This window comes from Herpailurus yagouaroundi, unplaced genomic scaffold, assembly GCF_014898765.1.
Source record: "Herpailurus yagouaroundi ecotype Mexico unplaced genomic scaffold, PumYag 139, whole genome shotgun sequence".
Lineage (NCBI taxonomy): Eukaryota > Metazoa > Chordata > Mammalia > Carnivora > Felidae > Herpailurus > Herpailurus yagouaroundi.
The window spans coordinates 71,569,682-71,641,770 of record NW_024412394.1 but is presented as its reverse complement, the minus strand read 5'-3'; the positions used below and the strand labels follow the sequence as shown (position 1 = coordinate 71,641,770).

The following is a 72,089-nucleotide window of genomic DNA, read 5'->3' as shown; positions in this document are numbered from 1 at the left end:
TATCCATCTATAACATGTGACACACCTCTCTCTTGTACTAATTATGTCAGTCTGCGATCCAGGGCACTTCTGACCAGATATCAAGGCAGTTAGGTAGACTAATTAATCAAGAGAAAGCTGCTTAATGAGCGTGGAATAGGGTCAGAGAAAGCTGGGGAATCTTGAGGGATGTTACTTGTAATCCCGTCTCCCCGGCTCTGGCAATTTTACATATCAGAAGATGAGTCAGGCAACTGCGGCTGTGTTGAATCAAAGTAGGAAATGGACTAAGCACACAGTAGGGACCTTGCTGGTTGCCTATTCAAGACTCCGTCCCTCTCCCTATCCTGTAGTTCCTACTCAGCAGGTGCCAAGGGGCCACCTGAACCCCCTCACAGCCCCAGGGAGTGAATCACAGCTGCTCTAAAGCGATCATAGTAATCCCATTGTCCTTGAAGGGATGATTTAGGCAAAAGCATATGACACAACCCTGACTAACGAGACCTAAGCAAACGACTATGGGGTTGGGGCGGGGGGGAGGCTTCTGAAGAAGTTTTTCACTCAGACAGATTTGCATGAGAGGAGCTGGCTTTTCCACCTCTTAAATAGCTAGGAGTGGAAGTAACCCTCTGTGCTGAAACAGCTCTCTTACATCCACGCACGGACAAGCCTAGGGGTTAAAAGTCAATTCGCTGAGGATGACAGAACAGGAAAATGGAGAGAGCCTAGGCACTTGTTCACACAATTGAGCTGTTAATTAGCCGGCCTTGGAAATGTCTTAACTCTGGAACTCTCAGTATTATGTGGGATGGTAGATTTGCTTATGCCTTTTTTTTTTTTTTTAATGTTTATTTATTTTTGAAAGAGAGCGAGACAGGGACAGAGGATCTAAAGTGGGCTCTGTGCTGACAGTAGGAAGCCCAACTCAGGGCCCAAACTCAGGAACCGTGAGATCATGACCTGAGCCGAAGTCAGACACTTAACCAACTAAGCCACCCAGGCGCCCTGAATTTGCTTATATTTAAAGCAATCTTGTTTGGATGTTATATTAGTATGCTATGGCTGTCATAATAATACACCACAGACCAGGTGACTTAAACAAGTGAAATTTTTTTTTTTCACAGTTCTGGAGCCTAGAAGTCCAACTCTGAGATGTCAGCAGGTTTGAGGCCTCTCTCCTTAGCTTCTAGATGACCACCTTCCTCTGTGCCCTCACACTGTCGTTCCTCAGTATGTGCATCCCTGGTGTCTCTTCCTTTTCTTATAAGGACATCAGTCATGGGGTGCCTGGGTGGTTCAGTTGCTTAAGCATCTGACTCTTGGTTTCGGCTCAGGTCATGATCTCAGAGTCATGAGATCAAGCTTGACATCAGCTCCACACTGGGTGCAGAGTCTGCTTAAGATTCTCTTTCTCTCTCCCTGTGCCCCTGCCCTGCTCACATGTGCATGTGTGTGCATGCACTCTCTCTGTCCAAAAACCAAGAAAGGAGTCATATCAAATGAAAGCCCTATCTTTATGACTTCATTTAACTGTAATTACCTCTTAAACGTCCTATCTCCAAATGTAATCACATTTGGGGTTAGGGCCTCAATATATAAATGGGGGGAGGCACAATTTGGTTCATAACAGGTCTCCTGTTACAGATAATATGCCACTTCTTAGGTCATTGTGACAATTTCAGAGTGTCAGTTAAAGTCTACTATCACAACATCTAATAGTAATTATAGGCTGCTCATCACATTTTTAATTTGTATAATTGGATACGCTACTTTTCAAGTCCCTCCCAAGTCTGAGATTCCATGAGTATATTTGTTTATTGCTAATACTTTCAAAGTTATAATCATGGTTATATATTAGTTGAAGTACTTTCAGCTTCAAGGAACAGAAATATCCAGAAAAATGCAGCTAAAAGTAATTTAAGCCACATCATATAAAAAGAAATCCAGAGGCAGAGAAGTTCCAGAATTAGTTAATAAAGTTGCTTAACAAATTATCAGGAGGGCCAAGATTCTTTCCATTTTTCCAGCTTGCCAATTGTCAGTTAGTGACACCACCCCCATGGTCACAAAATGACTGCAGTGGCTCCAGGTGTCACATCACTATATACCACCTCCAGAAGCAAGACAAAGGGAAAGGAAAAAACTTCCCTTCTTTCCTCTTTTTTTTTTTTTTTTTTTTTTAGGAATGAAGAAAGAATTCCATAAAGTTTCCCCATTAGGCTTGTTGCTGGGCAGACTTTTGTCACATACCTACCATGAGTGGTTTAAATTGGCCAACTCCCCTCATTTCTCATTGATAGAACTAGGTAGCATATATACCAAATCATTCAAAAGCAAAGTGGAGAGGGGGGCACCTGGCTGGCTTAGTCAGAGGAATGTGTGATTCTTGATCTTGGGGCTGTAGGTTCAAGCCTCACATTGGGTATCGAGATTACTAAAAATAAATAAATGAACTTAAAACATTTTTTTTTTCCAAAGCAAAGGGGGAAAAGACCTAAACCGATTATGAGCCTTCCTTAGGGTTGATGAGGGGTCAGCTTTGGCTGAAACAAATCTCCCCTGGAGAAGAATTGACCAAATCAAGATTCTGCTGGCAAGGAAGGACAAGAAGATCTAGGATATAACAGACACACTGCTACAATCCCATGTGAGAGCTGACTGTGGAAATGCATATTTGATATCCAGATTGCCCTGGGAAATCTGAAAGACCACAGAGACTGACCTGTGGTTGTTCCTACTCTGGTGATCCCTAGAAACAGCAGAAGATATTGACAGAATTTCTGAGCTGTTTTCAATATCTCAACCACCCTAGGAGAAAAGTTTGTACAAAATGGCTAAAATGTTAAATTTTTTTTTGAAACTAACTGAAATTCTGTAAAGTCTGTATACCAAGCGTTATTCTCTAATTGGGAACTCATATTGCCTATTAAATATGTATTTAATAAAAGTTTTCAATAAATTAATACTTGAAACATATTTGAAAAATAGGGGAAACCTCTTTGGCTCAGGTGATTGAGTGTCTGACTCTTGATTTTGGCTCAGGTCATGATCCCAGGGTCATGGGATAGAGCCCTGCCTTGGGCTCTGTGCTGAGTGGGGAGCCTTCTTAAGATTCTCTCTCTCGCCTTCTGCCCCTCTCCCCCTACTCATGCCATGCGCCCTCTCTCTTTCTAAAATAAGAAAGAAAAAAAAGGCTCTCTTTGGGGTGCCCGCTGGCTCAGTTGGTTAAGCATCTGACTCTTGATTTTGGCTCAGGCCATGATCTCACAGTTCAGGGTTCAAGCCCGTGTTGGATTCTGTGCTGACAGCACAAGCCTGCTTGAGATCCTCTCTCTCCCTCTCTCTCTGCCCCTCCCCTGCTTGTGCTCTCTCTAAAAATAAATAAACTTAAAAAAAAAATAAAACCAGACACTTTTGAAACAAGGAATCCATGGAGGAAAAATAATTTTTAAAAGGTTATTGTTGAGAATAACATGAGAGATCACTGATGCCCAAACTATTCCTTTCCTTAAGGAAATGTAAAGGATTTCAGCTACTCATGACTCAAGAGTGCTATCCTCTCTAAAGAGACAAGAAGTAATGATTTACAGACCTCAGGCCGTTCAATCGTAGCCTGTTCTGTGCCCAGATAGTTATGTTTCACACTGACCATATGCTCAAAAACCACTATCTTTCTATATCATGAACTCATGACACCACCAGAATTTCTTGAATAAATGCATTAATTAAGCTAAGTATAATATAAAAGGCACCCTTATTGTCTTTTTTTCTATGAGAAAAGGACCAACCAACAAAAAGTATTTAAATTAAATTCTATCAGCAAAATATACTTATTTGATATCATAGACATTTGCGTTTTATTCCCTGCAATTACCACTCACTAATAGTAATTTAATTGTTTAATAAATAAACCCAAGGAGAATAAACATTAATGAAATGGTGAACATTTTATGGGAGTCCTTCTAGTTTTATTTCTCGATAGCAAGAACGATACTCAGCAATTTCTAAAAGAGCATTAATCAAAGCCAGAGAATGGTGAGAGATAGTTGTATGGCTCTTGAATATCAGATGGCCAAAGAAAACAGCTAATTCTGGAAGTGGTGTCTGGGGAGAAGAGCAAAGTGTGACAAAAATTGTCATGTGTTTTGAGTATGGGTTCTGATGCTAATGTAATTGGGTAGGACAAAACAATTGGTTAGAAAAGAGAATGCATTAAGATTGCACACACACCCCCATCCTTATGCCTTTATCAGGCTTGCACCTAAGCTTGCCTGGCAGCCAAAAAGATGCAATTAGCCTGCTTAGGAGTTATCTACAGAGCAGACTTTGATCTCAAAGATTGTTGAATGATAACCTGGAAAGGTTTGTTTTTGGTTTTGGGGGTTTTTTTGTTTGTTTGTTTTTAAGCGAATGACTATGGTTTGTATTCATATTCTGGTGAAGTGGACACAGCAATGAACATAGCTGATTCTCCATTTTGGAGTGGAAAGGCCACTGTCCTAAGGAACTTTCTGGTCGAGGTATTAGGAACATACAAATAGGATACAGGAAAGGAATGCCACAGATAGACAGAAAGAAGAGCCAGACTAAGGTTCAAGCTCAAGCCTTGGAGAATAAACTGAAGGGTGGGTCTTAACCCAAGATTTCTCTGGAGTCCTCAGAAGTGATATATCTTTGCCACAGAGCTCCACAGTCTACAGAGCACCAGCTCTTCTCCACTTGCCTCCTCTGTTTTCTCTTCCTACGAACTGGCTTCTTCACTCTCTCATCTCTGATTCTTTACTCCATCTTGAAGCATTTGCCCATTCATAACTATAGCTCATGAATAGGTCTACGTCACTCGTGACCCAGCTCTATCTCAACTCCTTCCGCTTTCTCTCCCTATTGCTAACCCCCTTATTCTCTTGGCGCATTCCACATGAAATGCCCAAGAGAGACTATCTAATTGACTCAGATTACCTTTCTGTGCCCAGGTCACTTACTAACTCACATTGACTGCCTTTGGGTCAAGTGCCCATTCTCGTAACCATTTATGTCCAGGATAGATAAGGACACATGGAATCAAATATGACTGCCCATGGCTCTTTCTTCACCAGGGCCTGAGGATGAGGTGATTCCCTCAGGAATATCTGAAAGTTAGCCAGGCAGTGTGACTGGCATCTCTCACAAAAAACAAAAACAAAAACAAAAACAAAATAAAAACAAAACTTAGTCTGACTAAGTTCAGGAGAACTTAGTCAGAAGACATGCCCGCAGGTAGCTCTGTTATCTGGTTGGCAGGTCTTCAGTGAGTAAGCAAATTGAATAATCAGCCCATATTTATGCAAATACAATCATAGTTTATACTTCTTTCAGTCTAGAAGTAAATGTCGGTAATTATGAAAGCTGCTTCTCAAGCGCACTCGTGTTGTTCCGATGCATCCAGCATTTTGAGTCAAAACAACTCCAGCAGATAGAGACCCATAGAAATCTACTATCTTCTCTTAACTCCCATGAAATAAACTCCCTTTAGAATCCATGAATCACGCCTATCCACTCCATTGTTAATAAATTCTGTAGGAGACATCTCAAAATAAAGGGCAGTTATTATTTATTGTTTGTAATGAAGCCTACTCAGCCCAGAGGGACATTGTGAGGATCACTGTCAGATTTTGTAAAATGCCTTCTGGCTTTTCAACGGAAAGGTACTATATATGATAATAAAAGAAATAGCAATAATATTCTTGCACAACCCTGACACTGAGTTCATCTTTGTCTTTAAAAATAAGATAGTTCATCTTTAGGCCTTCTGGGGATTACTGAATTCAATTTGTTTTGAGAATGCTGAGGCTGATGGAAAAGATGCTCATTATAAAAGCACTTTCTCCACTTCCTGTTCTGCTCAATATGCGCTGCTCTTAACTTTTGTGTCTGGTGAAGAGTTGACCATTGCTTGTAAATGCACAATGGTACTAATCGGAAGTGGACCCCTATAAAAATGTCATGGTGGCATAGAAAGAACTTTTTAAAAAATAAGGCATCAGCAACTATGCAAATATGCTTGGCTAGATGCACTCATGTGCTTATGCAGTTAAATATACACACGTGAGAAAGAGAGGCACAAAAGCAAGAAAAGGAGCTTTGGGGTGAGACTTTGAAGAATTAATACTATAATCGCACCTACATATGGGCTGTGCTCGTACTGCTTTACAAAGCATATAGTATACAGTATTTCATTTGATTCTCACTAGAAATCTTGGAGCTCGGTGCATCTAACTCTGTTGTCCTGAGTACTGTAGGATTCAAAGGCAGTCCGACTATCCAGAGGACAACAGGGCTGGCGGTGGGCAAGTAGGTGCACGGCCAGTTTCCTGCTGGAGACAAAAGGAGAGGCCCCATGGAAACCCAGAGAGTCAATGAACCTGGACACCCGTGTTCTCCTTTACGTCCCAGTGGAGATTTTGCAATGGATTTTCCTTTAACTCCACCTGGGTTAGGGTGAAGAGCAGGACGTATTTGTGAGGCAGTGAGACTTGAAGGGGGTAGATCATGTGGATCATTCATTTCTAGGCAAACTTCAGGAACCAGTGGAGATTGAGATAATACAAGCCACAGAGGCAGAAGTAAGGCATCCTGAGGAAACAAGAGTGAGGGGCCTTTGGAAATCACGGACTCATGCCAGGGCTCCTGTGATCAGCTATGACTAAATATTACTCACATAATTGATGTGCAATTAATTCTGTATAAACAAACAAGCTATTTTGATCAAATCGCAACAGGGAATCCAGTAAATGTCTCCAGAGCAGCCGGCCCAGCCTTGCCTCTTCAGATACTCTGATCAATTCCTGCCTCTTAGGAAATCATCACCCTTCTCTGGCTTTTCTGAATTCTCACTTTTCAAAATCTCCAGGCTGCCTCAAATGTGGCAGCCTAGCAACTTGCTCCCCATAGAAAACTTCACTTTGTCATTCTGCCATTTCCAAATCCAATTTAGAACTGCTTTTCTAGTTTTTACAACTCTTGCTGGGTTTGCTCCTCCCTCCCTTTCCAAATGCATCTCTCCTTATCTTCATCAATCTGTCACCTTCAGCTCCACCCCCGCACTCTACTTCTTGGCTTTTCAGGCAGTTACCATTTGAATGAGAAGATTGAGAATCTCATTTATCACTTTTGAGAAGTCTCACAGAAACATATTGCAAAGCTTCCCTCACAGAGACAGACAGGGAGTGAGAGAGAAAGCGTGACACCTAAAAATGAATCTCTAGAGAGGGAGTATCCCTCAAAGAGAGCAAAATAATACACCGATGCCCGCGCGGCTTTCTTACACAGCAAAACAATGGAACGCTCCCTTTGTAGATGAGCTGTTATCAAAGTGCTCGATACTGGAGAAATTCCACAAATTGCTAAATTCCCTTAAAAAAAAATAAATAAAACCCGTGCTATTCACACCCCTGCCAGGAGCCACAACAGAAAAGGCTGCCAAGACAAAGCCCCACTCTTCCACTCAATGCCAACACCGTCCAGGTCTATATTACACCGCCGAGAAGACTCGGCAATTCGAACATCTGTTCCAAGGCACACCCCGGCAGAACTGCTACCTTGATTCACCCTCCTTCCTTGGGGGGGGGGGGGGGGGGGGGGCGGGGCTTGACAGATGGATATATTCCTAATGGCCCCAGGTTACAGCCACATGGTTGCAACAGCCACTTCCTCCTGGGCAAACACTTCTTTCCCCACCCCACCCCAGCCCCCAGGCAGCAAAGCTGTGATCACAGTAGAGGAGTGTACTGTGATATAAATTGGGGATCTGGGCTCAAGACCCGACATCTTCCCTGTTGGCAGCAGCAGCAGCCGTCTTCGTCTTCGTCTTGCACCACGCATTCAGTAAGTGACAACAGGCAATGAGATGCAAAGGAAAAGAGAAAAAGATATGCCCACAGGGTCTCTCCCAAATGCTGCCAAGTGTTTTGTTGGAACTGCCCTGTGGGTTATAGAAGGCGGAACGGCAAGTCACCTGTTAGACTGCCTGCCACCGTGTTAGGATCTTTACTGATTATCACCAAGGGTCTTTTGTCTCCAGAATGCAATGAAAAATAACTCTCGTAAAGGAAGGTGGTATAACGTGGGAAATGCGGGCTACTATGTCAGAGTCATGTGGATGGATGTGTTCTGCTAGCAGGCTTCCGTTTCACTCTATAACTAGAAAAGAAAGAGATGAAACTTCTGGGGGGAGAAAAAAGCTGCTGCCAGTGAAAAGAACTTCTATCACCAAGTCAACTAGACCGGGGTCTCCACTTTACAGATGGTGATTTACATAGACTATGGATTAATCTGTGTTGCCATATATACACCAGAAGTCTCTCTGTCCTTCTGTGGACTCGATTGGATCTTCTTTCCTCATGGTCTTTTCTTATGCTACAATTTCCCACTTTTGCTTTTTGCTCTAGGCTGGCGTAAGATTCAGATTTCTAAGGGTGTCAGGTTGTGAGTATAGAAACGAATTTCACTCTAATTTATTTTTGTGTTTGAAATTTAATATAGAATGAAGTATGTGCATTCCATCTTTAAAGAGGCTGTGAAGAATATCCTTCTAGTGAACAATCTGCTTCCTGTAGTTTTGTGGCCTCTGATGTGATAATGGGAGGTAACCCATTTCCATTTTCATTAAAATGTGTTCCTAGTCTTGGCATGTCCCTTTCTGTAATGTGTCAATATTCTCGTCTTATCTACTATCGAAACCGACTTAAAACATTTCTTAAAAGGCTGCGTGCTGTTCAGTTTACATGTTCCCTAGTGATACAATTGTCCTCTACCCACCTTTCCCCCTCTTGCCAACTGCTATTCCGATTCACATTTGGCTTTTTATTACATTTCCCCCAATTCGAGCATTTCCATTTACTTTTTTCCCTCTCTCATTTCCCTGCTAATTCTCTGTAGGGGATGAGATTCTATCATTGTTATTGTTATTGTCTTTTTTCTTCTGAAGACTGGAAGAGTGGAAGCTAAAATATCTAGTTCCATAAATATCAAGACCTAGGTAATCAGTGGAAGCTGGTCCAGAAATCCTAACTCCTAGATTTGGGTCTATTTTTAGTGAACCACATGAGATATGGGCGGAGACCCAAAATCCAAGTACCCTTAATTGTTTTTTGGAGCTAAAATCCAATCAGGTTTCTCAATTATAAATTTATTACAAAGCAAATTGATCTGCGATGATAACCAATTGATAAACCTTATAACTGAGTAAGACGCTCTCAACAGATTTCTGTAAATGCTGTAAGAATAAAACTCCAAGAACAAAGGTAGTTTAATTTTGTTAATAAGACAGTTCTTTTTTTTTTTTTTTTTAATAACAAAAGTAAAATTGGCATGTTAGCTCAACGGTGTTTCTCTTTAAGCAGGAAAAGGCAAGAAAGGCCACGGTCACAGTATCCACCCTTTTCGTCGTCTGAATCAGTGAGTAAAAAAGCTGCTTACAACCTGCTTTGGTGTAGTTTAGTGGTAGTGATTTTTTGTTTTAATGTGAGATTTGAAATGGTTGCCCTCTGCGAGAAAAAGAGGGTGTGCTTGTAAAAATGCGAATGCAGGACCAAAACCTGGCCCTGGAGTGGAGGGGCTGGAGCCCCCAGGAGCCCCCAGCTGGTCCCCGCTGTGTGAGAGAGAGAGCAGAGCTGCAGGCAGATAGCAGGTGGGGAGCCAGCAGTTAAAAGCAGCAGGCCCAGGGGGACCTTGGCTGGGAAGAAATGAGAAGTCTCTCCAGTGGAGAGCTGTGGTGTAGCACTCTTATAACTACTGTTGCCTTTCCAGAAAGAGCAGAGGGCGGCTGTTCTCAGGCAGTCGAGAGCAGAAGCAGCAGGTCAACTGCCTAAAAAGTCAGATTCCCAGTCCCACACCTCCAGACTCTTGGGGCCTGGGAATCTTTAGTCATCAACACACGTGATTCTGATGCAGCTGTGCCAGGAGCCACACTTTTAAAGATTCCCCGACGGGGGTACAGCATCTAGGGCTATAAAGCACAAGACTGTGATAAGTATGCGAGCAACAGGACTACGTATTTCTACACAGGGATCTGGCTTCCTTTGAACCCTTTAAAAAAATAGCGCTTGCGCATGAAATTAAATTACTTAGGGGCTATTTAATGAAGACACTTCCATTTTCTGGTCTTCTGTAAGACACTGTGTCTTGATTTGGGGTGCTCTAAATACGATCCTCAGTTTAGAAGAAACCATGCTTTCTGCTGTTCCAGCAGTTACTTATATGTGAGGCTGTTCCATTCTGAAAAGTAAATAAATAAATAAATAAATAAATAAATAAATAAATAAATAAAATTCACATGAGGGGAGATACCAAATTCCTGCCTCTCTCTGTTACATAGAAATACAACAATCTGGGCTGTAACTGAGCTTAGGCTATGATGAGCCTGCCTAGTAGCCACTGTTGGAAATGCCTGCACAGGACCTTGAAGGAATAATTGTTCTCCAAAGGATCCGCTGCATATAACGACTGCCATTTCCCACACGGTTTCTGCCTCTCAGGAATGCTCATCTTTATTATGGGTTTCTCCACAGCACAAGGACACCATCTTGTGATGCACACGTTTTGTGATCAGATGGAGGATGGGGTGGCACAAGATTTAATAACTGCTAGAGGCAAGTGCACTAAAATCTAGAGAAATCGGAAGAAAGGAGAAAAGGTCGTAGGGGGTTACTTTAACCAGATGCATTAGATTTGCAACATTTTTTAGAGTCGTTCTTGGTGGAATAGCTCAACTTTGTCCAAGAAAGACAGTGCTCCTGCCTTCCAAAAAATTCATATTCTGCTATTGTCTGCGGGTCAAGGTGAAAGTCGGCTCTGAAAGAATCAGCTATAAATCTAATAAATGGCAAAGAAACTTAGACGGCTTTATAGAAAAGTAAGGTTTTTTTTAAGACAGCCTGCAAAAATGTGCTGACCTAAAATCAGCAATTACAGAATAATACTTGAGATATGCGAGAAGAAGGACTTTTCAGAAACACAAGTGCAAAAACATGAAAGTTATCTTTTTCTCATAGCTCTAAAGTGAATCATCAGTAAATTATCACCTAATTGAGCGGCTTAAGCAGAAACATTATACCTTGGATATGTGTACACATTAGAGATTCTGCTACAGGATCTCACTGGGTCTTTGGTCTTCCTAGGGTGGGCTTTTCAACACTGATGTCTTCTGCTGCATTTCCCTTGGCTACCCTCTGTGGCAATGGGATGGCTGAGCTGAGGCAACTGGAGAGAAAATGTGTGGAGAAAATGTGTGGAGAAAATGGAGAAAAGTCACGAGACTGACAAGAGGGATCAGTCTGGGAGAGAATTAGTGTTTTTCTTCTTGGTAATCAGAGCATTTGATGTGCACCATCTTCATACATTTCTTATGGTTGCCATAGACGCTCACCCGGTACTGATAGTCACTGTCTTCCTCAAAGTCTCTCCCTGAGCACAGGCCAACTATTCAACAAGGTCAATGCCAAACCTGTGTGTTAAGCACTGGCTAGGAAAAGTTGGATGGCATTTATTTCAAAGGTGAAGTGGTCCGGAAGATACAATGAGGAGTTAAGAAAATGTCAATACCATCTCTCGGCCCCGTGGTCTCTGGACTGCGGGTGGATGAGCCGCCTCTTCCAGAAGCTACAGAATTGGACCCATAAGGGAGTCGCAGGAGATCGAATTTAAGGCAAGAAGGTTGAGGATGTGAAGAAGTCCACTAGGTATCTATTCGAGTAATGCTAGACAAGTGTTGTAACAAATACACTCCAAAATTTCAGTGGCTAGTTTTCTCATAGCCAGTCCATTGCAGATTGATCTTCACTGGCGTAACTTTTCTTCACGCAGTAGTTCAGACAGCCAGGCTCCCTGCATCTTGTGGCTCTGCCAATCCCTAACAGCTACAGAATCCTTCCCATTCAACCGAGAGTAAGAGAACAGGGGAGGTGCAGATTGTTTTTTTAAAAAAAAACATCTGGGAGGGGACATAAATCTTATTCCGTTGGTGAGGACGAATCACATGGCCTTTGGATGCAGATGGCCACATCTGGATGCAGGAAGGGCTGGGGGACACAGTCTCCTCGCTGGATAGCCACCTCCCAGTGCCATCTCTACCTTATGAAAGGGAGCTGAGTGTTGGGGAGCAGTTGGTCATCTCTATCTACCACACAAAGGTTGAGAGGGCACAACAGACAGGACTGAGCAGGAAACTAGCCACCAAAGAAGCAGAGAATATTGCAGGAGCTCGGCAAGACAGGATGGTACACCATTTCCTTGGTGACTTTTTATAACAAAGATGGGATGCATGATTAAATTAACCGCCGTTGACGTTTTGGGGTAAGACAGACTAAGAATTCCGGTACGATGAGGTTTAGGACGTATTGGGGGGTGTTCAAATGGACTGTAATCAAGAACTAGCGTGAGGGTCTCCGAAGAATTTCTTTCCAGGTTATTAGAGGAGAGAATTAACTGCTTTTGAATTGTTCAAGTGCTGAAAAAGTCTGCTGCTTGCAGTAGCTGGAATGCTTAAGGCTTTCGCTGGTAGAACTAGAAATGGCTGAATTCTAGATTAGAGGTAAGCAGCAGAAAGGTCTGCAGTGATGGAAGTGTTCCACATGTGTGCTGCCCAACACAGTAGCCACTAGCCACGTGACACTATCCAGCACTTGAAACGAGGCTAATGTGACTGCGAACCTAAATGTTTAATTTTATTTAATTCTGAGAAATTTACATTTACAGTTAACCACATGTGGCCAGTGCCCACGTACTGGACAGCATGGCTCTAGAGGTGGGTGATGGGCGGTTCTTATGTTGCCTTCACTGGCCTCGCCTTTCTTCCTCCACGAGCTTACTCAGGTGGCTCTGCAAAGCCAGGCTCATCCAAGTTTTCCTCCTTACTGGCTATGGCTGATTAAACTTGGGGTGAGCTCTACCAAAATTAGCCGGTCGGAGTCCTTTCTCAGATGCTGGGTGAATGACAGAGAATCAGTCTGTCTCCAGGTGGATTCAGGAGCTGCTGCTGGCCATGTTTTCTGCATGGGGATGGGAGAAGCAGAGGAGGTCAGACTTCAGAGAGAGATAAATGAGGCAGACTTGAAGAAAACAAGGAGATGAGGGAGAAAGCCCTAATCCTGGCCCCTGTTCCAGCCTCTGATTCTGATGTATTCCTAAAACAGGATTGCGGCCAGCCCTTTGCTTTGTGACACATCCCTGAATTCTTTTAACACATTCCTCTTTTCTAGAAATTCCTGTTACCTGTAGTAAGGAAGCCTTAACTACTAAGAAAGGCTTGGGGAAAGCACTCCTTGAGTGAAGCCGACCACCAGGTAGAAAAGGAGGGGGTTGGCTAGCTATCTAGATGCTCCGTCTGTCCCCGCTAACATCCGGTGGGAGAACACCCGAGGCAGGCTCACAGCATGTCCCTGAGGTCACCACAAATCCTGGATCTCTCAGCCTCAACACATGGGAATGTTGATCCTTACAGCTCATCCAGGCTCTGAGGACTGAGACAATTTTGCAAACTCACAAATGACTGATAAGCAAGAATGCCAACTTATATATTGCCTATTTGGTAAATAGCAGTGGTATTCAGTCTGTAATGACCTGGCCTCATTTTTTTTTTATGAAGATTTGATTTCCTCCCATGTATCCTACTTTCTGTGGCACACATATGCCATGTATTTTTCCTCTATGTCTTTGCTCTGACCATTAACTCAGTGGAAATATCTGACCTCCATCTCTATCTATGGGTTCTACCATTATTTTAGGACCCATTTCAAAGGTCATCCCCTCCTATTCTTTTAGAGTAATCTGTCTCTCTCCACTTTCTCCTCCCATTTTACTTTGTGACTCTTTGAGTACACAGTCTACATTGTTTTAGAATTATTTATGAATGTCTCATAAGTTCAATACTCCAAAACCTTCACCAGACACAATTTTTTAGAATTCAGTCTGTAATTCACTTTTCTGGTAGCTAGTTTATAATTTCATCTCACATTAAGTTCTGTGGTCAATTTAGACCCTATATGTCATTATCCTTGAGGATTTAGCCCGGAATATGCTGGATGCCATTGCCAGGCTGGTGAGAGAGTGGAAGGGAGGAGCCAAATGACAGCAGGCACAGGAGCACAGCACAGGAGACTTGGGACCAGTGTAGTGGCATTAACATTGAACTGACCTAGAAAAAGTACAGCAGGTAATTCCGGAAAGCTACAACAGCTGGAGTCACTTAGCTAACCACTCTGGTCCAAGGGCCCATTAAAGTCAAAGAAAAACCTAGCCAGCAGCCAACAGAGTCTGGGGAAGGAGCGTCGGGCCCGACCACCTGAGAATGGCTGTTAAAGGCATGATGGGACTTTGGGGCTCAGCAAGCAGACAAGTCAGGTAGAAGCACTAGCTTTGGAGCCAGAAAGACTGGGGTTCTCGTCTCGGCTCTACCATTCACTTCCTATAAAATGTGGCACAAGTGATTTTGCTTCTGTGAACCTCGGTTTTCTTATCCGTAAAATGAGGGGAAAGACTCCTGCTTTTCACAGGATTGTTGTGAGATGACCTGAAGGGGCGAATGTACGCCTGGTCCATAGCTGATGCTGAGTATATGTATTCATCTCCATCACAAGCACGGGCTTGGTGGCATGTGTGTGTGAGTCTATTATCCCTGGCCTCGTCTTCTCACTTTCATGTTCTTCCCCTGTAAGCTCATCCTTGTGGCTTTGTTTGGCTTTCAACTATTGGCTGCCGACTCCCAGATCTGCATCTTCAGCTATTCAGTCACAACTCAAAACCCTTCGAGGTTCTCTGAAAACCTTGAGATGAGATTAATTCGTATTGAGCTAGTTATCCTTTACCTTTCTTCTTGTGTCCCCCTGCTTCTCCTGAAAAACTGGGGCTTTGGCTCATCAACATCTAAATTCCTCACTGTAATCAATCCCATTATGGATTATGACCCGTCATTAAGACTAGAATTATGGGGGCGCCTGGGGGCCTCAGTGGGTTAAGCATCTGACTTTGGCTCAGGTCCTGATCTTGCAGCTCGTGATTTGGAGCCCCATATTGGGCTCTTTGCCGACAGCTCAGAGCTTGGAGCCTGTTTCAGATTCTGTGTCTGCCTCTCTCTCTCTGCCCCTTCCCTGCTAGAGCTGTTTTTCTCAAAACTAAATAAACATAAAAAAACAAAACAAACAAAAAAACTAGAATTAGGGGCACCTGGGTGGCTCAGTTAAGCATCTTTTTTTTTTTTTTTTAATGTTTACTTATTTTTGAGAGACATAGAGAAATAGAACAGGGCAGGGAGGGGCAGAGAGAGAAGGAGACACAGAATCCAAAACAAGATCCAGGCTCCAAGCTGTCAGCACAGAGCCCAGTGTGGGGCTTGAACTCATGAACCTCAAGATCATGACCTGTGCCAAAGTTGGACAGTCCATAGACTGAGCCACCCAGATGCTCCTCAGTTAAGTGTCTGACTCTTGATTTTGGCTCAGGTCATGATCTCATGGTTCATGAGATTGAGCCCTATGTAGGGCTCCAAGCTCACAGTGTGGAGCCTACTTGAGATTCTCTCTCTCCCTCTCTGTGCCCCTGCTAGTGCATGTGCATTCTCTCTCTTTCTCTCAAAATAAATAGATAAACTTAAAAAAAAAAAAAAGACTAGAATTAATTTTGAGAGTCACAACTAGCTTCTTCAAGAATAGAAGAACATAGAATGGAATGGAATAGAAATAGCAGAATGCTAGCTTCCCTAGTAAGTATTGCTTTAAGATTTTTTGTTTACAGTGTGCATACATTGGGTCACAATAAAAAATTATTTTTTTACGAGTCTATGTCATAGACAAAAGTTAAATACCCACTGTATTAAACCACGATCTCTTCCAGAGAATCCCAAATCAAACATAAGAGGAAAGATTTGGGAATTACCTGAGTTCAGTCACAAGCTCCTATGCTGACTAGTGTGCTTTCTTGGACAAATTACTTAACTTCTGTACTTCTTGATTTTTTTCATCTGTAAAATGGGTATAAAAAGAATAGCTCCTTATGGGACCATTGTGAAGATTACATGAATTAATGTAGCTATTGCTTGACATGGATGAGTGTTTTTTAACTACTCTTAATGAAAATCTAAATATTTTATTAAAGATATTAAAATTATGGAAATACATAAGAGATATCCACATATAGGCCTATTTCATATAATGTGGAAATAGACAAATTCATCAGGTTTCATTTTTTTCATGATGCGACAAATATGGAAAATGAAAGTGTTTGCTGCTGTTGGAAAAAGGGAATATCCCACTCTGGCTGGAGATGACTGCTCAGATGTGACTGCAGCTTCTGGACCGAAACAAATGGCAGCCCCGGGGCCCGAAGGGATCAATATCTCTACATTTGACCCATCCCCAGCACAAAGTGGGAAGCTCTGGACTCTAAACCAAGAGATATCTTTCCCATGGCCACTGTTACCAATTCAGGGTGGGCCTGTGATCAAGTCTGGCCAAGGAAACTGATGAGAAAGATTTACACCCCACTGTGTCATTCTCGCTCCCATTGGATGAAAAAAAAAAAAGTGATGCCAGCCTTAGAAGGAGGCTGACTCTGCGGATAGCAGAAAACGTGATCTAAGTAACCTGGTCTCTCACAAAACGTCTGAGCTGCTCAATCAACCGGCCCTGAAGAACAGCCTCCTGTTCTAGACTCCCCGTTTAGGGAGGGATAATAAATGTGTTTATTGTTTAAGCCATTTTTGAGTTAGGATTTCAATTACATCCAACACACAGCATCCTAACTGATTCAGTGTCTTGTTCTATTCTATAGATTTTCCAACACTGTAATTCATGAATGCTGTACTGCGAAATGCAAAGTATTACACGTGACTTAAGTAATTGGTGTCATGGGCCATAGAACTCAGATAATTGCAAGTGTTTACATTTGGGTTTTCAGGTTCTTCTTGGATCCTCATTAACCCTTCCATGGCAAAGATTCCTGCTAACTGAAGACTGCTCCATCTCTACCTCATCTAGATTTTTTTTTTTTCTGTTTGGCGGATTCAGTGTACTTTCATAGGTCTGGATAACCTCAGGGTGTAAACCGCTGGAAGCCACGGAGCCGCCATCTGTGTAACTGCTTCTTTGGGTAGCCTATGGGGAGCTCTCTCACGGAAATCCCATACCTGCTGTAAAAAGAGATTTAAGTTCATGGAACTCAGTAACTATGAGGACATGGGAGACCACGCCCTCTAGGTGGCCCATGACCGGCTGTGTTCCTCGAATGATGTGGCCATCCTGAAGGGGTCAAAGGCACACAGCTGCAGCAGACAGGAAGAAGCCAGGGCAGGCACATGGGACCATCTTCATAAGCTGCTCACTGCTCTCCCAACTCTTCTTCAGGCTGCTGCCTGGCATCATCCTCAAATGTACTGGCAGAAACGGAAGAGGGATCCATGGAACAGGCAGCCTGGGAGCTCCTGGGAACCCCCTTTATCACCACCATTTCAAAGCCTCTCATAAATGACAGAGGACAAGTGACAGGTGGCTCCAGCACGTCCCCGTGCCGCAGCAGGTGAACGTGTCAGAGAAGAGGAGTGGACTTAGTTTACACAGAACACTGAAGAGTGACTGGAACAATAACAAAGCAGTTTTGAAGCAGAATTCACATGGTCCCTTTATTTTTAGGCAACTTTGGATGACAAATGGTGGCACACACACATTTTCAGCCCTGCAATCACTTCAGAGGAACTCCTTCCTCTTATCGGCCAACTGAACTCATCTGGAAGCAGCCCACCGAGGCACGAACGGGACTCCCTGCAACGGCTAGTTCAACCTGACAAGTCTCCCTACTGCCTTTGTTTGATTTTATCTTTAATACTGGAAACATTAAGGAGCTGAAGAACTTTGGCTGCTGACCACTGGACTCCCCTTACTCATTAACTAGGTTCCGCTCCACTTCTGGCTCAGCACTTCGAATTTGGCATCCATGCAGCGACTTCCCCTGGGGAAGGACTGGGATGGGACAGGTTCTGGGAAACTCTTCGTGAGGACCTCTGAATTATGTCCCTTGAAGGTACAGAGAGCTCTGCCAATCCCAAGGCCACTTCCCAATTTCTAACTCTGCTGTGTGTGATGCTTCTTTACAGAACAGTTCTTAAAATATTTACTTTTCAGCAAGGGAATGATGGCAGTGTTAGTTCCTAGAGATGAAGACACCATGCCATTGGGTTGGCTGCCATTCATTTTGGGAAACTTAAGGGAATTATTTGTACAAAGATAGGGCTAGCCAGTTAACTGTCCACTGTCCTCAGAGATTAGTTTGAGGTCACCTTAAATCTGTGACAGATGCTACAGCCTAGGGTTTTAAGGATTATAGAGAACAATAAACATCAAGTATAGAGTTAGTCAGGTCCTTCCCTCAAAAAGAAAAAAAGAGAGAGAGAGAAAAGTTTTTAGTTCAAGGAAATTCAGGTGGTGACCCTCCTTTAGGGTTATTTGATATCGCATTATATTATTAACTAACAGCAATGCTTTGTAGCCCATTAGTGTCCTTGGTTGTTTACATGGAACAAATAATCTGCATAGAGTTAAAGGAAACAGATTATATGCACGCTTCAGAATAAACTGAGAGAAGGCTCATCCTGGCCATGATTTGTGGTTGATGCCAGAGCCTTCCTTACCCAGCACCTTGAGGGCCCAGTGGTGGGAAGAGCTGCAAAGGGTCCACTTCTAATGGGTCATTAGACTTCTTCACAATGGTAGGTGTGGCCCTTGTGGACAAAGTACCCTCAGTGTCTTAAATTTATCACAATAAGGAGTCTAAAGAGAACAAAGGAAAGAGGGAATGGGAGTCCCTTAAAAAGAAATGTGAAATCGTTTTTATCCTCCAACCAGTGAATTAAAACCTATTCATATTATAAGCATGTATAATGGATACATACATTAGAGTACACGGTACTCTAGTTTCCACCTGAGGGAGATATTAATTGAGGTACAACAAACTGTACGTAGTCAAAGTATACAACTTGATGAGTTTTGACCTATGTTCTATTCCTTGAATGGGATGAGACTTGTTGAATTTCCTCGGAAAGTTTCTACTGCCTTGGGAATCTCACCATATGGGACTTAGAAGGTCTCGGGGCAGGGAGGGGGAAGAAGTCAACTGTTATACATGCACAGATCCCAGCACCAGAGCATAAAAGTGACATCCGGAGGGACCTGAAGAGCAAGGAGACCATAAAATCAACCATTCTCTGTAAGCGGCTCTGGGACAGAAGGCAAGAGGAGGGTCCTTTTTCATCTGTATTCTCTTCTTTGCCAACACGGTCCACAGGAAGGTGCCACCTCTCGTCTGGATGGCTGCACTGGGTGGCAGCAAGGGTCACACAAGATGACGGGGTCCCCAACCAATCCACTGGCGGTAGAGTCTCAGTCCAGGGTTCTCAGAGGCCTAAAATTAAACAGATTGAACACACAGCGGGAGGGGAGGCACCGCTCGGAGAAAAGGGCCACGAGTCCGTAGGCATGATGTTGCCTAGTATGTCACACAGCATCTTTCAAAAACAGCTGCCAACACTCTCGGTCTGTTTTTTCCCAAAGGCAACCTTGCGTCTTACCCATTGCGTAATAAGCTCTGTGTCCCCTGGCCTTGAACCGGGGTGCGTCTTTGTGGTTGTCTTATCTAAGAAAGTTCTGTAGAAGTGAAGATGTATGACTTCTGAGACAAGATCACAAAAATGTCATTTTCTTTTTTTTTTTTTTTTTACTTTGCTCTTTTGGTATGCTCATTCACAGAACTCAGCCACTATGCTGGGAAAAACACTAAGCAGCCACAGGGAGAGTCTCAAACCATCTTCTCAGAAATAACTTCCTCACAAGGGGAAAAATAAAAGCTATATAGTGGAGAAACCTGGTGGGCATTACCTTAAGTTCATGACAAGTTCATAAGCCAGTTAACATGATCAGTAACGAGAGAAACAGACACTATGCGTCACCAGGCATAACGCACTGAGAAAGACACATCACTTCAGAGGCAGTTCTGCAAACAATGAAATCTAGCAACAAGAAGTATCAGATAAACACAAAGAGAAAGACGTTCTATAAAATAATTGGCCTGTACTCCTCAAAAATGGCAAGATTAAGACAGACAAAAAAAAAAAAAAAATACAACAACAACAACAACCCAAAACCGGTTTCCGATTAAAGGAGATTAAACAGGCATTTCAGCTAAATGTTATATATGGTCCTGGACTGGATCTTAAACTGGGGCAGGGAGGGAGGAGAATAACTATAAAAATATGACTGGGATAGTTGTAGAAATCTTAACATACACTCTGAATTAGAAAATAGCACTACATAACTATTATATCTCCTAACTTTGATAATTCTACTCTAATTATGTAGGGGAATGTCTTAGCTCTCAGGAAATACACACAGGAATGTTTCCAACCTCCTTTTAAATGGTTCAGAAAAAGAAAAATGTATGTGGGAGTAACTAGCAAATCTGGAGAAACGGTATACCGAAGTTTCTCATCCCATCCTTGCAAATATTCTGAAAGTTTCAAATTATGTCAAAATAAAAAGCTCTTCCCAGGGAAACCCCCCAAAAGAAGAAAAGGACGTATATAAACGTATAAACACGTATATGGGATGGGGCTGGTTTGGGCACAAGGCAATACTTGCTCCTAGAGGCTTCTCTGAATCCAACAAGCTTACAGGCTGGTTGTGCTTTAGGGAACAATGGGTGACCCTCAGAGAAGGGGCATCAAGTACAGAGGATGTCATGGATTCTGGACAGGGGTCTGGACCAGCAAGGGACTCCCACAGCATAGCGATCAGCCTGTGCAAGCTCTTCCTTTTGTGACACCTTGTGGCAAAAAAGAGCTACTACAGACTTCTCTATTTGCCAGGATTAACCTTTGAGCTCAGTCATCTCCCAGAGTTCTTGAACAATTTGGGGGGAAAGATTTTAAGGAGACATTACGCTTCCTATTAAATATGGCAGGTGAGTTTTCAAACTAGACCGTAGGAGAAAAAAAAAAAAAGACATGTAAGAGTGTTTGTATCCTGAGTTTACCAGGTGATGCCAGTCATACTTCCTAAGCTTTGTATGCTCCTGTGCAACAACTGTGTCAAAAACTAAGCAAGTGCCAAGAAAAGATGATGAAAATACAACTGGGTAAGTTCTCATGAATGGGAAAAATTCAAAACAAAGCTATGTAACAGTCCTTTTGCATCATTCGTGTTCTTGAAAAGTTGTTAGTAACCTGAATTGTTATAATTGAAATCATATTTCCATTGTAATGAGAAGCATTTAAAAGACTATTATATATTATAGCACAACATTTTGAAATGTGAATACTTACAGACTTTAAAAAAATTTTTAATCCAAAATTTCAGTCTCTGAAAAAGTCATGTTCCTGTAAAGGGCAGCATTCCTTCAAAGTTGGATGTTTAAATAGGTAGAGACTAGTGATAAGTCATGTAAGCGTGAGAGCAGAAATTCCGTGTTTTAAAATAGTGGACAACATGATAGAAAAAATGTGTGTACAGCTACTCAGATAATTTATTGATAAGACAGATAAATCTTTATTACTTTTATTTTTTATATTGCTTCATGTATTATCAAGACTGTTTTGGTTATAAGAGACAGAGATCCAAATCAACTAGTATAAGCAAAAAATAAAAAAATAATAAAGTGAATTTACCGGCTTATACAACTGAAGTATAAACAAAAAATAAAAAAACTAATAAAGTGAATTTATCGGCTCATACAACTGAAGAGTCCAGAGGTAATTCTAACTCTCAGGCATGGCTAGATATAGAAGCTCAAATATTTCCTTCCTTCCTTCCCTCCTTTCTTCTTTCCTTTTTTCCTTCCTTCCTTCCTTCCTTCCTTCCTTCCTTCCTTCCTTTCCTTTCCTTTCCTTCCTTCCTTCTTCCCTTCCTCCTTTCCTTCATTCCTTCCTTCCCTCCTGTCATCTATCACTTTTCTACTTCCCTCTTTAATTCTCTCAGTTGCTCCTTGTACAAACAGCCTCCTCCTTCGTGCCAGGGAAGACAGCCAAGAGCAGATAGACAAGTCTCTCAATTTGCTCTATCAGCAATGTCTGGGGAAATACTCTGGTCCAATTTGGATCACAAGCACATGCCTGGGAGGGAAGGAGGGAGGCCATGTGATTCAACCCTTCCAGGATCATGGCCCAAGGTGGGAGGCAGAGTAAGATGTTACAAGGTGTAGTTCCCCTAAAGAACCAGAAAAAAAGGGAAAAATGTGGTACAAAAACCACAGCTATTCTCCCCCATACTTGATAAAGGCAGCTTTTTATAATATAATTCTAATGGACCTAACATAGCGATAGAAGCTCTTTAAGGTAAATATTGGACAAATGCACAAAGATCTATTATAATACATTTAAAGAAGGTACGGTTTTATAAGAGCCCAAGATTTTTAAAAATCTAATAGAGGTTTGGTTAAACAAATCCTACTTTATTCATGAAATAGTTTTGCATTTATTTATATAGAAATGTATTATTGATAGGGAAAACATAAATTTAAAACAGTACGCACTTATCAAACAGTATACCAATAGTTTTGTTGGATAAAACCACTTTTGTTTTATAATGTATTTTCTTATGTGCTTACATAGCTTACTATGCATTTAAAAAGTAGGGCAGTACATGCAACAAAATGTTATTTCAGGCTAGAAAAAGATGAATGATAGATTATTTTCTTTGGCCTGTTTACATTTTTTTATTTTTCTATAGAACCACATATAAAACAAAACCCAAATACTATATAATCCGAAGTTTTATGCATCAACTTTAGTTGCAAGTACTAATCCATTTCAGACTAGCATAAGGCCTGGAGGCAGTCAGTTTCAAGATGGTGGCGACAGGTCTGTGTCAGGCCTCGCTAGCTTACTTAGTTAACTTGGACTCAGCGATTCGGTAAGAAATGATAATTGTGCTGTCAAAAGAGGACCACTGTGGGGCACGTCTGGGGGGGCTCTATTGGTTAAGCATCCGACTTTGGCTCAGGTCATGGTTCATGAGTTCGAGCCCTGTGTGGGGCTCTGTGCTGGAAGCCAGAGCCTGGAGCGTGCTTCAAATTCTGGGCCTCCCTCCCTCTCTGCCCCTCCCCCATTCTCTCTCTCTCTCAAAAAAAAAAAAAAAAAAAAAATTAAAATTGGAATGATACAGAGAATACCAGCATGTCCTCTGCACAAGAGTGACACACAATCCTGAAACGTTCCATATTAAAAAAAAAAAAAAAATAGCACAGTTCTTTTGTCTAACATGAACACTGATCAAAAATTATAAAGTTGTTATTAAACATCTTTGTAATAATCGCACTACATTAAGGGCATCAACATTTTTTCCCAGAATAAGTTCCAAATATTTGGGGATCAAAATTGATAAAATGCACAAAAATTCACATTATAGAAACCATTCTAGGACGATAACTATGATGTTAGCAAAACAGACTTGAAAGGATAGATAGTTCAGAAAGAAACAGAAAAGGAAAGAAAGGAGGAAGGGAGAAAAAGGGAAGGAAATTTTGCCGGGCACCAACTAAGTACTTAGGGCAAGCATTTTTATAATTAGAAAATTCCAGCAAGGTTACTTTTTTTTTTTTATTTTCTTTTCAACATTTATTTATTTTTGGGACAGAGAGAGACAGAGCATGAACGGGGGAGGGGCAGAGAGAGAGAGGGAGACACAGAATCGGAAACAGGCTCCAGGCTCTGAGCCATCAGCCCAGAGCCCGACGCGGGGCTCGAACTCATGGACCGCGAGATCGTGACCTGGCTGAAGTCGGACACTTAACCGACTGCGCCACCCAGGCGCCCCCAAGGTTACTTTTTGAATTATTTAATATGCAACTTTAAGATACCAAAAGTTCAATTTATAAATAAATATTTAGGGAATCTACAATTTTAGGTATTTCCTATTATCTTAAAATTTTAGTAGAAAAATAATTGAAGAAGTAAAAGCAAGATGAATAATTAACGCTGATTCCATCCTACCTAGCCAATGAGTGTTTGCAAGTAATGTAACTGAAAGCAGTAACTAATAAGGGAAATAATTTAATGGGAAATATTTATTAAATAGAATAAAATAAGCTAAGCTAAATTCTGGTAGATTTTTATTATAAAGACACTGAATAATTTTCCAGTGGGTGTAGCGAAAATCTTTATTGCCTGTTATAAGTACTTTTAAAGTACTTGGAAATACAGTGTAGAGGGAAACTCAGCAACATATAAAAACTGCATAACCTATGCAGTTCTTTCTTCTTTAGTTTCTGTGGTATGCTAATAGCTTAAAGAAAGCATTAACATAAGAGAGCTGAAGTGCATCAGATTTCAGTCATGCAGTATACAGCTTACTCTTCAGTGACACAGTACTCATTCTATCTTTATGATTTTATTAGTCAGGTTCTCTAAAGAAACAGAATCAATAAGATGTGTGTATCTTTAAAAAGATATATTTTAAGGCATTAGCTCCTACAATTATGGAGATGGGCACACCCACAATCTGCAGGGTGGGTCAGCAGGCTGGAGACCCAGGGAAGAGGTGATGCTGAATTTCAAGTCCAAAGGCTAGAGACCCAGGAGTCAATATTGCAGTTCAAGTCTGAAGGCCATCTGCTGGCAGAATTCCCTCTTGCTCGGGAGGAAGTCAGTCTTTTGTTCCAATTAGAACTTTAACTAACTGGATGGGGCCCAACCACATTATGGAAGGCAGTCTGCTTTACTCAACCTACTGGTTCAAATCTTAATCGCACCTAGAAACATCCTCACAGAAAGACCCACAATAATGGTTAACCAAGTATCTCAGCATTCCGTGGCTCAATCAAGTTGACGGGTAAAACTAACCATCACTCAGAAACATCCAGAATGTCTGAATATCTCAGAACTGTGGTCCCAGCAAGGTGACACATAAAATTAACCACCAAAATGGCCTATGTTAGATCTGATGTCTATGAGATTACCAGTAATTTTTCTTTATTTTCTACACAAATGGCTCATTTTCTAGTTGAATACATTATAATAAAAGTTAAGTTTTCAAAGTTATTTTATAAAGAGAAAGATGAGACCTTCAGTACAAGATAGAGAAAACCATCAGAGTTAATTATATGTCATTTGCTATCAAGAGGCTAATAGCTGAGGTGGACACTTTTGGGCTGACCAGCATTTTGACCCTCTTCTCATGTTTGGGCAGCCTGTCATTGATGTATTTTAGTGGGAGCCATGCTCCCATCTTCTACCAAAAGACCACACACTTCACTTCCACTGATTCCTGACAGCTAGAGCATATAACCTAAGAACCATTTATTGGGTGCTCCTGCCCAGGACTTTTGTGCTGAAGTTAACACACAGAGAAGGCAGGGACAGTGCACGAAGTGGCAGCTAACTCCAGGGTCTTAAGCTGGGTTTGGTGATTGTTAGCAGTGACAGTTTCCAATGTCCACGGAGAAAGCACCCTCATAATCAGACCCCGCATATGAAGATATTTAGCTGTGTTTTATCATCCGTCTTACTGGTTGATTCTTCTCAATTTTCCAAGCCTGTTCCTCTTGCTTTCCCATCAACTTCTTGAGCCATCTATACCCTTCTCATACATTCCGTTTTGCTTATCATCACCAGAACTGGCAACCAAGAACCTTGACCAATATAATACTCTTATCTAGGAGGCTTCAAGGGATTATTTTGATGTATTTTATAGAGTAGTTGTAGCATAAGTGGGGCTATTTTGATGCATTACAAAGCCTGAATTAATTTTAGAACATTATGATGTGTACATTTACATCAGTCATCCAAAATTTGAAGACTTATAAGACAAGTTTCCCTCCTGTTATGGACTGACTTGTGTTCCATTAAAGTTCATATGTCGAAGTCCTAACCCCTAGAACCTCTGAATGTGATGTATTTGGAGTTAGGACCTTTAAAGAGGTGAGTTAAAATGGGGCAGTTAGGTTTGGTACTAATCCAATAAGACTTTTTTTTTTTTCAGTGTTTATTTTTGAGAGAGAGATAGTGGGAGCAGGGGAGAGGCAGAGAGACAGAGAGAGACAGAGAGAGAGACTGAGACTGGAGCAGGCTCCAGGCTCTGAGCTATTAGCACAGAACCTGATGTGGGGCTCAAACTGAGAAACTGTGAGTCATGACCTGAGCTGAAGTCAGATGCTTAACCAACTGAGCCACCCAGGCACCCCCAATAAGACTTTTTGTATGGTGCCCTTACAAAAGAGGTTAGGTCACAGACAACACACAGAGATGACCATGTGAGGACACAGCGAAAAGCCAGCCATCTGCAAGCCAAAGAAAGAGGACTCAGAAGAAACTAAACCTGCCAATACCTTTATCTTAGGCTTCTAGCCTCCAAAATTGTGAGAAAATAAATTTCTATTGTTTAAGCCACTTAATTTATGGTACTGTGTTATTGCAGCCCGAGTAAACTAATACATATGCCCTCAAGGATCTTATAATTTTGTAAAGGTAAATAAGTATGAATAAGAAAAAAATATAGATGCTAACATATAAACTGCACATAGGATGCTGGAGGATAAAGGTGGAGAGTTAGGGAAGAGGGGTTAGGACAACGCTATATGAATTTAGATATTATTTGTCTTATTTTTAAGTGAGATCTTTTCTTGAGTCAAACCTCATACAAATACTTATTATTTAAGCTTAAGAAGAAATGAAAATGTATTTGGGTAATTAACCTACCATCATAAATGAAATACAATGAAAGTGTATTGGAGGGGAAAGCAAGTGATGGAGGGGAAAGAAAAAAAAAATCCAAGCCTTAACAGACTGTTTTTAAAAGTTTTGCCTGAAAGATGCTTTTAACAGACTAATATACCAACAAATGTTAAGCATTTATTATATCAACAGACTATAAAAACTAGCATCAAATTATCCCCGTAAAGCAAGGAGGCAAAATTATGATACCAGGCCATCAGCCATGAACATCCGGTGAAGCACATTTGCCACTAGCTCAACTAAGACCGGAGTCTACAGTAAAAGTTTAATGTTTTACAAAATGAGAAGACATTACTATAGAAAAAAGGACAGCACTAAACAATGCAGTCTGTACCATTATGCGCACTCGGGTGTTGGTCATTGTTACATAAAGGAAGGTGTGGTAATGTCTTGGAGCATGGCAATGCAAAATTTGGATGAAAAAGAAAACAAGGTCACAGGTGCATTATATCTCAATAAAATTAGAAAAAAGAAAAAAATGGTCAGTTAGAAGAGAGCAAGAGAAGGTAACCTTCACTGCTGCTGAACAATATCTATTCTAGATTGTCAGCATTCCCTGTCCGTGTTCACACAAAAAAGATACTGAATCTTCAACGATTTGTGATTCTATTTAAGTGCTTTTGATGAATACTTCAACATCTTTGTATTCACATTAGCACAAATGGGATAAAAGCATCTCAATTTTCCTCTCCTAACTAACGATCTGATAGTTTTCCAATAAAACTCATCCAGAGGTAATGTGCTAGGAATTTTTACATGTTCCCCCCTGCTCCACCCATGACTGGAAAGAAGAATCTAGAATTCACCGTAAGCTGGATATATCTGTGGGTTCACAGTATAAGGACAAATTTCTCATTGCTAACAGTGCTTTGGCATTACATGGTCATGAACTGTCAAGCCCTTGAGATTTTATCACATCTTGCAAGTGAGTTAAGTTAACCTGTTAAAGTTTCATGGACTCTGGCTGAAGTTAGGAGATTCCCGGATCAGAGACAAAGTACTTTACTGCTCACAGCACAGCAAAACTGAATGAGCATCAACCCATTCTTTTCAGTTTCTCTTGCCTCCTAAGTCCCAGAAAGAATACGTAATGACCCAGATGACACCTGCACACAGAGTGGGTTGTACTGCAAAAGAGAAACCCGGGACCAAGGGCCCAGATTTCCGGGCAAGCAGCAAGCAAGCCAGTCTCCCTGACCCTGAGAGTGAGCACTTACACATTAGTCATGATATGTCACCTTCCTACTTAGATATCTATGTGACTAGCTACAGAAACTGCTTAGTCTCAGGAGACAGAGAAGTCTTGCAACCTGGCATACTCAGCAAGAATGTACAGGACACTCAGCAAGAATGTGCAGGGACCGGACTCTTCTAACAATCCACCCTACGTGTTCTTGACAGAACTCAAACTTTCACATGGATATATTACCATTAACCACTCTGATTAATCTGGCTAGCAGAGGCTTCATTCAATTTGTCTCATATAGCGTTTAATTAAGGCCCTGTCACTGACAGCCAAGCAGCAGGAGGAGACCAATCTGTAGTATTGACCTCAGGCATGCCCCAAGGTTCCTGAAATCCCATAAACCATCGGGTCACTGGCTTTTTTTCCTTATGATTCTGATTTGACCTTTCTATCTGGTCTGAGGCATTAATCCAGTTCAGCTGATGTATTAAGGATGGTTCAAAACCTGCCACCTAGGGTAATTCTATCATCTATAACAACCCTGGCTGGTGAGTTGAGGCAGACCTCACTGCTTTCTAAGGCTTCGGTGGCATCACTGATCACTTGAGCTAAACTCAGGGACAAATTTCTTACCATCTTTTCTAATTGCCTGACATCATCAGGATAATCAACCACAGAGTGCACATAAAGGAGTCAGTTATCCTTCTGGGAAGTTCCTCCAAATAACTAAGGGTGGCCCTGTTTCAAAGAGATGTCCACTGTCATCTGAAACCTATGCAATCTACTGGTGGGTCCTTAAACACTTCAAAGTCTCTTATGACCATAGCTAGGGTGCACGTTACTGTGACCTTGGAAGCGGTAAAATTAATACCTGACTTCCATTCAAGAAGTATAGTTCTGGGAGTGGACAGGGTATCCCCAGAAATCAAGTATTATTTATTACAACTGTTGGGGATCGCTAGTGGGATCAACCTAAGTCTGAAAACACAGGTTGGCTGTGTCTCCAACATGGTGAAGAAGTACCCCCACCTGGAGGAAAGCTACACAAGCAGGATACTGTGCAGCCACCTGTCTTTAAACCTACTGGTTGGTATTCAGCCTGCAAGCCCCCCAGTTCCTCTTCATTAACAGGCAATACAGTGGAGGGCCATGTAATTCCCAGTTGACTGTATAATCTGGTCAAATGTTTGCTACCAATTTCCATGGACTTCCCTCAAATTCTGCTGGTTGACAAGGCTCTCATCCTTCCTTTTTAGTAAGCCATGTCTTTATCAGCCCCCCAATCTCATCACTAAAAACTGTCAAGAAATGTGAAGGGTCTGAGATTTTACACTATTTGCAAGCTAACAAGCTAGACAACCACAGTTTCATAGACACAAGACTCCTGTGCCAAAGGCAAAGGTAATTTATTATTCAAAGCAATAGCAGTGACCAGAGTATAAGTATTATGTTTTGTGCTGTGGCCAAGCCCCAATTCCTACAGGTCATGAGGAAGAGGACCAGATGACACACTTGTAGCGTGTTGCGTTATAGGAGATGAACCCTGAACTTAGAGAACCTGAATCTTTTATAATGGGTAGTACGCGTGCCCTGCCTTTGCCCCAGAGGGAGTCACTTTCTCTTATCTTCCAAAGCTGTTCATCATACAAACATCTTTGAATGGATTGTTTGGAAAAAAGGGCATTCAGTACCTCCACTCTCAAGATGTTCAAAACCCAAGGAAAGCTGTCTCTCCACAGAAATCTGTAATTTCTAACTGGAAATCACCAAAAGCCACTAACTCCTAATGTATATTTTACATGAAGTAGGATTGTATCCAACTGCATTTAACAAAGTCCTGACTACAGTGGTTTACCCAAATATTTGTTTTGATATGTCTTTTTTCCCTGCATGTAACCAGAAGTCAGGCGGTGGACAGTCCAGGTCTGGTACAGATATAAATGAGGTCTTCAAGGACCCAGGTCCCACCATTCTGCTCCATGATCCTCATTATTGAGCTTTTCACTCAGTGGTCCCAACACACATACTCTACCTCCATTTGTACAGTTCTGTGCTAAGTAGAGAGAAATAATTATCAGATTTGAAGGAAAGTTAAAAAATTTGAGAGGAAAAATGAAGAATTAAGATATAAGTGTTGGGTGATTGGGAGACACTAGCAAATAGATTTTCCCAGATAAAGCATGGGTATAGAATTTTTCTAGAAAATGTGTGTAAGTAGATGGGTTGGATGAAAGTAATACTATGTTTTAAGGGACAGAAGCAAAGCATCCATCAGCTAAGAAGCTAAGAGGGGTGACATGGAAAGTGTAATGCAACAGAATAATTTAGTAGATAAGCTATGATTCAAAAATCTATTTTTAATAAAAATGGGAAATTTAAAATTTTACTACACAAATGCACAGCTCAAATAGAATAATGTTTCATTATTTGGTGCTACTGTTCAGATTAATGAGTTATAGCTTATAGTACTGGGTAAAAATAGGAACCATGTTTCTAGGGAAATCAAAATTCAGCTTGAGGCTGGTTTAGTGTGTGACAGCACCCTCATGTTAGTAATTCTACTTCTCTACCTTCTGTACTACCTTATGGAATTGCTACATAGAATTTAACACCAGGAAATCTAAATTTCCCTTAGAGTAGAAACAAGCTTATATGAACAATTCTTTTATAGTAACTAAAAATTAAACTATCTGCTGCAGTTGGTAGCAGGGTTTCATTTTTAGCATAAGCTGAGACAATTGTTTTCCGTTTTTTTTTTTTTTTAAACAATCGGTTTCTAAATAATCTAAATAGTTTCTAGTCAATCAGTTCTAAATAGTCAAAATAATCCAATTATGTTTGAATAATCTCAAAGTACTAAACATCTTCAAGATTATAAAGATATGTCCATGTAGACGAAGTAGAAACCAAAGAAAAATAGTTTAAGAATAAAGACAATCCTCCAGGCCCTTGGGTGGCTCAGTTGGTTGAGTGTCCAGCTTTGGCTCAGGTCAGGATCTCGTGGTTCTGAATTCAACCCCACATTGGGCTCCCTGCTGTCAGTGAGGAGCCTACTTTGGATCCTCTCTCCCCCTCTCTCCCTGCCCCTCCCCCTGCAAATAAATGAACATTTAAAAAATAATGTAAAAAAAAAAAAAAGAATAAAGACAATCCTCAATTACACATTCTATGAATTAACCTTGTTCTCAACTTGTTTCCTTCTCCTATATATTGTCTAAAACTTTTTTCTTTTTTTTATGTTTATTTATTTTTGAGAAAAAGAGACAGAGACAGAGCGTGAGAGGGGGAGGGGCAGAGAGAGAGAGAGAGGGAGACACAGAATCCGAAGCAGGCTCCAGCCTCTGAGCTGTTAGCACACAGCTGGACATGGGGCTTGAACTCACAGACCGCAAGTTCATGACCCGAGCCAAAGATGGATGCCCAACCAACTGAGCCACCCAGGCACCCAAAAGACTTTCTTTTTTGTGATGGTAAAAAGGTTTGTGACAGATGAGTTTGAATACGGTAAATGAAATTAGAGTTTGTCAATTCTGATAGAATGTTTGATAATCTACAGTTCATTATGACGTTTAGGCACATAATTCACTTGGTCAGCTCTTGTCACTGGGTAAGATATCCTTCTCCAATGCTAGTTTCTAAGGGTAAAATAATTTGCTTCAATTAGTTTAAAATTATTAAATAATAAATAACATAACAAGTTCCTCAACAGTTAAGGTATATGCCCAGGCTCATCTCACACATTCAAAGCTAAATGCTGTGGATGCAAACAATGGTTATTATTACCAGTATTGTAATAACAATCATAATAATCCCTTATATTTACAAAGTTCTCACTGTTTAAAAACTATTCCATATTAACTTTCTTATTTGAGCCACTCAGTATTCATATGAGGAACTATTCTTTAAGTGATCCTGCCTCATTTTACAGATAAGGCAATTCAGACCAAAAAAAGTTTAAGTGACTTGCCCCATGTCACAGAGATAAAATTGCATGCAAGACAGACATAGTCCTTCCTCTGGCTAACCTCTATTCTAATCAGAAGTTAAAAGAAGTTGTGAGCAATCTTAACGTGGTGTTGAGCTAGAGCAGTACTAGTCCCAAGAACTACATGAGGGGCAAAGAAAGACTTGGGGTCAAGGAGGTAGGTAGAGTCAGGGAAATTTTCCTGAAGTAAATAAAGTCTCATTTCAGACTTCACTATGCTGAATCTGAGAAGAATATTAGTTTTTGCTCAGAATCTACCAAGTTGATTTTGGACTTGATAGAGTAAAACTTTAAAGTCAATACCTTGTAATTAACCTTAAGCCAATGTTTCTCACACTGTGGTTCTTGTACCAACTGCATCAGTTACCTGGTATGCTTGTTAAAAATACAGACTTGGGAAAAGGGGTTACTCTGGACTTTTCTTAAACTTCTTGGGGTGAGATCCAGGAAAATTGCTTTTTTAAGTATAAATACCTTGAGGATTTTGAAGTCAATAGCAAAATCAAGAAGATATTTTTGGTAGTGGCTCCGAATGGCGCCTGCTTCAATAAGGCCTTTTTTTTTTTTTTTTTTTTTTGGTGAGGCTATGGAAGAGAGTGTGTATTCATGTATTTGGGAGAAAATTGTACAAGATATAGTTGGAATAAGAGTGCTACACTGTAGACTGTCAGAAGCCCCCACCCCTCACAATGCAATGTGATTGGCTTACAATAGGTGCTTGACAAATGTTTGTTGACCTATTGGTCAGACACAGGTATTTATGGCTTCCATGAGTTTTGAAAGTGTTTTAGCATTCTGCTCCAATCTTCTAGTGTCCAAACAGCAGCAGCAGTATGGATGTGTGGATTTGGGGGGGGGGGGGGGGGGCGGGGGAGACTGAATGAATTCAAACCCTGGATCAACAGCGGAGACGACCAAGTACCTTACTAAAGAAGAAATAGGAATAATACTTACATCTCAGTGTTTGGGGGAGTCTTAAATGGCCTACCAGGTAGCTTTTATAAATAGGTATCAATGAAAATATTGTAAGTGCAAATGCTTACCACTGTGCTTTACGCCCTGATGTAAATGCATTCTATAAATACTCATTCAAAACCACGCAGTACTGTACTACTTATTGTCTGTATTAGGTCCCCTTAACAGATCGCAACCTCGGAGCAATTATCAACAAAAAATAAAGAATAAATGAACAAACGAGAAACCTGAGGCGACCCGGCCCAGGGACCATGGGCTGCAGCCCGGCGTGTTCGAAGAGGCCGGAAGGGGTGCAAGAGTGGTCTCTCCCCGCCCGGTTCCCGGCACGTGGTCCGCTCGGGCGGGAGCTTCGCGACAGTGGGGGAGGGGAGCGGCGTGGGACGACGCGGAGGGGGGTCTAGGCGGCCAAGGCTACAGTTGGGGAGGCGCGATTGCGCAGACTCCGAATAGGCGCAACCACTGTGCGAAGATTGTGAGGGGGGGAGCGCTCACCCGGCGCCACACTCCCTTTAGCTACTTGTGGAGTGATAGCCTGACTATTTTTCTCGTTTCACGACTGCATTTGGCGCCGCTCTCCACAAGTTATTCATCATTAGAAGGCCTCTTATCTCAAGGCTGACAAGGATTCTTTTTCTAGTCGGACCCCTCTTTCCCCCCCGTGAAGGCCACAGTGGACGCGTCCCACCTCCCCACGGCCTCCGGAGGTGGTTTGGCTGCCCCCTCCCCCTCCCCAGTGTCGCGAGTTGGCGCCGCTGCCACCCCCCGCTCCGCGCTCTCGGCCCCTCGGCCGGGCGGTACCGAGTCCTCCCGGCACCCCTTCCTCTCCTCCCTTCGGCTGGCCCTTCCCCGCGGGACTGCCACCCCCACCTTCGCCCCAGCCCTTTTCTTTCCCCGCCTAGCCGCGGCGGCAGCAGCAGCAGCAGGAGGAGGAGCCGGAGCCCGGAGGCGGCGGTGGCCGGGGAGCCCATGGCGTACAGTCAGGGAGGCGGCAAGAAGAAAGTCTGCTACTACTACGATGGTGAGAGGCCGGGCCGGCGGCAGGGTGGGCGGGCAGGGCTGGGGAGCCAGGCCGGGAGCCGAGCCGGACTCCGCGGCCGCCGAAGCGAGTGGGCGCCGGTGCTGAGGGGTGGGAAGGAGGAGGGACCGACGTCTGGCCGCATCTTAACCCATTCCCGACCCGACGCCGTCAGGGGGAGCCCCTCCGCGGCGAGCGGCCCCCGCCGGCTCTGCGGCGGGTGCCAGGTGGACTCCCCCCTTTTGCCTCTTGCCGTTCTCCCTCCGGCTGTACGGTCCGCCGCCCTGAAGGCGGCCGCCTGTAGGATGGCGCCGGCCTACCCTGCCTCGGTGGAGGTGGCCAAGGGGATGGTCCGGCCTCTCGCCTCTCCTGCCCCCCACTCGCGGGAACGGAGGTGTTGGGGGACCCAGCTCCGGCCCCCGACCCCTCCCCCCCGGGTCAAAATATCTACACCGGCCCAGACTTCACACAAAGCCCCGCGGCCGCGAGAGCCCCGCCCCCAGTCCCCGTCCCCCCCCCCCCCCCCCCCCCCCGGTCGCGGCTCGCTCCCGCCCCGCCCCTCCCTTCCTCCTCGGCTCTGGCTGGCCGCAGTGTCTACTCCTTTCTCCGCCTCCAGCTTCACCCCGGACCCCTCGACCGGGTCGCGGCTGGCGAGTAGTTACTGAGGGTGGGGGGGCCCATGGACGCCTTGGGGCACACTCACTCCTCCGTTTCGCCGGGGCTCCATCCCTCTCCTTTGTTCGCCCGGTGCTTTCAGCGCCACTTTCTCAGGATTCAAACGAAAAGGCTTCACTTCCTCGAAAAAAATTGGGGTTTTTCGAGTTTGAGGTAGTTAGTCTTCACGGGAAATATGACGGTGCTAGGGAGACGTGGAGCTGTTACTGCTTGTGTTCGTGGATCAGACTCGATGGGTCCTGGCTTGCCTCTGTGAGAGGCGGTTGCCACCCACTTCTTTGTTGCTCTTTGTTCGATCAGGAAATACACCCTGCTTTGGAGGTTTAGGAGAGCATTGGCATCTTGCTTGTGAAAGCTGTTACTAGGTGGTGGGAGTTTGGGTGTAGGAAAACTTTGAGGAGTCGTGCGGAAAGTGCTGAATAATCAGGTAAGCTTGAGCTTGCGGCCCAGTAAAATATGAAAATCAGATAGCTTAAATTTTAGGGGTTCTCCCATTTGAAATTTGAGCAGAGACGTAACACAAAGACATTAACGGCAAATAGTTTCTCCTGGATTATTCTCCACAGAAGGATTTTGAAAAGTTAACAAAGAAGCTAGGCTCCGTGACCTGCGAGTCCTATTTGATGTGTCTCAAGCAGTACAAATCTTGAAAGTTGTTTCCTACAAGTGGTGTATTGTCTGTATTACAAAATCTTAGGTGGAACCAGACCTTAGAGATCTGGTTCAGAATGAAGCTGATTTTAATTTGAAAATGGCCATACCATATTACTTCATTAGCAAAGATGAATCTTTTAATGCCTGATCATATAAAATGACCATATAAAATGTGTCTTTGGGGGAAAACTTCAGATCATACGGAAGAAATCTAAATTGTTTGATGTTTGATGGCTAGTACTAAGTAGTTAACAGCTGTGGTATAAAGCATTTTTTGAGAGCATTGCATATATGTGTAATACAAATTGAAATTATGCCATCCTGGAGGGATAGAGATAGGAGTACATTTTAATTTTAATATGAACTATATTTCTTAATGATCAGTCTTTAAAAATTTATGCGTATTTTGAGTCACTGGCGGAGCCCTTGCTCTCCATTCCCTGATCAAATTGGAAAGTAAATAACCGTATGTGTAAATTAATTTTTAAAATGATATTGTTTCTAAGGTTTAAAAAGCGGGGGAAACTAGTGCTAAGGCTCTTCCTGCAGCTTAGTTGCTATTGACAGTGATAGGCTCTAATGAAGCTGCTTATAACTTCTTGTCATCAGACTTGAATTGTAGAAGCAGGAAGTACACGTAAGGAGCAGTTTTAAGAACAGCTGTTTGTTTCTGGGCCCATTTGTGATGAACCTTTGCTGAGGGAATGGGATGCCAAAGGCAGAATACGGGGCTTGATAGGTAGAGTGGAAAAAATCAAGTCTCATGAGTATCACTTATTTACTGTATACCATTCAACTGCTTTACCTGATGACCAACACCAGTTGTGTAACTGAGTTTTTGGAAATCTAAGGCTCTTGCCTCATTTTTAGAATGGAATTTTTGGTTGCTTTCATTTGGAATTTTCTTTGGATTTTTGTCGGGGGTGGGGGGAGCTAATAAAATGTTCTGGAGAAACTATTAAGTTGGCTGGGTATCATTGTGCTAATTATTAGTACTTGATAGCATATATACTAAGCTTTGAACAATTAATTCAAAAAGCTTACATTTTCATTATCCCCAAAATCCTATTTTTTCAGCTGATAAAGGTAGTGGTAATTTTTCTTTTTCTAATTGTGAGGAAAGAGAAAGGTAAAGTAGCTTCTGCACCAAAGAATGGGGAGACTTGGAGGTATACAACATGGATTGGATTGAAACTAAAAATCTGCTCGCCTAAATTAGCTGCTTTTAATGTGTTGGTAAAGAGAGTAGAAGACAGGAGTGAAGCGAATTCTACAACCATAGGAATCCTACGTTTAGGCTTAGTGGGACCATTAGGCACACTCTTTGCAACACAGAGAGAATATCTAGCAAATGAAAGAGACTTCTTGAAGACGTGTATTTTTCTCTGTATGCTTTATAGTGTTCAGTATTATACCCTTTAGGTGGCTGGAACGCTGGTTCCAGGTGAACCTTCAGGCATTGGTGGATGAGGTATCCTTAAACCTTTGAGGAAACTGCAGCAATTGTTGACCCATGCCTCCAAAGTTTCCAAAAACTCCCTTCTAAATCTTGGTATTCTTGCAGGTACTACAAGATTATCAATACTATGTCAAGTGACATAACTAGTTGCTGAGATCCCTTCTGACTTTAAAATGATGTGATTTCTGTACTTAAATGTAATTAGCAAACCAAGCTGTGTTAACGGCCTTGTCTGTGATACTCACATTTATTTTATTTTTTTAAGTTTACTTATTTATCTTGTGAGAGAGAGCCCACGCAAACAGTGGTGGGGCAGAGAGAGAGGGAGAGGGAGAATCCCAAGCAGGGTCCCTTCTACAGAGCCAGATGTGGGCCGGATCATGACCTGAGCCAAATCAAGAGTCAGACACCTAACCACTGAGCCAACCAGGTGCCCCACAATGCATTTATAACACTTTATCTAGAAATGTTAAATGTGCTTTGTTTTGAATCAAGCTTTAGGCCAATCACATTTAGTGCCTATTTTATAATGTATGTGATATAATAGGGTTGTATATATGTGTCATTTACATAATTGTCTGTATATTGCTCTGTGCTCTGTTTTTTCCTCTTGATAGTGTGCATCAGAATTTTTGGAGACAAGTGGTTCAATGAAAAGCATGCACCACTATACAAAGATAGAATATAAAAGTTATCAAGATTGCACCTCCCAGGATACTCATAAGAATTCTGTTTGGCAGCCAACTATTCACAGATTTTCTTAGACTTTTATTTGTAACAGTGGTGCCAAAGCCTTTTGTTAGATAGATAGCCTTTAATAAAACGGCATGGGTTCTTTGCTGTAGTATAAATATTATCTGTAAAATAGGTAATCATTTTTTCTAGAACAGGTTATCAGCAAATCAGAGTACCGAATGAATTACAGCAGCAGTTCATAAATACCAGTAGTCCTAATTGCACATCACTATTTAGACCTAGTACTGTGTAATACTTAAACAAAACAGTTTTTCTTATACTTGGGTCCTCTTCCCCCAGCTATTCTTTACTACTCGTTTCCTTAAAATTTCACCTTCTGAGACTTTTCCCTATTACCTTAATCCTCATTACTGATTTTTTCCCTATTATACTCTCATGCTGTTTATATCACCTGAATTTTGTCCACCTCACTGAATATAAGCTTTGTGAGGACAGAGTCTTGTCTGTTTTGCTTATGTCTGTGCCTCCATCATGTAAATAAAAGTTAAAGGTTTTTTAAATTATTGATGAATAAATGATCAGTACCTTATTTTTATGGATAGAGCACTTTTTTTTTTTTTAACATTTATTTATTTTTGAGACAGAGAGAGAGCATGGGGGAGGGTCAGAGAAAGAGGGAGACACAGAATCTGAAACAGGCTCCAGGCTCTGAGCTGTCAGCACAGAGCCCGACGCGGGGCTCGAACCCACGGACCGCGAGATCATGACCTGAGCCGAAGTCGGACACTTAACCGACTGAGCCACCCAGGCGCCCCTGGATAGAGCACTTTCATATAACATTTTCTTTGCTTCTTAAAACCATTCTGAGTTATAGACAGGTAAAATGAGTGGCATTTTGTCTATATTACATTTGAAAATAGATTCGTATCCCTGTTTGACCCAGTCCACTCCTTATCCTTTACCACATTGACTGGTTTTAATGTCCAAGAAGAGGTCAAAACCTGGTACCTAAAAGATTTTTCTTTTTTCCTTTGGTGACGCAACAGTGGACCTCCTTAGGCTGCTACAAAAAAAGGGTGGGCCGGGGGCTTCCTCTTACAAAACAGAAAGTATTAGTAATTATTTTTCTTAACAAAAACTTGTAAATGCTTCGGTTGATAAGTATTTAAGGAGATAGTTGGAATTGGTAATCTCTTAGAGAATGATAATAGCATTGAAATATGAATGAGATCAGATTTAAAAGTTTAATAAGGATATTTGTACTGGTTGATTAAGTCCTGTTCCTATTTCCATAGCAGTTAGCTTATACTTGTTTATGAAAGCCCATAGAAATATCAAATGGGTTTAATATTTGTGTGCCAGGTAGACAAAAGATTATTTAAGTCCTAAGAAGGAAATAAAAGCTGTATACCTAAGTGTGGACCTTTGCAGGCTGTTCAGACAAGGAAGGCCTGAAAGAAGAGAATGGGCCAGTGTTTTAAAAGAGTTTTCCTATGAGGACACATGGGTGGCTTAGTGGCTTAAGCATCTGACTTCAGCTCAGGTCATGATCTCTTGGTTTGTGGTATTGAGCCCCCCGTCGGGCTGTGTGCTGAGCTCTGAGCCTGCTTCAGATTCTGTGTCTCCCTCTCTCTCTGCCCTTCCCTGTTCATGCTCTGTCCCACTCTTTAAAAAATAAACATTAAAAAAAAAACATTAGGGGAAAAAGGTTTTCCTATGTAGTACATTGCAAACTACAAAGGCCAAGTAAGTTAGGATTTGGCACACTAAACAAAAGGGAAGATGTAGGGGAACCATGGGATGCCAAGGCAAGGTAGTAAAGGGCCAGACCATGCAAGACATGTACTAAGAGATTTTAACTTTGTTCAGGGAATAGAAAACCACTGAAGGTTTTTAAATAGAACTCTTTAAGTGGAAAAAGGATGGTAAAGAGTGATGAATGGAAGACTGAAAGCAAGAATTGAATGTATGTTGGTCCACATAAAATATCATGGTTGTGGCTGACAGAAATGGACACATTTAAGAGAGGTTTTGAGAGTAAAAAGAACTTGGTGGTGGATTGGAAATGGAGCTGGAACTGGTTAATGGTGATACAGAATAAAGGATGATTCCTAAGTTTCTATCTAGATGGAACAGATTAGGTGACTCATTCCTAAGAGAAGAAGATTTTTAGAGCAGTCCTCTCTTGTTCACTGACTTGTCCAAGCACCTAGAAAAGTGCCTGGCACATGGTAGTCTCTTGATTTTGTTAAACGAATGAATGAACTTGAGAAGCTCCTGATACTTAAAGGTTGGTGGAGGAGTGGCTATGGGGTAGGAGTAAAGTCCAAGAGAGCAGTTTATGGAAGCCAGTGGCCAGTGTGTTAAAGATAGTGGACTAAGCAGTATGTGGAAGATGAAAAAATTAATATTTATAATCATTATTCAGCATATTGTGAATCTTCACACATTTTTTTGCTGCAAAAATATTAATGTTTGATTAAAGGCTGCTGTGTAGATCCCAGGATATCACATAATATACAACAGATGTAACAACTACATTTATAAAACCTGAAAAGAAATCTTAAATACATCTAGTCTCAAGTACTTTAGGTGAGAGTGTAGATCTTAGTAGCCATTTTGTTCTGATAGCTTTTGAAGAGTGAACAGTTGCTAAAATTTTGCAGATAAAATGAATTCTTTGTGAGGACTTCTTCATGTTGACGATTAAAATTTATTGTGTTCAGGGAACCACCTTGAGCTAATTTTTCTGATGTTTGCTTCATCGGTAAAGCATTTTTATGTATTTTGATGAAAATCAAGATAACATTTAAAATGTCCAAGTTGCGGGGCGCCTGGGTGGGTCAGTCGGTTAAGCGTCCGACTTCAGCTCAGATCACGATCTCACGGTTTGTGAGTTCGAGCCCCGCGTCGGGCTCTGGACTGATGGCTCAGAGCCTGGAGCCTGCTTCGGATTCTGTGTCTCCCTCTCTCTCTGCCCCTCCCCCGTTCATGCTCTGTCTCTCTCTGTCCCAAAAATAAATAAACATTAAATAAAATAAAATGTCCAAGTTGCATTACTTCACCACTTAGATGAGTGGAATTTGTAGGTTCTTAAAACTAAGAAAAGACATTTTATGTTTATTGAAAAGTGGATGGCTACAAAGCAGCCTTGAGAGAATTTTGAGATATGGGATTAAACCAGAAAGAATTGGGAGATGGTTCTTTTATTAACCCCTTACATTTTGGGGGAATTCTTGGTAAACCAGTTAATACTTTGGCTTGGTTGCCCTTGTGGACATGTGTCATTTAAGTAGGGGGCACATATTTTTGATGGGTCTGGGGCGCCTAAATTGTAGCAGAGAAAACTTGTTGAAAGCTACGTATATTCATACAAAATTGGAGGACCCTATATTGGTAAAAAAGTGATGGATTAGATAGGTAGTTTCTTATATTCATTTTCTTGAAATTAGTGAAGACCCTAAACCTTTGCCATATTCTATCGTTTCCTAGCCAGGCTTTCCCCTACCATTTCTACTGACTGTAAATGTCGTTGCTCTCCTACTAGCTACTGCTTAAAGATGGTCTGCGTTGTTCTGCCCACATTTGACTATAGCTCTTCTAGCTTGGCAATATTACCGGACTCCGCTGCATCTCACATTTCTTCACTATAGGAACAACAGTAATAATAAATACCTACATCATAGGATTAATTGACAAGATTAACAGATCATAATGTGAAGTGCTTAGAGTTGTACCTCCTAGTAAGCACTCAATAAATGTTCATTGCTGCTATCATTTTTTTTTTTCAAACATGCTTGCTGAGAGATTGCTATTGTAGTCACCCTTCTGTAGGTTATTGGCATCTTTCCTATTATTAGATTATTAGTGGCTTTCCATTGGACTCTCAGTATGTCTATAACTAGAGTTATTTGGTCTTAAAATATAATAGATGTTAGAGACCTCTCAGTAAATCTAACCAAGTGTTTGGAAGTTCTCTGAAGACAAGTTTCTTTATTCTTACTCTCATGGTCTCTTGGTAGTGATAACTTAGAAGTAACCTCCCTTGCATTAATTTGGGTACGTGATGCTTTGTGATTCTAGCGGGCTTTCCATACCTCAAGAATTTCTTGAAACCAGGTTGCTTTCAAGGAAGTATGTGTGGTGCCAACCATGTAGAACTGAGCTTCATAGTATATCCTTGTAAAGGTAGTTTGTTTCATACATGGCCTCTGAATTGTGATATATATACGCAGAGGAATGTTACATATCCCCATAGTCTTCCTTAGCTACTTGTCTGTATTGTTTTAGCTTTGTTGTTGGCTCTTGGTTTAAGAAAGGTGGCTTTCCCTTTAAATGACTGTGTATGTGTTGTTTTCGGAAGAGAGTTTGTATTGAAAATGAGTTAAGTAAATTAGTGTTACAATACCAACAAAATAAAACAGTAGTAGTATTTAGAAATAGCTATGTTATGAAAATAGGCCCATTATAAAACAGGAATGTTTGTCCTGGAGTATTATCAAATACATGGAAGAGAGAAATGCAAGTTTTTGAGTTCTCAGTTTACATTAAACCAAAAAAGGTGGGGGCACCTGGGTGACTCAGTCAGTTAAGCCGCCGTCTTCAGCTCAGGTCATGATCTCCTCATTTGTGGTATCGAGCCCCCCATTGGGCTCTGTCCTCAGAACCTGGAGCCTACTTCCAATTCTGTGTCTCTCTCTCTCTCTCTCTCTCTGCCCCTCCCCTGCTTGCTCTGTGTGTGTGTCTCTCAAAACTAATAAACATTAAAAAAATTTTTTTTTAACCAAAAGTGTATATTAGGATTTTGGAAGATTTTTTTGATCCTGAAGATAGAGAGGGAAATGGTATTCTTTATCCCTAGCTTTTACATAAACTCATGTTGAAGTGATTAACTTCAAGCCATTAAAGTCAGCTTGACTGTCCTCACAAAATTTCGGAATTATTTATTTAAAGACTAGAATTGATACTAAAATAATTTCTAATTTAATACAGTCTGTTGCAGAAAGTGCTTGTTACATTAAAAAAAATAGTATATTTTTAGAGGTTTCCTTAATATTTTTATTATAAAACCACTAGGTCTTTACCTGAAAGTATTGATTTTATTGAAATTTGATAGATGAAAATCTGTTTTTGGTGTTACCTGCTCATTTTAAAATAGACCTTATGTATAAGTTTTAAAACGTTGGTATATAAGATGTCATGGAAAGGTAGGCTGGCAGTTACAACTTTTAATCATTAAGAATGAGACAAAATATCCTTTCTCCCTTAAAAAATGTCATGAGTATGTGTGTCTCATCAGAGCAAAATTTTATTTACGATCTAAATTTCATTTACCAAAAATTTCTCTCATAAACTGATAAGGATGTATGTGGAATGTTTTAACCCACATAATTCTAACTCTAAAGGATTTCTGGAATGCCAGTAAATATTCAGGAAGTAATTGGTGTAAAATCTTTAAATAATAACAGTGAAACTCAGCGAATTTACCTTAGGCATCTGAACTTGCCAGTGAATATGAAAAGTAATTATCAATTTAAGTAACAAAAACCACTTTTGTAAGTCATTACAGAGTATTTTATTTGGACTAATCCTAAATAAGAAATTTTGGTAAGCTGAAAATCAGAAAGCTTCCTTGCCTTAATCTATAAATAAGCATAACATATACTAATGGAGTTATCACATGTAAACGTGTACATAGTATCTTGGTTTTCTAATATAATTTGAAAGTTGAAAAATCCAAAATCATTATTTAAGGTTTTAAATCTTATTTGGGTGATAAATGCCTGCTACTGATAAACCTACATAAATTTAGATTGTGAAGATTCTCTTGTTCGTATTATTCAGTTGATGTTGTTTTTCTATTTTAGGTGATATTGGGAATTATTATTATGGACAGGGTCATCCCATGAAACCTCATAGAATCCGCATGACCCACAACTTGCTGCTAAATTATGGCTTATATAGAAAAATGGAAATATATGTGAGTATACCTTTTGGTAAATATTCAGCAGTGATTTTATTTTTTTAATCTACTGCCCTGAAACTTTATTACTCCCTTTGGAGGGCATTTAGCAGATGAAAAAGTCTGGAAGAAAACAGAAACTCCTTTTTGTTTTATTCTTCAGAGAAAACTGGGAGTGTGGGAACTGTAGCCTCTCTTTTCCCTGCTCCTCCACTACTTTTAAAAAGTTTCCCATATCCCACCTTTTCACATTCTGGAGAACAACTCAGTTTAGCATACTAAATATTTTTGTTACCGTAGTGGTTGACCTGGCTGTGCTGCTGAAGAGTTGACCTGGGACTATTACGAAAGAATTATGTAGAAAATTCTAGAAAATTGGCATATGGAACAGTGTGTTAGTGGATGTGCAGAATATAAATAACATTTAAGATACAACTGCTTTAAATGTTTTTGCACTGATGGGAGTATATATAAACAAATGCAAGACACAATTCTTGCCTATCTGGGGAGAAAAGAAAGACTTGAAGCAGTTAACAGTGTTGGGTGTGTGTGTGTGTGTGTGTGTATGTATGTATATATGTATATATATATGTACGTATATACACATGAGTTATTTTCTTTGAAATCTAAACAGAGGAGAGGATTGGATAAGACTATCTGGAAGCCTTCTGGGCTTCTGGGAGAAGTGTGTCATAAATAAAATTGAGCTCTTGGGCACAAGGATAATTAAGATAGGCAAAGGAAAGGAAGAGAGATCCTGAACAAAGACTTAAAATTGAGATTGAGTCTCATTCTCACTGTATGCAGAGCAGGTTTATGATAGAAGGTTTGTGACGGAAAATGAAAGAAAGGGTTTCTAAACATGGATTCGGTAAGTGTTGAGCCATTTCCACTAAAATAAAAGGAGTGATTAATTTATAGTTGGGGCCAGACCTGTCTAATGCTTTTAAAGGAGTAGAAATTCGCTTCAGAATTGATACGGTTTCCTAAAAACACACATGTATAAATTTGGATTAGCTTTGAATTTTATTTTGTTCTGGCCAGCCTAATTCTTTTAGAGGACGGTTAGGGGAAATTGTATATTTTGTGTTTGATAATTCTGATATAACCAGTTGTAATTCCACAATTCTGACATTTGGTTTTCTTCACAGAGGCCCCATAAAGCCACTGCTGAGGAAATGACAAAATACCACAGTGATGAGTACATCAAATTTCTACGTTCAATAAGACCAGATAATATGTCTGAGTATAGTAAGCAGATGCAGAGATGTACGTTTCTGTGCTAAAAAATATATGCTAGTATTAATAAGTGTAAATGAGTATTTTTAGAAGCTTATAATTAGAGTTATCCAAATCTAGGTATTCTGCCTGATCTAAATATTATTTTAATTATTGGTTTGAAAAGTCAATGTAAAAATATTAAAGCTACTTTGTAAAAAACAAAAGCAAACTCTACTTGAAGCCTATTGATTTGCCAAACTGCCAAAGAGCTATTTGGTGTTCCTCTACTCTTTGTTTTGGTTAACTTTGGGAGAATGGGTATTAGTGGGAAGACTTTGTTCTCTTGCTATTTAAAAAAAGTGATTATACTTTGATTGGTCTTAGCCTGGTATATATATCTCATTTTCTGTTTGTGTGCTTTAGTTAATCTGGATTGTAATACATAATCTGTTCCTTTCCATTGTTAGTGACACTTTTGATTTTCTTCTATAAAGCATTTTATAGATAAAAAGTATTTTATTAGTGATTGGTTGGCTTGAAAGTGTAATGCAAAGTGTCATCCTAGAATGATTGCAACAGAGTTTTTTAAACCTTGTTAACTGGAGTTCATTCTTATCAGTGTTTTTATTAATCAATTTTAGTGATGATTTTTTTTTTAATGAACAATTTCAATAATGCTAAATTAAGTGTAGTTGTTAGACATCTCATACATTTATAGAACTTTGTATACATTTCTATTATAGATTATTTATTCAGTAAAATGCTGTAATGTAAATAGAACATACTATTTATACATGTTTTTTTGATAGAGATTTAGGCTTAAGATTAAAAGTCATGAGTAGATGGGGCAGATGAATTAACAAGATTGATTTATTAATACATAGTACTGAATTATATTATGATTATGATTATATCTGAGCAGTAAGAAACTAAAATTTATTCATTGTAGTGTTAGATTAAGGATATATATACAAAGCTATGTAAAATAATTACCCTTACTTTTGAAGAAGTTGTAATTTGAGAGGTGGGGAGAGACTTGAGAATGGGTTATATACATATATGTCCCTTTTATCCTGTCTGTACTAAGGAACTAAATATATTGCAGTGTGTCACGTATCTGTAGGTGTTGTTTTCTCGTGCTTTGTATACTCCTTTCTTCTACACCCTGGCTGTTATGAACTTAGTTAATTCTTCTCCTTTGAGATGGGTAGGCAACCTGCTGCTTTATCTTTTTAGTACTCGCTGAAATATAGTTCAAAGTTATGGATAGTCTGTGCATGTAAGGAATTGTAAAGAGAGTAAATTATAAAGAATTAAAGTTGCTTCGATTTTGTAGAATCTTGATTAATTTATTGAATATTTGAGAAGAAATGCCTAAATTTAAGTCTGTGTTTTAATTAAATCAAATACGTGTTTTATATTTTGATTGCTACTGATTTTTTGGTAATAGAGATGTTCTACAAATAATCCTGGTAAGATTTGGTGGTGGTGTTTCACATACAGTGCTTTAATTACCTTGGATAAATGATATATTTTTAAGTAACAAACTTTAGCTTTCTACCAAGATGTTTTATGATTGCATCAAATAAAGTTTTTATAAGAAAAGGTTTCATTAATTCACAGAAGGGCTTGTAACTGTAATCCATCTTTCCAGTTAATGTTGGAGAGGATTGTCCAGTGTTTGATGGACTCTTTGAGTTTTGTCAGCTCTCAACTGGTGGCTCAGTTGGTAAGTGTCCTGATTCAGATTTAAAAATTGGCTTAGGGGCACCTGGGTGGCTCAGTTGGTTAAGCGTCCAACTCTTGGTTTTGGCTCAGGTCAAGATCTCACGGTTTGTGGGTTCAAGCCTTGCGTCAGGCTCTGTGCTGGCATCACAGAGCCTGCTTGGGATCCTTTTTCCCCCTCACCTGCTTGTGCTCACTCTCTCAAACTTAAAAAAAAATGACTTAAACTTAGTATGTATCTTTTGGGTTATTTGTTTAGAGCAAAAGTTTTAATGGTAGTGGATTTTAATAACAAAAAAGTAGTCTGTATGTTTATAGTAGAGTACAGTTGTCTTTAAAAACCCCTGTGTTTGGGGCACCTGGCTGACCCATTGGGTAGAGCATGTGACTCTTGATCTAGGAATCATGAATTCAAGCCCCACATTGGGTGTAGAGCTTACTTTAGAAAAAAAGTAAGTAAAGGTAGTTACTTCTTTCTTTAAAAATCAGTCAATGAATTCCCCATGTTTTATGGTCGTAATGATTTGAAGTTTTCAGTTTCTTACTGCTATTATATTTTCACTTAGATATTTCTCTCTTCTGCCTCTCTAGTTACCAATTTCCATATATACCCTTATTTAATCAGATCACAGCTATAGGGTAATATTTATCTAAGGAGGGGCGCCTGGGTGGCTCAGTCGGTTAAGCGTCTGACTTTGGCCTAGGTCATGATCTCACAGTTCGTGAGTTTGAACCGCACGTCAGGCTCTGTGCTGATACCTTGGAGCCTGGAGCCTGCTTCGGATTCTGTGTCTTCCTCTCTCTTTCTGCCCCTCCCCAGCTCATGCTTGCACTTTGTCTCTGTCAAAAATAAATAAACTTAAAATATATATATATTTATCTAAGAAAAAATTGCTGTTTGTGCCCTAGACAGTTATCCTTATATTTTTGTAATTTTAAGTTCTTTTATACATGGCATACTCTATATAGGGCTTTTGTCTAGTTCTACTGTTTTTTATTTTAAACACTTTCAAAGTCTACCCTGTCTGGTTTTTTAGCTGGAGCTGTGAAGTTAAACCGACAACAAACTGATATGGCTGTTAACTGGGCTGGAGGATTACATCATGCTAAGAAATCAGAAGCATCAGGATTCTGTTATGTTAATGATATTGTACTTGCCATCCTTGAGTTACTAAAGTAAGTTAATTTGTGTTATTTTTCTTATGAAAAAAGTTTAAAACAATATGAACCTATGGCTTTAAAAAGCATATCAAGTAGGTTAAAAGTAGTTATGGTGAGTCTTCTATGGATTTTTTATAAACCATTGTAGAAATGCAGGACATTTTCCCATTCCTTGGATTAGTGAGAATGAGAAATGCCTATGTATATCTAAAAGTCCCATTAAATATCCTTTTAAAAAATACTAGAAGTAGTGTAGCGATTTAGATTTGGGTTATAGTTTCAACTAATGAGAAATGACATGACCCTGAAGTTCATGTTCTAACATTTTGTAAGTTTTAACTCTTGAAGGCAAAAATATGAAACGTTGTGTTAAAGGAAATTTGTTTTTTGAGTGAGTTTGTGTAGTTTTACGTGCAGTGGGGCTTTGTTCTCTACTAATGGATAAAATTATCTCTAAATTACTAGAACAGTTTTAAAGTTACCCTTGATGGCAGTTTGAGAGCGGTATCTATAGAGGAGGTACTTAAGAATTTGGAAATTTATAAAGTTTTGGTTTTTTTTAACCATTATCGGTTGTAACATGTCTTAGATTCCACTTGAGATTGTAGTGAATTAGTTTTTTCTCAGTACTGAAAATGTTGTCTATAGTTGATACCATGCATACGGTTCATAGAAACTGATTTTTCAGTCATGTAAAATTTGGAATTGACTCCTCATATAAACAACTAAAATGTTTCAGTGAGCTCATTGAGAGCCAGAGAAAACCATTTGAAATTATTTGCCTTGGTTTTTAATTTACTATTGATGTTGGTTCTTGTGTCTTCATCTCTTGAGTAATAGTTCTTGCCCACATGCTTATAGTCTTTTTTTTTTTTTTAATTTTTTTTTTTTACATTTATTTATTTTTGAGACAGAGACAGCATGAACGGGGAAGGGTCAGAGAGAGAGGGAGACACAGAATCTGAAACAGGCTCCATGCTCTGAGCGGTTAGCACAGAGCCTGACGCGGGGCTCGAACTCACGGACCGCGAGATCATGACCTGAGCCGAAGTCGGACACTTAACCGACTGAGCCACCCAGGCGCCCCCCACATGCTTATATTCTTAAACAAGTTTAACTTAATTTGTCTAGACATATTTCTTTAACTGATGTCATCAAACATTTAATTAGTTGACAGTTGATAAGCCACTTATGAACCACTTAGAAACTTGCTTTGCTCACAGCTTTATTATTTTTGTGAAGAGATTCTGCTATGATGAGACATTCTACTTTTATTTCATAACTTTACTGAATGGTGCTTTCCTGTGAGTTGAGACTGTTCCTAAGAGTGCTTAGTTTGATAATGTCAGTTTACATTATTTTCTTTTAACATAGCTGTGGTATCATCATGTAATAAATACAGTGCTGCCATTAAACTCAGTAACAGAATAATCCTCAGGTTACAGTGCCATAAAAGGATGACATTCAAAGTTCACTTTCCTTTTCTCTTGTTTTGACCTGGGTGCGTGCTAGTAATAAGATGTCACATTATGATGATACACATGGCTCTTAAAATGCATTCAAGTTATAACTGTATCGCTGCAATTTGCAGTGCTCCAATCCGCACTGTGAAGTGACGAGAGTACCGAATGTGGTTTCTGTCACAACTGCTCTACTCTGCAGTTGAAGCACAAAAGAAGCCGTAGACAATATGTAAACAAATAAACGTGGCCATGTTTCAGTAACACTTTATTTATGGACATTGAAATTTGAATTTCACTTAATTGTCACATATCCTGAACTATTCCTGTTTTAATTTTATTTTTCAGCCATTTAAAAATGTAAAAATTATTCTTACATTAAAGCTTTAAAAAAGATCCCATTGGCCAGATTTGGACTATGAACCATAGATTGCTAACCACTGTTGTATAACCCTGAAAATGTACTAGAGAGATGTTTTAAAGTAACAGTTCTAAGTATGGTATAATCTTCAGTTGTTAATATATAGGAACATGTGCTATGTTTTTAAAACCTGTAGAATAGGACAGATTTCACAGAGAGTAAATACATTTTCTTACCTAGATTGGGGCTAAAGAGAAGATTTAAGGATCTAAGGCTCAAACTTATAATTTCAGGTGTATGAATGGTCTCTTAAGCTGGAAGTAAAGTAAGAAAAGGGATTAAACATTCTGGAATGCAAGAGCTCAAAAATAGGTTTTCTGAATCCATGGTGGTTCTTCCCCATCTTAAAACCCTTTGAAAACTTACGGCTTTGTTTTCAGGTATCATCAAAGAGTCTTATATATTGATATTGATATCCATCATGGTGATGGTGTCGAAGAAGCTTTTTATACCACAGATCGTGTAATGACTGTATCATTCCATAAGTATGGGGAATACTTTCCCGGAACAGGAGATTTGCGGGTAAGACTGAATTCGGTCTGAATAAATAATTACGAGATAAATATTAGGAAAACTGAGGAAGCTAATAATTATATATCTAAACTAATATTGTTCTTGAGTCATTAATTTGAAATTTGTGTGCAGAATAGAGTCTTTTTTTATATGTTATCTAACATATGCTAGAATTCACTTTCGTTGACTATACAAAAATTCTGAGAGGACTTCCTTTGGCTCAGTCACTTTCTTTGATTGAATAATTGTTTTTGAACATCCCTGAAGCACTAAGCAGTCTTCTTGATTGCTGTTCATTTGAATCTTCAAAACCTACTTGATAGTAGTCAACATTGTCTTTGATTGTAAAGACTGGTGGAAGAAAATAAGAAAACAATAAAATCTTTTTTAGATTCTTGTACTGTTCTTTTTATAGTCTTGATTTAATAGGTCTAATTTTAATCTCTTTTTCTTTTGGGGAAAGAATACCATAGCTTATCCCGCCTGCCTGTTAAATTAAATGCAACTATTTCTTTTATATTTCTGTTATCTTCTTCCATTTGGTGGTCTTTAATGAATGTAAAAACCAGTGGTCAAATCTTGTTTCTATAAAGTTCCTGAAGTTTTTTTTTTTCTTTTTCTACACTAGTTTTTCTTGAACCAAACTATATGCATGTTGAAATTTATTAAAAAATTTAAATAGCTGTTTTTAATTCAGCCTGGATTATATAGGAAATTTCTCTTAGCATGGCATTCAACATTAGTTCTAAATTATTTTATTAAGATTATTTTTCATATCTGTGGTATGGAGTTTATTTTAGCAACCATGTTTTTCAAATATGTGAGTTTTCTTTATTTGACCACAAGGTGGTGCTCTTTCAGTAAGAGTTGTGATGGTGAAATCTTATAAATAGGTAGAGCGTCAGTGGTTTATTTCTGTTTAAATTATGTGGCTTTTAAAATTGAAAATTTACATTTTCACTTTCTTGCCTGTTAGCTCGTTCAGTGTCTTTCCTCACTTGGTCTTAACTTACATACTAGTGATTCTCAGAGTATGACCCTTAAACTGGCAGTATCAGTGTCTCCTGGGAACATATTGTCAGGCCTCAGAAACTCAGATTCTGTGCATTAAAGTTTGAGAGGCACTGCTAAATCACTAGAATTCCTTTGCCTACAACCATTGCACTAGAAATTCAGCAAAAGCCTTGCTAATTTTAAGTTTAAAAAAATTAGTCTCTTTTCAGTATGGTCCTAATTAATCTCAGAAATGGCAAAAGTCAGCCTGTGTTTTAATTTCTGACAGTATTCTTATGATTGTTTGAAGTTGGTGGAAAATATTGGAGAATGAATGTTTTTAAAAGATTTCAGGATGACTGAATATCTTCTACTCACTTAAGATTTTGCACACACTATATGAAATAGCCTCATAATATTTTTTCCCTTTGGTTATTATAAAAGGTATCCCCAAAATTTTGCAAGGAGCTCAAGATCAATCATACATGTAGTTATATTTGGAGTTTCATAAAACTTGTGTGTATCTTTAGATGTTAATTTGATAAACATTCCTTTTCCTTCGTGACAATTTATTCTAAATTAGAAAAGAAGGATACTTTGAGCGTTGATCATTGTTCAAAATTGTATGCATTTATTAGATCGGGAGCATAAGTAGAAGAAAAAGGGGTATGATACAGTAGTAGTTGAGGAATTAGAAATGGAAGGGATATAGCCTGGTGCTACAAGGGGAGCAGCTCTGAGTTGCCAGCCTTTGGCTGGAGTGAGAAGTGCTGACCACCTTTCTGTATTCTGAAATCTCAGTGTCAAGATATATTCCAGGAATTTGGTTTTTAATGAAGGAGTTTAAGAATTCACAGTGCTTTTAGTTTATCCACATCTGTATGGTTTGCATTTAGTTACATATAAACATTTAGATTTCTTAAGAAAAATTTGGTTGGGAGGAGATGTGTAATCCCACTTGTCTTCGTTGGAAGTTGGCTCATAATAACTAATATTGAAGGATAAACTATGCTTTTTTAAAATGAATCAAGCTCAGATTATTATATGAGAGATCAGGGGAGAATTTACATACAAGTGTTAGTAATCCTAAGGATTCAAGTATATTGAATCATAATTTAAAACACCGGAGTATCAGTCACCCCTAATCCTTTGGTGTGGCAGGTAAAGAACTGTTTTGTAGCAATTTTTATACTGTACCGTTTCTTCAAGGAACATATATGTGTGCACATGCAGAGGTACATTTACACTCACACATCTATGCGTGAAATAAGTATTTCAAATACTTATTTATACAAATAAGTATATGTTGTGTGTGTGTGTGTATCCTAAGTGTGTCTACATTGCTGAACCCAGCTCTCTGTTTCTTTTGCTTCATTTGGAAGGTATTAATGCCTAGAGTGGTATTTATTCAACAAGTAGAAATAATTACTTCAAGCACAATTAAAGAGCAGATTTTGGTGCTTTAGTCTGCAGTTGTCAAGACATCAGGACAGTCAGGGCTTATCTTTCATCATAAATAAACTTACACCAGATTATGAGCCACAAGGAGGATTCTGCATTATAGAGACAATTGTTCTACAGGGTTTTTCTGCTCAGAATATTTATTTTCTGTAGCTTTATTCATAATGTTGTCTTACATATTCTGTTGATGATTAATTTCTTGGTCTCATGTAATATTGCCTTTAATTGTTTATGTTCAATTTCTGTTCTCCCAAGATAACCATTTCAGATTAATTGGAACTCATTCTTTTCAGCCTGATAATGCAATCCATTAATATTGGAATATGTTCTTCTTCTGTATTATTTCCTTTCTTAACCTAAAAGCTGAATTCAGAATTGGATATTGTTACCTGTTTTTACAATCTTGCAGAAAACTATTTTAATAAACATGTCAAATATTTTCACTATGAAATACTCCCTAAGACCTGTTTAATTATGTATTTTATTTTAGGATATTGGTGCTGGAAAAGGCAAATACTATGCTGTCAATTTTCCAATGAGAGATGGTATAGATGATGAGTCCTATGGGCAGATTTTTAAGCCTGTAAGTATTACTATTTCAAAATCAAAATGGAGAGGCACCTTGCTGGCACAGTTAGGGCCTGTAACTCTTGATCTTGGAGTTATGAGTTCGAGCCCCATGATGGGTATACTTAATAAAATCTTTAAAAAAAAACATAAAATCAAAATGGAATTTTAAAAGTATTTTTAGAGATAATAACTTTGGTTATCTTGTACATAGATTATCTCAAAAGTGATGGAAATGTATCAACCTAGTGCTGTGGTGCTACAGTGCGGTGCTGACTCACTATCTGGTGATAGGCTTGGTTGCTTCAATTTGACAGTCAAAGGTAAGCAATTTAATGGATGATAGTCCCAGGAGAATTTTTTTTTCTTCCAAGAACTTCCCATACTAGTTTTCATTACAATTTTTACACAGAGCTACATGCTCTGTAATTTTCATGGGTTTTGTTGAATGTATGTATGCATTAACTATAATTAATCTTGTTTCAGTAAATTAGGTTTTCTTTTGTTGATACATTCAGTGGTGAATACTTCTATAAAGTTTCTCGCAGTCTCAACCAAAGCAGCCATTTTCATTGTTTTTGGTTCCTCTCTTTGGTGTTTATCTTTTATTTTTTCTTTTAAGTTTATGTGTATTTTGAGAGAGAAAGAGGGCACACGTGTGTGTGTGCGCACAGAGGGGATGCAGGGAGTGGGGGAGAGGGAGGACCCCAAGCAGGCTCCGTGCCCCCAACACAGAGCCCGAGGGGGCTCCATCCCATGAACAAGATCGTGCCCTGAGCCGAAGTCAAGAGTCAAGACGCTCAACCGACTGAGCCACCCAGGCACCCCTGGTTTTTCTTTCTAGAAATATAACATGCAAATTTTGTTACTTTCTATTTTAGCTTTGCGTATTCACTTCCTATCATGGAAGAAGAGGGATTTAGCTCTTTTTCACCACTTTGTCCCCAACACATGCACACACTCTTCCAGTGTCTTCATTTTTACAATTTAAATCTGGGTATGTATACTAGAATTTTGGTTGTGGCATTCAGTGTTTACAGTGTCATTAATGTTAAAGCACTTTTCAGTTACCAGATTTTTCTTTTTTGCATAACTTTTTTTTCTTGCCCAGTTTTTCAATTACTTAGCTTTCTCTTTACTCATTATTAAACTGCCAGTGTCTAAATAGCTTCAAATGTTCAGATGCATCAAATATTCCATCATTTTTACCTTCTTGAAGAATAGCCTTCTGATCTGTTATTGTTTGGTTGAGTATCCCCTATAGATATGGTAGAACAAAGAGCTCTTTGCTTCTCTTGTGTGCCTCCCCTCCCCTATTGCTCTTTCCTCGGTCTTCTTCCTCACTTTTGTCTCATTTTGGTGGCGCACATTCTCAAGTAGCTTTCTGAGAAATGAGAAAAGATGTGGGAGATTAGTACTACACCAGAAATTTAAATTTGATCAAGTGTTGACATTAACTTGTGATAGAAGTCCAGACCAAAGTAAAAGATCACCATCAGGGAATTAACTCTAGAGTTTAAGAATAAATCTGAAACTTTCTTTAATAAGGTCTTAAAATTTGTTATATGGGGATCAATAATGATGACTATTGTACATGATTTTGTAGTTGTTTTCCTTTTGAACTTTTAGGTAACAAATGGGTGCTTTGAATTCCTTCGTAAGATGTGAAGAATTCTCAATAGAACTTTTCCAGAATTACTGTTGGCTTAAATGGAATTAAGTATTAAAGGCTATTTTAATCCAGATATTAAAGGCTATTTTACTTAATGTTACGATTGCTTCTATACCAGTTAGCATTAGAATTATGGTATAATCTATTTTGCTTTTATTAGGTTGAACTGTACAAACTTGATTGCCCCTTTTCTTGGTAGGTCAGCAGTGGCCAAATAATAGTTTCATATGTTGGACTTAATGTGTTGATAACCATATGTTGGCCTCAAAATGGACATGTTCTTTTAAAAATGATCTACCTAATATTAGTACAAAATGGGTATTAACAGGCCATTTTCCTGTCTTAGCTGTTTGAAAATGCTTTAATGCCTTCATACTGAAAAGTACTAGCATTCATAATCATAAACTATAGTTTTTTACTCTTACATTAATGTACACTTCAGCCAACTGTTATAATTTCCCTGGTATAAAGCATAAGGATATTTGCAATCCCAAATCTTAAACTTGATTCTAAGCTTTCTGCACTGCCAACTTCAATTTGTATTTCTTAAGTCTATTAGTCCCCTCTTGTCCATCTCCTTTCTGCCCTCCTTTATGTTGTTACTATTGTGATCTCTGCCATTCATTTTTATCTGTTACAAGAAACAGTCATTTTTCTAGTAGTGATAATAGAAATTGGGTTATGAATCATATGGTGCAACTCTTGAAGAATACTTAATTAGAAATGCTCACAATATACAATTACATGAAAAAACTAATTAAACCTTATTAACTCAGAATTGTAGGGAAACGCTTAAGGGGCACCTGGTGGTTCAGTTGGTTAAGCATCCATCTGACTCTTGGTTTCAGCTCAGGTCATGATCTCACGGTTCATGGTATCAAGCCCGATGTCAGGTTCTGTACTAACAGTGTGGAGCCTACTGAAGACCTTTCTCCCTCTCTCTCTGCCCCTCACCCACTTACACATGCACTCTCTTTCTCCCTCCCCCCAATAAAGTAAACTTTAAAAAAAGAAATATTTCAAATACTATCTTTGAATGATGGTGTTTTAGATAGCTTTTCCTTTGCACTGTTTTGATTTTTCCTGATAATCTCCAGTAAGCATGGTTTTCTTTTACAATTGAAGGGTTTTTTTCTTTAAAGATTGATTTGTATACCTAAGTAATATATCAAGAAATTACTGGTAATTAACTTATAATTGATTATTGAACTGGTACATGTATCCAAACAAATACTTTATTTTTATATTGGGTTTATTTACTTTTTCCTCAAATTTCTACACATAGAAGTTTGAAGTATTTCTTATACTAATAGATACTAATTTTATAATCTTAGATAAGTTAAAAAAAAATGTCCATAGTATTGCTACCTGAAGATAACCCACAGTTAAACTTTGTTATATAGCTTTCCATAATTTGTATGAGTCTAGAGGGAAAATTTAGATTGTGTATGTTTCATTGTAACCTTCCCCCCCCCCCCCCGCATAACCTCACAAGAACATAGAATCTTCATGTCACAGAACTTTTTCATATGTTAATAAAAAATATTCATATTTTAATCTTAGTTGTATATTTGGCTTTTCTATCAGGAATACTTGCTAAAGTAGCCAGTGTTTTAAAAATCATTGTGTGAAAGGTATATGATTGAAAAGTAAATTTTAGACTAGAGATTTCTTGAAATTTTTACATATTTTTTAAATACTTAGAAAAGCCATTTTGGTTGAGTAAAACTTTGCATTTATTATCTTTTTAAAACTTTTCAAACTGCTAAAATATTTAGATTTGTATGTTACTCAGATCTTCTTTGTCTTAGGTCATGCTAAATGTGTAGAAGTTGTAAAAACTTTCAATTTACCATTACTGATGCTTGGGGGAGGTGGATACACAATTCGTAATGTTGCTCGATGTTGGACATACGAGACTGCAGTTGCCCTTGATTGTGAGATTCCCAATGGTAGGTATTCTTATTATGATATCTTTATTGGTTGGAACTGTTTATATATACAAATGGATGGATGGATGGATGATTAGAGTAGATTCCAAAACCATGTAAATAGAATAGTCACTTAATAAATTCCCTTTGTGTTCACTTTTATATATTTTCTTGGGGAACATTTCACAACTTGAATCTGGATTTTGTGCATGGATTTGTGTGAAAACTGAACTTTTAATATGTCACTTTATTTCATTGTTTTTAATAGAATTGCCATATAATGATTACTTTGAGTATTTTGGCCCGGACTTCAAACTGCATATTAGTCCTTCAAACATGACAAACCAGAATACTCCCGAATATATGGAAAAGATAAAGTAAGAAATCATTGAATTGGTTTGATAAACATTTCATCTTTAGCTTTATATATCAGATACTTCCTTTGTCTTATTCAAAAGCATTGAAACCTTAAGATTACTGATTTTTTTTTCCTGAGATAATGAAAATGTATGGACCTCATAGCTCAAAAATATTTCCATTTTCTATTAAATATTTTTAAATCGCAAAGGTTCTCTAAATTGTATACTTCCTTGCCTTACATGAAAGTGAAATTTTCATTTTTGAAAACATTTTGATAAAGCTTTATTTCTTTTTTTCAACGTTTTTTTTGTTTGTTTATTGTTTTTTTTTTTTTTATTTATTTTTGGGACAGAGAGAGACAGAGCATGAACGGGGGAGGGGCAGAGAGAGAGGGAGACACAGAATCGGAAACAGGCTCCAGTCTCTGAGCCATCAGCCCAGAGCCTGACGCGGGGCTCGAACTCACGGACCGCGAGATCGTAACCTGGCTGAAGTCGGACACTTAACCGACTGCGCCACCCAGGCGCCCCGATAAAGCTTTATTTCTAAGAACAAAGTGTTTAGAGGGTTATTGTAGTACACAGGCCTGAGTTTGTGTCCTCTTTCTTTGCCACACATTAGTTTTGTGACACGTGGCAGGTTCATTTGCTTTGAAGGCTTGTATTTTCTCACCAGTGAAATGGGGGATGCAATAGTACCTACATTATAAATTTTGAGGATTGAATGGGTTAATGACAGTCTGAAGTATCAGTGCTTTTATGTGTTACTAATTTAACTCACAGGTTAAGTCAGATAAAGATGAAATTTTTGCTTAATGTTTCCTGTTACATTTAAGAGGAACTTGAAAGAAAATGAATTTTGTCTAATACGTTTGTACGTGTAATTTAGACAGCGCTTATTTGAAAATTTACGCATGTTACCTCATGCACCTGGCGTCCAGATGCAAGCTATTCCAGAAGATGCTGTTCATGAAGACAGCGGAGATGAAGATGGAGAAGATCCAGACAAGAGAATTTCTAGTAAGATAATACCTTGATGTGAATTCTGTTACATTTTTCTGATTTGTTAAAAACATCACTACAAACTGAAGGTTTAATGGCCTGAGAACTTCACTTTGGGTCATGTTTCCTGAGCACACCATTATTACTGGCCTTTTTTTCCATTGCTAATCTTCCATAGTTTTACTTTCATATGCCTTAAAGCCTGATTTGAGTGTCAACGTTTTCAGTTCATGTGACTGTACATATGTGGTCAAATTTAATTATGTATATTTGGGAATTAATTAGTAATACCAATTATCCAAAGTAGAATGGGTTGAATAACATTAAGCACCTTCTGTTTGACTTTCCAGCTTCTCATTCTATTTATTATTGATTGCTAGAGCAATAGCATAATAGTATGCTGTTGTGGTGTAGACATTCTAACATACTTGGTATTAATGATATTTTTAATGTTGTCTATCTAAAATCTTTGTATAATTAGTTCGAGCATCTGACAAACGGATAGCTTGTGATGAAGAATTCTCAGACTCTGAGGATGAAGGAGAAGGAGGTCGTAGAAATGTGGCTGATCATAAGAAAGGAGCCAAGAAAGCTAGAATTGAAGAAGACAAGAAGGAAACAGAGGACAAAAAAGCAGGTCAGGTTTATTTTTTGGTAAAGGTGTTTTAACTCTAAATTTTAAAAATGAGCTTCACTGCAGTTTTTATGAGAGCCTGAAGGCCATTACACAAGTAAGTATTAGAAAGGTGTGTGTGCTAGGTAGATGACTTTTTTTTCCCAATGTAAATGGTGCTTAGCTCTTAAATCTTTTATTTAGGGCTCTGCTGATGTTACTAATCACATTTGCTCTATAATGTAGAAAACCTTATTACCTACTGTCTCTTGCTGACATAGGCATAAAATAGCAAACATTACACTATGATGATACAGACTGGGTGAGAAGACCAAGTGGTTATAGGTCCGTTTGGAGTCTGTGGGCAGAACTGAAATTCTAAGATAATCTTTAATTACCTAAAGTTTATTTGATGGGAATTAAACACAAAAGAAGAGTCATACTATCTTCAGACCAGTTTTTCACCATTGTGAAAAAGCTAGGAGAATAGACTTTGCTCAGAAGTTGTTGAATGAAAACATAAAAACTGAGGAAAGAGAAGGGATTTGGAAGCTGGGTTGGAGAGGAGGTATAATACTTCAATGCTTTAACTTTAAACATGCTGTTAGTAGCTTGTCTTTTGACAAAATGATGCTCTAAGTGGTGAATTTACTACCAGAATTGGTTATCTTTTATCTGAGTTCCCAGAACACTTACACATACCTTGGTCATTTTGTTTAACACGTTGTATTATAGTGCCTCGTTATAGGATTTTATGTATCTCCTTGCTAGATTGGGCTGCCCAAGGCTAGGGAACACCAGATCTTAAATATCTGTACTCTCAACACTTGGTGCATTTCTTGATTGGATACCTGATGCCTGTATACAAGTAATGGTGATGAGCATGAGTTTAGCTGGCTGTTAATTTTAACCCTGTAGCATGCGGAAAACTGATAGAGATACTGGGCCAACATCCTTTTCCTTTTATCTATTATATCGAAGTTACATGAATAAGCTGGCTATTGTGTTCTTTTTTCTTTTTTACTAGAGAGGTTAGGATTCCACAGCATATCTGACACTTTTAGTTCTGTTCTTTTACTCATGATTCACTCCTCTGTAGGCTACCATTCTCTACCATTTTATAATTTTAACTTTGCAATGTATCACAATGATGGCTCCAGTCTGCTCTTATGTACTGATTGACATCCAGAAATTCCATCTAGTTTTGAGGTAAGGAGGACTTTGCTTTAGCTGTAGGATTGTTCTAGTATTTTTCATTTCTCTTACTGTCTGTATATATTCTTGTCATTTTTGAAGTTTCTTCTCATTTTAAAATCTTTATCTTTTTTGTGCTTTTTGTTTGTTTGTTTTCCAAACGGGAAAACACATTTACTAGGGTGCTGCTTGTCTTTAATTGCCTTTTTAGCTAAAAAGAGAGTACCTTTTGCTCTGGCTTAGTAGCCTGGTAGTGGATTAATCTCTTAGTATTTAGCTCCTCAAAACTTTTGTTGCTGATAATGATAACTTTAAAAAAAAATTCTTTCGTGGTGGGGCTCTTCTTGTAAGACCTTCCAATTGTTAAAATCCCTTGTCCTACACATAAAGAAATATTACCATAGAAAACATTTTTAAAAATCTATAATCAAAACCTCTAAAGTGGGGGCCATTTCTTTTTCCTCCTCCCTTTCCCAGTTCCATTTTAGCAGTTTGAATTATTAAGTTTACATATCTAAAATTAAGCCAGAAGTTGAAAGAAATGTCATCCTTATTGTCACACACATGTTTTGTATTGTAAGGCAGACCAGTTTCCTGAAATGTGTATGTAGAATGCTTAGCGATGCTGTGTATAATCGCTGTATCTTTATTATTAGGTCATTACGTCACAACTTTGGCTCATATGCTTCTTTAAAGAAGAAATTCACATTTAGGCTAATTTGTTTTAGTAATCTTGAGTTTGTAGTGGTGATGTTACTATTTTATTGATTTTTATTAAAATGGTTGAGTTTCAGTACTTACACAGTGAGAGTTAAAGTGAATAAGCAGTAAGATTTAGCCTCTGTTGTGTCTTGGGTTTATCTTACCTGATTCTCTCTTCTCCGAATACTTCAGTCCCAGTGGTCTTTCATTTCTTCCTTCTAAACCTGCTAATTCCACCTTGCCTCAAAGTCCTTTTAAGGTTTCCCTCCGTTCAAGATACTTCATCCCTTTTCCCACCCAAAAGCTATTCATTCTTAAGACATCTCTCTCTCTCTCTCTTTTTTATCTATACAAGGTTATTTATTACGAAATTATTAATAAAGCAAAATACTTGGAAAAAAGCAAATATTGACTAACATAGGACCCGGTAAATGGATTATGATACATAAGAATGAGGAAGATCTGGGGCGCCTGGGTGGCTCAGTCAGTTAAGCGTCCAACTCTTGATTTCGGCTCAGGTCATGATCCCATGGTTCGAACCCCACATTAGGCTCTGTGCTGACAGCGTGGAGCCTGCATGGGATTCTCCCTCTCTCTTTCTCTCTGCCCCTCCCCTGCTCATGTGCTCTTTCTCTCTCTCCCTCAAGATAAATAAGTAAATTTAATGGAAAAAAAAGAAAAAAGAATGAGGAAGATCTGTATGTACTGCTATATAATGGGATGGTTTTCTATTCTTTTTTTAAAGATTTTCTTTTCTTTCATTTTATTTTATTGTATGAATATAATTTATTATCAAATTGGCTTACATACAACACCCAGAGCTCATCCCAGCAAGTGCCCTCAATGCCCATCACCCATTTTCCTTTCTCCCCCACCCCCCATCCACCCTCAGTTTGTTCTCTGTATTGAAGAGTCTCCTGTGGTTTGCTTCCCTCCCTCTCTGTTTGTAACTATTTTTCCCCCTTCCCTTCCCCCAGGGTCTTCTGTTAAGTTTCTCAAGATCCACACATGAGTGAAAACATATGATATCTGTCCTTCTCTGACTTCTTTCACTCAGCGTAATGCCTTTTAGTTCCATCCACGTTGTTGCCAATGACAGGATTTCATTCTTTCTCATTGCCAAGTGCCACATCTTCTTTAATTCTGAGGGCATCTCTCAAAGGTCACTTCTTTGTGGTAGTTTTTCCCAACCTCCCTCAGTGCTGCTGTGCTCATGTCTGTAGGCTGAACTTCTCCACAGTGCATATCTCAGCTGTAATACTGTGGTGCAAGGAAAACAACTTCAGAGGGCAGGGTCTATGTGACATTAACTCCTTGAACCTCTCTCATTTAGCACGGCACCTAACAAAGCTTGTATAGTTATTGAATTCATGAATAGTAAAATTGTATAGGACAGCTTTTTTTTTTTTTTTTAATATTTGTTGATTTTGGGGGAGAGCCCAAGTGAGGGAGGGGAAGAGAGAGGAGACAGAGGATCCGAAGTTGGCTCGGCACGGACAGTCTTGACTGCAGCAAGCCCGATGTGGGATCTCAAACTGTGAGACGTGACCTGAGCCAAAGTTGAACACTAGAACAGCTGAGCCACCCAGGTGCCCCTAAGACAGCGTTTTATATTTTAAGTAAGGTATACATTTTATGTTTTAAAGTAAGTTTTAATCTCTTCCCAATTTTTGTTTTTAGATGTTAAGGAAGAAGATAAATCCAAGGACAGTAGTGGTGAAAAAACAGATACCAAAGGGTAAATTGTGTTTTTTATCTAATAATTTCTATATACTATAAAAATAATAAATACATTTACTTTAGGTGTGTTATGTGTGTATTCTTTTGAGAAGTGCTGGACCGAACTTGACTGAGAGCATCAGTAAGTTGAATGAGGTGTTCTAAATTTTACTCTGTATTGGTGGTGCACAAGATAATATATGCCGTCTAACTATCAGTGTATGTGTTATCTGTTTCTTTTTTACTTATGTAGCTTGCCTTAAAAAATGGTGAAGACTAGTACCGTTGTGTAACTGAACGTTAAATCAGTTTCTATTGTACGTAATGTATCTGAGACCTTTTGCTATTAACTTTATGTGATCTTTTCATGGTGCTCTTATTTCTGTATACATGATTACTTTTTGTGTGTGTGTGTGTGTGTGTGTGTAGTGTTGGCAGATGGGTAAATTTAAAATTTTTTTAATGTTTATTTATTTTTGAGAGAGACCAAGAGACAGAGAGCAAGCTGGGGAGGGGCAGAGAGAGGAAGACACAGAATCTGAAGCAGGCTCCAGGCTCTGAGCTGTCAGCACAGAGCCCAACACGGGGCTTGAACTCCACGAACCGTGAGATCATGACCTGAGAAGTCGGACACTTAACCGACTGAGCCACCCAGGCATCCCGAGATGGGTAAATTAAACACTGGGCTGGTATAACATGATTCATAATTTAGTTATGTTTGGCAAAATCATAATTGAGGTGTTTATCATCAGAAAGCATACATTTGACCACATGTAATTTTGTGCTAGCCTTTATAGGATAACTTGAATAGATTGTAAAATCACTGGAAAGATTAAGGTAGTCAGTACTCTAAAAATTGACTCAAGGCATTATCAGTGTGTGTTTCTTGGCATGACCCTCCAGGACTTTAATATTTTATGTTCCCTCTTTTAACAGAGCCAAATCAGAACAGCTCAGCAACCCTTGAATTTGAGTGTCTCACCAATTTCAGAAACCATAGAAGAGTGAGAAAATATCGGGAAGAAAAATTTTTCTTTTTGAAGACTTCTGGCTTCATTTTATACTACTTTGGCATGGACTGTATTTATTTTCAAAATGGCTTTTTTTGTTTTTGTTTTTCTTGGCAAGTTTTATTGTGAGTTTTCTAATTATGAAGCAAAATTTCTTTCTCCACCATGCTTTATGTGATAGTATTTAAAATTGATGTGAGTTATTATGTCAAAAAACTGATCTATTAAAGAAGTAATTGGCCTTTCTGAGCTGATTTTTCCATCTTTTGTAATTATCTTTATTAAAAAATTGTACTTGGATTGCCTTTTGTCTGTTTCTTACATGAAATCTTGTTTCAGAGGCAAATAACATGACTTTCTGTACAATTAGAATACACTAGAGGAACTGATAACAGCTTCAAGGACATCCATTTACTATTCAAGAAAGTATTTTACAGTAAATATTTATTAATGCACTAGGAGTTCTACCATCTTGGTTTTTATACTTTGGCCAGTCAGTGTCAGTGAAGGTTGACATCTCATTATAATAATTTATCTCTGAATTAATAATATAAGCTATGCGACTAAGATCCAGGAATTATATTTGAGCTGAACCAAAGATTCCCAAAAATTGGAAAAAATGAAAATTCTGAATTGGAAGAAAACCATAATCAGAGAAGGAAACGGTCTTCCATACTAGCAATATGTGACTTTGTTGCCAACCCCCACTATGTACCAAGTAGACAAGGAATTGTATGGTTGTGTCTGACCAGAATTTTCCTGTATTCATATTAAGTCTGTCTAAAATAAAACCTATTTAGACAAAGCCTGGTCTAAGCTGCATTTACGTAACATCCAGGTTCCACTCTTACACCTAAGTTTCCAAACCAAGGAAATAAACATTTAAAGAATTAGTTCATCTTTCAATTTATCGAGTATATTCGTTTTAATGCTTCGGGTATGCAACTGAACATAATGGTGGAAGAATGCCCGCAGCACCGCTTACATTCTGGTGGTAGGAGGCAGACGTGGGCAGTTTGTACTTGAGGATGTGCAAGAGAAAATACATTTTAGGAACCTGTCAAAACCAGTGAAATCACCTTGCCAGGCCTAACCTGATGGTTTTGAGATGAAAATCCTAAAATTCTAGAAGATAGATAAAACATGTTTGTTTCTGTGTAAGCCCCTGCTTTCAGATGTTCACAGGAACACCTGGATTTAGGTAATGAGCAGCCATGCATCCATTCAGATTTATCATGTTTTTTCACTTTTGCCATATTTGCTTCAAGTGTTTTTTTTTTTCCTTTTAAGTAGATTCTATACAGTTTGAAGACTTTATACACTTTGCCATGTAATTCCCCTTTTCCCACTCTTTAGAAGTAACCACTAGTCTGAAGTTCATGCATATTTTACCCATATTTTTACTCTTGCAAATCTGTCAGCATATAAGCCTGTATGACATTAGATATTAAAGAACTCAGTCCTTCATTAAAGGAGTAAGGAAATGTGTTTGTGTTCTGTAACTTGGTTCTTTTTATATTGTGATTTACCCCTGTTGCAAGTGTAGTTCATTTTATATATAATTGAAGCTTCAAGAGAGTTCTGAAACAAATTCAGCCCAGGTCACTTGGTACAACATCCAAACGACAGAACTACTGAAAGAACAAAGACCCCATTTACAATTAAAAATTTCTAGAAATAAAAGTGCAGAGAAATCATGGTTCTGGTCTTAGAGTGAGAAAGATCAGGATGTCAAGATCAATAATACACATTTGGAAATTAATACTGGATAAAAATACTTGAGATGGTGAGGGAAGAGAAAGTTAACTACTTTGGTGGGATAATGGATAGTCAGATGGAAGAAGTTTTATGCCTTCCACCAGAAAAATTTAAGTTGGAAAGGGGAAATGAAGCCCATAAGTACTAGAAACTTTAAGAAGAAAATAATTGGAGTAGAGATCATTCTGACTCCAAACCGTAGAAGAAACGATACATTCGACTAAGGGGGGAAAGAAGTTGCAGGCTAATAAAACTAAGTTGAGGAAAAGACATGGCAGGGGGAGTTTGTAGGACCGCAACTTGTCACCGTTCAAAAGGCTAACATCTAAAGCTAGTAGAGAAAGACTAAAGTGCATGAAGGATGTGAAGTTAACTGGGAAAGAAATACACATAGTTGTTAAATATGAAAAGGTCCTGAACCACTTTGAAATGCATATTAAAAAGATATTTTTTGGCCTGATTTTTTTAAACCTATCGTAAATTTGAAAAGTGTTGGCAAGAGTTTGAGGAAATTGTCATTGTAGTAGGGTGTGTGAGTCACTATAACCTTGAGCTTAATTTAACAAAATGACAATCTAATTCAAAATTCCACTTTTGGAAAATTTAACATACTTGATGTGCAGATGACTTTCAGAGATCATTATGCAACAGTGTTTGAAAAAAAGATAAAAATGACTTAATGTTCAGTAGAGGCAGAGTTGAATGATTGTTATGAAAGAATACGGCCATAGCAAATATGAGATATGGAAATACGGAATATGGAAAAACCTTCAAGGGCTACCATTAAGGGGAAAAAGGCAGATGTGGATCACATGACATACTACCTTATTTGTGTGTTAAGAAATAAAATATCTAGGAAAGGTGATAATGAAATGGAGCATTGGAGCATTGGCTGCTTCCATGGGGATTTGAAGGTTGGACCATTACACAAAAAAATGTAATTAAAAAATGCAAGAAGATAATTTCCGGTGGAAGGGATAGGAATTTTGCACAGCATTACAGCTTCCTTTTCCACGTCTCAAATTCTTGAGATGATTTTCAGATTCTTGCAGTCCATTTGTTGTGACAGTAGTGACTTAGTTTTACTTTTTCCCAGGAGGAGGAACATGTGCCATGTGGCTAAAAGCCCCAATGCCTAAGATGAGATATAAACCATCTGGAAGAATCATGTGGTCCTGATCAGGGTAAAGTAGCTATCAACTATCATTAGTTTTTTTTGTTTTTTGTTTTTTTTTAATGACACTTTACAACTAAGACCTCAACTCAGGGAAAAACAAAACGAAACAACGGTCCTTTAATGAAGATGTTGCTTTTTTCTTTTTGAAAAAAAATTTCTTTTTAATGTTTATTTTTTTTAACGTTTATTTATTTTTGAGACAGAGACAGAGCATGAACAGGGGAGGGGCAGAGAGAGAGGGAGACACAGAATCTGAAACAGGCTCCAGGCTTGGAGCTGTCAGCACAGAGCCCGATGCGGGGCTCGAACCCACGAACCGTGAGATCATGACCTGAGCCGAAGTCGGACGCTTCAGCGACTGAGCCACCCAGGCGCCCCAGATGTTGCTTTGTTCTTAGTTTTTCACATTTCTTCGTGACGTGGGCGAATGCTTGTTCCAAGTCAGCATTGGTAATACAACGTAATGATATATAACTAATCTGCCCTTCTACCAAAGCTACTAGCATCCTGTCGATAGGAGAGTTTTCAGAGTTCTTACATTGAAGTCATGTACTTGCATCTGCTTCCATTGCCTTCAGTAAAAATATTGCTGAAGCTTCTCTGTTCTCGGAGATTCATAACATTTTGCATTTCTATTGTGATATAAATGACATGGGTTTTCAAGGTTTAAAGGAAAACTTCGATTTGTGTGCTCTCACAAGTATGCGTTTCAATAGTGTAAGATCCCTTTTTCTTCACCATAATCCTGTGTACGTTACTAACTTCTCTGTGCTTCCATTCGTTTTTAGTTTAAAATGAGGAAGGTGATAACCATCCCTACCTCACAGGGTTGTCACAAGGTTTGAATAATGTTCAGTTAAGTGTTAGCTGCTATTGTTAGGGGGGTCTGGCTGGCTCAGTCGGTAGAGTATGTGACTTGATCTCAAGGCTAGGAGTTCAAGCCCCATGGTGGGTGTAGAGATTACTATTAAAAAAAAAAAAAAGAAGAAAGAAAAGAAATACAGCGATCAGTAAGTGTTTGCTGCCATTGGTTTTGTTAACATGTCAGGTAAAGGGTAATAGATGGGGCCAAAATGATTTCAGGGAGAAAGCCTGAAAGCTTCACGTGTTCTTCAGACGTCACATGGATTGCATTTGAGCCTTTTGTTGCAATTTGGTGTCTACTAAAACTACTAGGTCATGGAGGTTAGAGAAGCAATCTTTTGAGAACTCAGTTTAGCAAGCAATCTAGTAAGATTTGGCAAATTTAGGAGGATCTTAATGCTGTTGCAATTTGAGAATAATCTGTCAGGGAAGATTGTTGTGAATGGATTATGGACAAAATAAGACACTGTTATTGGCTAGTCATTTGAGTAGCAATATTAATGCGAAGAACTAATGCTCAGGAGAGTTCCAGTATTTAGGAGCTGCTCAACGATTGCTGCAATTTCCCCACCTCACCACAAGATGGCATATATTCCATTGTTTAAATATTTTTCTATCTGCATTTTTCTTCTGTAGTCACTTGGTCTATTTAACAAGCAGAGTAACACTAACAGGTTCTTTTGGATGCAGGCTTGGAATCAGTACTATTTGAATTAAGCTACAATTTGGTGTACTTAGTTGGGAATTTCTGTAGGTAAAACAATTATAACACTAATTCCTTAGTTTATATCCATAAAATAAAATAGAGTGTATCTGGTAATGAATTGTGACTTTTCTAGTAAAAAGTAGAATATAAATTAATGCGAGAAGAAGAAGAATTTTCTATTTTTGCTGGGAGGTGTAATCATTTAATATATACAGTTAAACAGGAGAATTGTAATTTATTTCTAGGATATGTAGCTTAGTACAGTGAAGGTAATATGCAGGGGCGTTGGATTCTTGCTCCACAACTTCTGTCATTAAGCTACGTACCTAACCTCTTTGATCTTTGGCACTTCACAGAGTCATGATTAGGATTATTAATAAATTCTTTTCTAGTGGAATGAATGACAAGGGAGAACATATTCCTTGCTTAGATTCTGTTTTTTGTTTTTTTGTTGTTTTTTTTTAAATACTTTTTGTTTTTGAGAGAGCTCAAGGGAGGGAGGGACAAAGAGAGAGATGACAGAGGATCCGAAGCGGGCTCTGCGCTGAGAGCAGCAAGCCTGATGTGAGGCTCCAACTCACAAACTAGCAGTTTATGACCTGGGCCGAAGTCAGACGCTCAACTGACTGAGCCACCCAGGCGCCCCAGTTAGATTGTGTTATTGATAGAGCTCTGAACTCGTAAAAAAAAAAAAATTTGGCGGGCTCACCTTGAGACAAGTGGTATGTGTGTAGGGGTGAGTTTAACAGTTATGATTGAAATCTAAAACTAATCCCTTTGGGTTGTGACGCTTCCAGCTTCTCTTGTGTATCATCCAACAAATTACCTTTTTTTGTTTCTTCGGAAATCAGCATTTCAAGGGTGACCTCCAGTCATGCGGTCTATACTCACTAGGCTGATGTACAGGTAAAACTTCAATGAACAGGCAAGTATAGACAGGCATTCCTAAGTTAAAAGAGAAAACATTATCACAATTGCGTCTGCTTAACAGATACCAACAAAAGGTCGTCATGGTCGGGCAACCAATAAGCTGAATGTTTGATTTGAAGGGACAAGAATTTCTCCTTTTGCCTTTTTCACCTGCACTTGTACTATATCTTTCAATGGGAAAAGCACTTGAAAAATCTCATTGTTCTGCAGGATAGCAGGAAAGTTTCAATTTTGTTGCCTTTGACCAGATTTCAGGTGAGATCGACATGCTTGAGGGCACGCTCGTGTGCTCCGGGGGTGGGTACGAGCCTTCCAGATGCAAGAATGGGAGCACTAATCTCATCAGCATTTCAGAAGTTAGACTCTTCTAACTGGGCTGGATTTCTCATTTCCATAGGATCTGCCTGCAGTGGACATACAGTATTTTTCAGGAAAAGATTTTCTCTATGATCCACAGTCCAAACCATTATTGGCTATTATGCTCCCTATCAACCAAATGCAAAAGAAACTTCTTTTTGGTGCACTGAAAGGAGATACTCTTTTCAGCCGCATTTATTTGTGTAGTTTAATGTTTACATGTAATAAACTTAGGTATAATTTCTATGCTATTCCCTTAAATGGTGAATACCCTTTCAAAATCTGTTTTAAAATCAAATTAACATAAATCTTTAAGCACATAATAAAGCTCTTTTATCATCCTATTTCTAGAGTTAAGCAGAAAACTCTATAAGCTCATTTACTTCAGATCGATTTATGACCATGGTGGGCATAAATCTGATTTCCCATATACGCATGCTGGACCCTAATGGTTATGTAAGGTAAGCAGCCTTATCTTTTTTTTTTTTTTTTTTTTTAACGTTTTTATTTTTGAGACAGAGAGAGACAGAGCATGAACGGGGGAGGGGCAGAGAGAGAAGGAGACACAGAATCAGAAGCAGGCTCCACGCTCCGAGCCATCAGCCCAGAGCCCGATGCAGGACTCGAACTCACGGACCGTGAGATCGTGACCTGAGCCAAAGTCGGATGCTTAACCGAATGAGCCACCCAGGTGCCCCTAAGCAGCCTTATCTTAAACTTGCTTGGGCTTCTTACCCGACTTCCTCAAAACACCATCATCACGTAGAGTAGCAACAGACAAAGAGCCGTGGCCTGGAAATCATAAATATGAAGTTAGTCCCAGCCTTTGCACTGTATAGTTCTGCTTTGGCCAAGTCACTTCAATTGTCTATGCCTCAGTTTACTCATCTGTAAACCTGGGTAGGTAACAGCTGGCAAATAACCATGCTTTTCCACCATGTCCTCTCTGTTACCTGTGGCAGATATCACAAACTGATAAGTGCTTTGCTGGCCTAAAAATTCTTCTCCACACAGAAAAACCCTACAATGAATCAGAGTTGGCATTAAAGATGAAACATTTTTGCCGTTCCTGTGCTGTGAGATGTTTAAAGCCCAAAGTCAACAGAGCGAGTCTTCATGTCTTTATGCATAAGCATGGAATATATTTCTTGGTTGTCGAATATGATATATTAGAAATTATTTTTACTGTCAATATTTTCCTCATAGCTAAACATTTGCCCATAGAGATTCATTTTTAAAATTTTAAATCAGTTCATTATACCAAGAAGTGCTATTGGAAAACTATAAAGGTCACAGAGACCAGAGTTTCCCTGCGTCAGAGTCAAATCAGGAAAGAGAAACCGTACTGTAATGTGAATGTGAAATTTTAATAACAATCATTAATTATAATAGGATTAGAGTATTGAGGGATTGCCTAGTAAAAATGAAGAGAATAAATTTTTAAAAACCACAGGAATAACATGTAAGGAGCAGCCACTACCCCTAGGGCTGTGAGCGTACCCAAAGAAGAGCCCAACTCCCCCACCCAAGCTTCTGGAGAGGGCACACTGATGGCTCACTGGATGGCACAGAAGTCACTGGGGGACCGCATTGGTGGAACTTGCTGGAAATCCACCCTCTAACCCTTGCCCGAAATCCTGTCTCCAGGGGGCTGGGGAAAGCTACTCCTAGAAAGGTGTCTTGTGGAAGGGACTCAGCCATTAAACTGCTTGAGCTGCCTGATGGGGTACAGGTGAGACTCCGGCTGCTGGACGCTGCCGATCACCCTACAGTGGGGCCAAGAGCTAGGGAAGCTGCCCATGCTCCAGGCAGTAGGCGCCAGGGAAGCCGTGGACCTGCGGCGACCTGCTAAGAGCACGCCACGACCGGAGGAGCCACTTCGCCCTCTGGCACCCTCTACTGACAGCTTAATATCGTGGCAGCTGGCAAAACAGAAACAGTTAAAAGATCGAACTCCCACGCCGCGGTGCAGGCAACGGAAGATGGGTTTGCAGCCGAGAGGCAAACTGATAACTGGTCTGTTCCTCTTTCCAAAGGACTCTTTGGTGTTAGCTGTTGTGTGCAACGGAGAAGTAAATTCTCAACCCTTCTCTCTGTGGACTTAGCTTGGCTAGGCTTGGGTCACTTCTGCCTTGCCCTTAGAGGTAAATCCTTTTTTTTTTCTTTCTGCACAACTACCTAACACGTCTCTCAGCCACTGACACCACCAGTTGATTTCCTCTTCGCTGCCTTTTGACCCTTTGCTGGTAATTGCCTAACAGAATTCCTGTGACTAGGAGTATCGAGTGTAAGTGAAGGTAAAAATAATGAAGCTGTCTAGTCTTGGGGTATGAGCACTAGGAGGATAAACTTACTGAATGTTGAGTTTTACTCCAGACAACATAGGGAACTCTAAAACAACACTTGTTTGAGACACTTGCTGAAGCCAGATGGCATTGGAGCAAACCGTGTCTGTGCTTTAGTGAAGCTATATAAGGTAGTCTAAAGGCCACTGAAACTGGGCTCCACCATTTGCTATCTTTGTTTTGGACAAGTTTCCTAAACTCTCTGAGCCTCAGTTTCATCATCTACAAAATGAGGATGATCTCAATTTCAGATAGATCCAAAGATGAAATGAGAAACGACTTTATCTCTGGCCCTTCCCAAAGCTGTACGAGTATATTAACAAGAAGCAAAAATAAATCCAGAAGGAGAATGTAAGAGGATACAACAGCATGAAAGGGAAGTGATCGTTTTGGAAAGTCATAGGCAGGCGGTAACTGGAACTTACTCTTGCAATGATAAAAAGTCAGGAACCAGTCAGTTTCCTGCCAGAACTTGGAAAAGGCTTAGAACGGGATGCCTCACTGAAGGCTGCAGTGCTGACGGGAGGTGAAAACGGGAAGACTGGCTGATGTCTTTAAGAGGAGCTATTAGGGGCGCCTGGGTGGCGCAGTCGGTTAAGCGTCCGACTTCAGCCAGGTCACGATCTCGCGGTCCGTGAGTTCGAGCCCCCCGTCGGGCTCTGGGCTGATGGCTCAGAGCCTGGAGCCTGTTTCCGATTCTGTGTCTCCCTCTCTCTCTGCCCCTCCCCCGTTCATGCTCTGTCTCTCTCTGTCCCAAAAATAAATAAACATTGAAAAAATAATAATAAAAAATAAATAAATAAAATTAAGAGGAGCTATTAGATCCCTAAATACCATTCCCTACCCTGAGAAGCCTGGCAGACACCCTTCTGCCCCAATTAGGAGAGATTTGCCTTCTGCAG

General features: G+C 39.4%; 1 protein-coding gene, 1 long non-coding RNA gene and 1 pseudogene across 3 annotated transcripts in view; all 3 read left to right on the top strand.

The window, feature by feature from the left end:
* Positions 1 to 23,128: 23,128 nt before the first annotated feature.
* On the top strand, positions 23,129 to 23,214 carry LOC121030122 (uncharacterized; annotated as a pseudogene).
* Positions 23,215 to 33,576: 10,362 nt separating this feature from the next.
* Positions 33,577 to 63,354, top strand: HDAC2 (histone deacetylase 2). 2 transcript variants are annotated; one of them, XM_040474421.1, is made up of 14 exons: positions 33,577 to 33,883; positions 43,232 to 43,344; positions 44,478 to 44,595; positions 46,202 to 46,276; positions 47,310 to 47,448; positions 49,695 to 49,836; positions 52,772 to 52,864; positions 53,063 to 53,171; positions 56,332 to 56,472; positions 56,720 to 56,828; positions 57,700 to 57,830; positions 58,294 to 58,449; positions 62,002 to 62,059; positions 62,977 to 63,354. In XM_040474421.1, exons 1-14 carry the CDS (start codon positions 33,832 to 33,834, stop codon positions 63,005 to 63,007), a joined length of 1,467 nt encoding a protein of 488 aa, XP_040330355.1. In that variant the 5' UTR covers positions 33,577 to 33,831; the 3' UTR covers positions 63,008 to 63,354. The 2 variants fall into 2 exon arrangements, with proteins under 2 accessions (XP_040330355.1, XP_040330356.1); XM_040474422.1 differs by lacking the exon at positions 33,577 to 33,883 and adding an exon at positions 34,877 to 34,982.
* A 6,120-nt stretch (positions 63,355 to 69,474) lies between these two features.
* LOC121029932 (uncharacterized) overlaps positions 69,475 to 72,089 on the top strand; it is a 7,027-nt gene continuing 4,412 nt past the window's right edge. Inside the window, exon 1 of the long non-coding RNA XR_005789989.1 lies at positions 69,475 to 70,986. This is a non-coding gene — a long non-coding RNA (uncharacterized LOC121029932). The remainder of the gene's footprint in view (positions 70,987 to 72,089) is intronic.

Bases quoted from the DNA above. Each gene is read 5' to 3' on its own strand.
- HDAC2 (XM_040474421.1), top strand. From the start codon at position 33,832: ATGGCGTACAGTCAGGGAGGCGGCAAGAAGAAAGTCTGCTACTACTAC. The intron at 43,345-44,477 runs GTGAGTATACCT...TTTTCTTCACAG, and splicing joins ATAGAAAAATGGAAATATAT to AGGCCCCATAAAGCCACTGC. The intron at 56,829-57,699 runs GTAAGAAATCAT...CGTGTAATTTAG, and splicing joins GAATATATGGAAAAGATAAA to ACAGCGCTTATTTGAAAATT.